Source organism: Populus alba, chromosome 18 (assembly GCF_005239225.2).
Source record: "Populus alba chromosome 18, ASM523922v2, whole genome shotgun sequence".
Taxonomy (NCBI): domain Eukaryota; kingdom Viridiplantae; phylum Streptophyta; class Magnoliopsida; order Malpighiales; family Salicaceae; genus Populus; species Populus alba.
The window spans coordinates 11,019,850-11,091,627 of NC_133301.1; the positions used below are offsets into that span (position 1 = coordinate 11,019,850).

The window sequence follows — 71,778 nt, forward strand, 5'->3', positions numbered from 1 at the left end:
AGTACTCATTTTTTTGATTGCTATATATATATATATATATATATATATATATATTTTTTTTTCTTGTTTTGTTCCTTTTTTTTTCAATTTTCTCTTATTTCATTATTTTTTTATGATCAAATTTAGTTCTCATTCTTTTAATTTTTTTATTTTTTTTTATCATTTTCATATTTTATGAGGTTATCTTGTATCAGGGGTTAGTCAAGTTGATCTAGGTTGTTTAAAAAAAAAATTCAAAGTTTTTTTTTTATTATTTCATCCTTACATTAGAGTATTTCAGTCTTGAGGTTTTTGATTTTTTATGTTTTTTCCTTTCTATGGGGATATATTAGGTTGCAGTTCAATCAAGTGAACCTGAGGCGACTTAGGTTTTTTTCCAATGTTATTTTATTTAACTTTGATTCTTTTTTCTAGGTCATTTTTTTAACAAATTAATTTTTTAATAACAATTTCATGTCATGGTTGGTAGTTATAGAATGAATCCGGGTTGACTTAAGTTTTTTTTAATTCGATATTTCTTTTTGAAAAGTTATTTTTTAAAAATTTTATCCTTTAAAATTAGGTTATTGGACCTTAAGTTTTATGGTTTTTTCTGTTTTTTTTATTTTACAGGGTATCCTATTCTCATATCTCATATGTTTAATCAAGTTAATCTGGTTTGATTTATATTATCATTGCTTGAACATAATTTTTCATTAAAAAGATTTAACTCAACTTGTGATGTAGTGCAAAAAAAAAAAAAAAAATACTTTTACACTAAAGGAAATCTTTAAATCAACTTATATATCAATCAATATTATTCTTTTCTGTAAACAATCCTAAAAACATGCTTGATATCATTCTAGTACATTGAAAGATATTTAATATTATATTTTTAGATAAACAAGTGAATTATTAACGTGCAAAAATTGATAAAGAATATCTTTTTTACTCTACATTTTAAAAAAATAAAAACAAAACACTGCATTATTTTATTAAAGAATCCATGAAATATGCACGTGGTGACTCTTATTTTTTTTTTTTTTTTTTTTTTGAGTTCTTCGAACAAATAATCCCACCTTGCTTGCATTACCCACTCCCTGGGTTCAAAACGAGAGACTTTTTCATGCCATTAGCAGTAAATATTATACAATATTACAACAAACATTCATGCGACTAGCACGTGGTGATTCATATGAGCTCAGCGATCGAAGTTTCTGCGGTTCTAGCCTGCATATGAAAGCTGCTTGTAAATTTCCTGTCGAAGTTGCTTTGATGTTCAGTTTGATTTTGACAAAATGCTTTGAATCTAAAAGGCCAAGCAATAGCGTTACGGTGATTAAGTTCTATCCAGATGTTGGATGCCTATACGACACTCCCAGAGCTTATAACCAAATATTTGTTTATTCTATACAAGGAAGAATATCCCAATATTAATTTATATGGCCAAAGTATAATCTAGTTGTGAGATATAACTTAACTAGTTAAGTTTTGAATTTATTTTTTTAAAAATTATTAGTTTAAGTATTGAAAATTTTATTACCATTAAAAATTTACATAATTGTTATTTTCAGAGCTTATATAATTAATCGAAATACATACAAAGTTGACTCGAACACATCACGTTAATCTAAAAAAAACAACAAATTATATTTTCAAATCTCCATTCTCCTAGGACCCAAAGTAAGCCAATATTGACCGACAGGCAATATTATATTTCCAAATTTGACAGGGAAAATATATTTAGTAGTCTAAAAAAATAATCTGAGAAATATAGCTCAACTAATTAAGTTTTGAATTTATTTTTTAAATGTCATCAGTTTGAGTATTATAAATTTTATGGCCACTAAAAATTTATATAATTATTAATTTTAGGACTTTTAGAATTAATTAAGATACACACAAATTCACCCGAACACATCATGTTAATATAAAAAAAACAGGCAAATTATATTTTCAAATCTCCAATCTCCCAGGACCCAAAGGAAGCCAATATTGCCCGACAGGCATTTACAATCTTCAAGCCGTTTAGGCTGGTGATCATAACATTACAAACAAGGAAACTCCATCTTTTAATGAAGTAGTCGTCCCCGATAATCAAATTAATTATGCATCCTTCGAGTTATATATGAGCAACAATCAAATTATGCTGAACAACATAGTTTATTAATCATGCTAGTTTTTGTTTAACACAACTTGCACCTTGCACATATATCTTTATATATATTAATTTCATGTGCATGATATTGGGAATCGTCGACACAATATATATAGCCAGATGCTACCAATTCCAAGGCCCTAATTAAACGACTAATTATTACGATAATACAGAGGATCCATGGATTGTAAATGTTAAAATAAAAATAAAAAATTCAAGGCAACTCATTGCTTCCCATAATTTAAAAGGGTGATTATCGAAGAAGGTTAGATATTTTATCGAGAGGAGAAATGTGCTCTTGAAAATATCTTGCACAGAATTTGTCTCTCCCCCTCCCCCGATAGAACCGTTCAAGAGGCATACTCTCGGGAGAGACGAGGGAAACAATAGACGGTTGATGGGGCTCGGGATATTGTTTCGATAAGAGAGACCAAGTCATCGGAGGGCCAAGATTTATTCTTGTCTTGATTTATTTTATTTTGGAAGTCAACTGTGTGATGAATATAAAAGGTTTGATGGCCATTTAAGAAGTTCTGGCCATTTGGGAACTACTCCACGTAAAATTTTAAGACTATAATATGGAATAATGCAAATCAGTTTAATTAAATATAATTGTTTAGAGAAACATTTAAGGAAAAAACATATATAGCACCACAGCTAGCATGTGTTCTTTCGGCGTTTACGGCACGTTTTGTTTTTGTTAAAACCCCTGTCATAATTCATTTAAGTTGCTCGTCAATGGTGAGATTCCTTTATATATATATATATATATATATATATATATATATATATATATATATAGATAATGTTCATCCTTTTTCTCATTAAATGATTATATAATTAAGTCATAAATTAAGAACCGCTCCTCTCACTTAATCCTACTGTTTTAATTTATTTATTTTTTAATTCAGTCCTAAGAAATAGTTTTCAAAAACAAATTCAGAACTGGCTTGCTCTAAGAGTCAAAAGGAATCCAATTTTTAATCGTATTCAGTCAAAAAAATAGTAAAAAAAAAAAAAAAAACAAAGAGTGCAAAACCCAATCTGAGCACCTACGGGGGTGCTAACATGGTTTTTTTTTTTTTTTTAATCTTCATCAAGGTTGTTGGACTGCGTTATCCTCTCCTAGCTCAACGCATGAAGAGTCGGGGAGTAATTCTGTAAAAAAATAAATGTGTGTTTTTTAAAAAAGAAAAGGCCGAAGAGGCTCCACAAACAACATGTAAACATGTGACATTTATTAATTTTATTCTGCATCCCTACCTAAAGATTCACTTGGTCGATCGTGCACGATCCATAATTTCATTTACATGGCATGATTTGTCATGACAGTTTGGCATAAAACACCGTCGTTTACAAGTACAGGTTGCACCATGTGTTTTCCTCAATCATTTTGGGTCGATCTGCCTGCCCTGCAAGCACCAATATCCCTTCATGAATCCTCAGTTTATCTGTTTTTTTCCCCAGTTTTATATATCCAATGAAACAGGAGCTCAAACGAATCTGTTCATTATAAAAAGATGAAAAGATTTGACCAAATCAAGTGTTCAACTATTCTAGCTGAACCAAAGAACGTTCCATGCAATAACATGAACAAGGTCAGATGCCGAAGAGCAAACAAATCTTTGTAACATTAATGCGTCGTCGTTTCCCCAGTTATAATCACCCATAGGGTTCTACCTTTTTAGATCTTGGAAGCTCGAAGGGGAAGGCTTCTCTTGACGGTGCGCTGTCATGCTTTGTCCTTGAAGCTCCACTTGATAACCCCGTTCCCTTCCCGGCTCTCGCATGCACTCCCTTCAACCTCAACAAAGAATAAAATAAAAAATATGACCACAATGTTAGTAATATCCTGAGAAAATCCTTTTTCATTTTGATTGAAAATTATAAGATTGAAATTTTAGAGAAATAGATTTAAATTGTTTTTAAGCTCAATTAGGAATAAAATTCAAGAAAATCAAAGTTTTAAGTCAATTAAAGGTCAAATTGAATAAATTCAAGACCAAGTATCTTTTTGCAAAACTACATATGAATTCAAGGGATAAATTCACTTGAAAACAAGGGTAAAAATGACAGAAATTAGAAGTTTAAATATCAATTGAGAAAAAAATTAAAAATATCTATGATCAATGACTAGGATAAAAAATAATAATAATAAATAAAAGCATATTTTTCTTCAAGAATTTCATTTAATATTTGGCTACAGACTTATATTGTAAAATACAAATTAAAAAAACTTGTTTTTTCTCCAAAATTTCAAAAAGAATCTAAAACATTTCAAAAGAATTCCTCATTTCAAAAAACACAACAAATATTTTCTATAAAAAATTTCAAGAATTCCATTTTGTTTTCGTGCACATAACCACATTATAAAGGTTTTTCACACATATTTTCTATAAAAATTGCATTTTATCATGCAAAATGGATATCATAACCAGTTTATGATTATTCATTAAGATTTGGTCAAAATACCAAAAATCTCATAGCAATTAATTTATTTAATTAATATTTAGAGTGTTAGGATTTATATGTAGACTTTAATATTTGAGAGCATAAAATTACATTGTAAAGTATGTCCTCAAGTATTAAAGATACAAAAGTAAAAAATAAATGCATGACTAAAAATTAGATTTTAAAATTGTTAGAATTTAATCCGATAAAGTAGAAACTTACTCATGAAAAGATATTTGTTTTGAACCTTAGATGAGACCTATTAGAAAATAATATAAATCATATCCTTGAACCTCACCTAACAGCTAAAACCCAGGAACCATCTCAACCCAATAGCTTAAGCTGTTAGGTGAGGTTCCAGGATATGATTTATATTATTCTCTAATAAGACCAACAAATAGAAACATATTTTAGATTAATAAATCTCTAAACAATATAATTTACGATAAGTAAAGTATGTTGGATGTGATATGTCTTCTTATTGTATAACAAGTTTTCTTACCTAGATTCTTGTAAATCTTAGGTTTTCTAGTGACAACGCAATTTAATTATGACTAACTCAAATACGCTCTACATTTCAACCTTGGTACACGTCATAACACTCTTCATCATAGATTTCATGTGGTCTTAAGACAATTGATTGTATATTATTATACTTGCGTGTGTTCTAAGACATCAAAGACAATTTCGAATTTGCTTGGTTTGATCAGTAACTTGATCGCGTAAACTAAATGCTATCATACTTATTTAGCAAAATCAGATTGGAGATATGCGGACAGTCAAAAAGCAACACCCGTGGTAGGAACAACAACCGTGCATGATAATTATAATTATATTATATTATATAACTAGTAAAAGACATTGGTATTGTACTGTTTCTCCTCTGTTCAACACACTTGGCTGTATTGTGTATATTATTAATTGAGTCAGCCCCCCCGTTTTTTTTTATCCTTGCAAAATCATCTAGATACGAACTTTTTTTATTTCTTCAATTTTATCTCTTCATTTTATGTTAATACGGTTTTAAGCATCATAATTTGTTAAGTTTTATAGGTTATAGCGTGTTCATATGATGTCGAAAACTATCGCAAAACTAAATTGATTTAGGATAAAATTTGGTTTTATAAAGTAAAATATATATATATATATATATGTATATATATATATGTATATATATATATATATATATGTATGTATGTATGTATGTATATGGACCAAATTTAACACAAATACTACAAAATATTTACATTTTACATTTCAATCCTAAATTTTATTTATTTTATGTTGTAGTTTCTAAAATTAAGAGAAAAGATAGTCATTGAAAAAAGAAAAGGATAAGAGAAAGTAATTGGTTGATTATAGTTTAGTCACTAAAAAAACTAATCATTGTATAAATGGATTCATCTTTAAAAGAAAGGTTAAAAAAAAAAAGGATATTTCCCTATTCTTAAAAAGTAAATTAGAACCTGCAAAGGTTTTTTATTAAACTTAATTTTGATCTTTTTCGAGTGATAATATACTCTTTTTTTTTTTTGGAATGAATTTATTAAGGGTTTTATAATATTTTTTAGGTATTTTAAAGTAAAAACAAGTTAAAAAAATATGTTTGTGGGATCCAAGAAATTGAATCCTCATTTTCTAATTACTAGAGATTGTCAAAAGATTAATTAAAAATTGACTTAAGTATGAACAACTTGTGATTCAAAAGACAGGCTTACATTCACTTTTAAGCTTTTTTCTTGGGCTAAGCTTTCTTGATTTTTTTTAATATTTTTTTTATTTTTAATAAAAAAGTGTCTTTTAAAATCAATTTATTAAAAGAATATTTAAGCGATTTTTCAATTATAATTTTTAATAATTGGTTTGCCTAATATTTATATTTTTAAAAAGTAATTTATTCATTGGTATCGTCAATCATCAATGAAATTGATGTGATGGTAACTGAAATGACAAAGAAACTATCCCGTCTTGATGCTGATGAAAAATTGTTGAAGATCAAATTATTCAAGTCAACGATCGAGCTGCAAGGGCATGTAATTATTACAACTATGAAATAATGACCTGTGGGTCTCTAGCTTTGTAGGGTTTGACCTCGAAATCATCCTCACAGGCACTCCATGCGTCTTGCAAAATTAAAACTTGAAAATATAACAAAGAGGAGGGAGGCCTTGGTTCTGGTCTGGCAGTGTTATACTATTGTGCACTAAGCAAAGGAATTAATTTAAAACAAATAAAAAAATAAAAAGATTTTTAACTTTATTAAAAATACTTTTAAAACATAAATATAAACAGGTTATAATAGGAGTCGACCACCGATAGATCTGGTTGCATTCCTGTGGGAGTACTAGGCATTGAAGACAGCCATTTTTGTATGGCCAAATCGGTGAAGACAATTTTTATCTTTACGACCTTTTTTTATTTTTTTATTTTTAGAAACGATTATGGGCACTTATTCCTTTGTGGGTGTTTTTATATTGATGAAAAGTGAAGGAAGCCAATTATAAGAAATAAACTAAGAAATTTGTTTTCCCTTATTAGAAAAACTATTTCATAGTGTTTTGTTTCATTCCATGGTTTTCAGGAGAGCTGGGAGAGCGAATCGAAGCCATGAGAAGCCAGCCGAGAGCTCCAAACTCAAACCATACCAGAGACGAACAACCACGAAGTATGGATAGATAATTTATATAAAAGACATATCCAAAGTTATTGGAGATAAATCAGTAGAACCTTTAGTTATTTAATGGAAAAGTTCTTTAATCTTTCGTTTCGGTCGGTAATTAAATCCCTTGTCATAAATAACAATGTTTAAATCCATGTATTTCAAGTGATACGCAAGTTATTTTCTTTTTCAATGGGAGATTGCTTGTATTTTGTCAATTCAATATATATGAAGATGATAGGTCAGGGATGCTTGATGGTATGGTAGTTTTTGTTTTTCATGGTATTTTTTATTTGAAAATATATTAAAATAATATTTTTTTATTTTTAAATTTTATTTTTAACACTAGAATATCAAAACGAAATAAAAATACTAAAAATAAATTAAATTTTAACAAAAACAAAATAGGTTTACTTCATTGCCAAACATGCAAGTAAAGCATGAATGGATAATTTTCCAAAGTTTGGTGTGCATTGGTTCATTCAGATACAAGTACATACAAGATTAGGGCATGAAAGGCTTGGCAAATGGCCTCTCTCTTTTCCTCCTCCTTTTGGAACCCGCAACGTCACTACTAAAAAAAGGGACTATTAGCATCTGATTTTAGCAACGGATAATTCCGTTGCTAAATTCAGCAATGGATTTGCAACGGATTACATATTTATTATTTTTTTAATATTAGTAACAGATTTTAGCAACGGAAAATCCGTTGCTAAAGACAAGATAAAATTTGCAACGGACTATCCGTTGCTGATTGAAAAAATAAATATTTAAATTTTAATATAAAATTAAAATTACATGGACCGTTGATAAGGAATTTTACTTTTACAATCTCAACCGTTAATTAGTGATCCTAAACTTACATACTCTCTCCCCTTCAGAAACGTAAACAGAGCAATAAATAAAAAACCCAGAAAATGCTAATTAACTTGCAGTGAATTTCTTCATCCCCTTCGTCCCCTGATAGTAACATCCATAACAGTAGAAAAACAATTAACTTAGCACTCTCTCTTCCTCGATCTGATCTTCCTTTGTCCCTAACATTTCTCTTGGAAAAGAGGGCGGCCCGCCCTCACCTTAGGCAGGCATGGGAGACAGAAGGGGGAGGAGAAAGAAGCCACTCTCTCGACGATTAACGGCTTCCTCATCCCGGATCTCATCAAGCTATGCTTTCACCTTGTTCTTTCTCTTTTGGTGAGCCATCAATAGAAGGTGCGGCTAGCTTCACAGAAGAGTAATCCTGAATTGACAATTCTTCTTTCTTGGTTTCCGTTCCCCTGCCACCTTCAATCCGTCCTCTGGGAATGCTAAAGCAAAGGTAAGAAAGGCAATTGGATTGAATAGTGTCAGGTTATGAGCTCCTTCATGAGCAGTAAGAGGGCATTCTAACAAAGCAAAGAGAAGAGCCTAAAGTCAGTCAAGCAGTAACGGGGCGAATGGTTTACCGTAGATCGGCCTTTGCCTTTTTCGGGTATTCCATCTTTTTTTTAGACCTGAAGAGTTCTTATTCTTCAATAGCAGTCCCTTGCCCAGCTGGGTCGAGGTACCATGCCTTCTCCTTGCCAGATGGAGAGGTAATTAATTTTAGGAATTATTTGTTTCTCTGTTGCAATTAAACTTACAGTTAAATTTTAGCAAATGTTCTGTACTGTTGGATGTCCATTTGCCCCATTATTGTATGGACTCTGGTGAGATAAACCATATCATTGTGTTGACTTACCTCTGGTTTTCTTTTGTTTGGTTCAAGGTGGACTCCTCTGATGGTTGCTCGTTCATGGCACAGAAATGAACTTGGGGTGATTCTTACCACACAGCAAGAAAACCAGTCTCAAATATGTCCTTCTCCATATATATCCATTCCCTTTATGAGCATTGTCAAAATTGCCAGGTAAATACAGGTTTCATATTTTGTTGCAAAGTTTACAGGAATGCATTGACATATGGGCTTGTTCCTTTGAAACCATTTCTTATTGATCATATTTTCGTATTGATCATCACTTTGAAACCATTTCTAATAAACTGGCAGTTCCTGCTTACAGGCAGTATATATACAAAGAATTTTTGTTCCTGCTTATAGGCTTGTTCCTGCTTCCCTAATATAATCCTCCTATTGCCGGTCATGCATAGACAAACAGGTATAATGTTGATTCGCAAGACATGTTATCCGTTAGTCCATAGGGCAATATAGTGGTGGTGTTGAGTTATGTCATGATTTTTTCGATCTTAGCTTCTACTGATTTTTTGTCAAGGAAATGAATTCGAGCTGGGGATCATTGATTGAACGGCTCTGAGATATAGATAGAATGCACAGAGGAGGTGATCCCATGGTGTCTTCTTATCATGAGAAAAGGATATGTACTTAGTAATGCATTAAAGATACTCCAGCCTAAGGATGCTTAGCGTGATGCACAAGAATATAAGCATAGTAAGTGATCCAGTCTTATTAGAAGTAGCAGTAGCCAATGAACATTGGGTCAATGAAAGCAGAAAGCACCAAACAATGAGACCCTTGAAACTTCTGGAGAATGGTTCACCCAAGGAGTTACAAGGTGCCACCATCTTCTTATTTTTTCAATTCATTATAAATTATGGATTTTATTGTTATTTTTTTTAAAATTACTGAATAGATTTATTAAAATCAAAATTTGAATGACATAGCAAGAAATGCTAATTGAAACACTTTTATTAAATCAGAATTTAGAACCACTAATTAATTCATATTGTTTTTATTTTTATGCTTAGCTTCTATCCATGTATGTTTCTTCAATGATATATATGTACCTGTATGAAGAACAAAGGAAACAATTTTGCATTCCTTCTTTATCTTGTTGTTGATATTTCGGTACTCACTAATGCATTTCCAAGAAAGTGATTTTTTTACTTCAGCTTTGCTTAGTAAAAGTACAGAACAACAATGAGAAATAGGAAAAAAGTTCTAATCTATTAATAGTGTGATATTTTGTTGATCCTTGTAGAATTTTAACAATGAAACTGTCCTTGAATTCTATTGAGACAAAATGTAACTTCTGAGGTTCATGATGCTAACATCTCTATGTAGGACTGGATATGTTGAACAAACCTACTAAGAAGCTATTGACTTCTTGATTCCATAACATGTAACTTCTGACTCCTTGGTCTGTTTTAGGTGTTTTGAATAAACGGTTCTACTCTAAGAATTTGAAGGGATAAGTTTCTGCCATAACAGAATTACTGCTGTTATTTTCACTTCCATGTGCTTACTGGCTCTCTGTAATCAATGTTTTCCCACAAACATAGTTTAGTAGAAATCAGGGGACTAGGGTGGCAGGGGATTATACCTTGATGCCTTCAATTATTGTGCCTTTTACACTAAACATTTCTTTGGTATTTAGCAATTATTTTTATGAGATTTTGTGGTTTGTAAGAGTATATACTGTATATGGTGTCTAATTTTTCCCTCTCAATTGAAGGATTGTGCTACTTATACTGGGAGTTCCCGGAGTGATAGGTCTAGGGAGTCGTGGGAGTGAGAGAGATGACCGAGGTAGGGACAGAAAAGGCCATAAAGATGATGCTAGGGATGAAAGCAGGAGGGGGAGAGATGGGCACAGCAGTGATCGTGAAGAACGGTATCGTGGAACGGCAGATGGATTCTTTTTATTGTATCTTTTGTTGTTTCTTTTTATTGTATTTCAATTTATTTGTATTAATGCAAGTTTAACTAAATTTTTATAATATGAATATTATTTTTATTCCATTTTTTATTAGTGATACAATTATTTTAATATTAATTTATGTTGGTTATATTCTACAACTTTTAAACTATCCATAAATAATTAATTAAACAAATTAAAATTCATTTTAATAAATAAAAAAAATTAATTTAATAAAAATAATATAGTCAGCAACGGATTTTCCGTTGCTGATTGTAAATAATAATTCAATCAGCAACGGAAAATCCGTTGCTGATACAATATCAGCAACGGATTATCCGTTGCTGATTGTAAATAATTATTCAATCAGCAACGGAAAATCCGTTGCTGATTTTGTCAATCAGCAACGGATTATCCGTTGCTATGAAATCAGCAACGGATAAATCCGTTGCTAAAAAATCAGCAACGACAAATCTGCATCCGATATTTGCCGTTGCTGATTCCGTTGCTAAATTATTTTAGCAACGGATTTTAGTTTTATTTGCAACGGAATGGTCCGTTGCTAATTACTATATTTTTTAGTAGTGCGTGATGGACCAGCATCTTTCAACTCATGACGATTTTATTTTTTAGGGAAAACTTTTCTATATATATATATAAATTAATATTCTCGCCAGAGCCCCATCCCATTTGTCCCACCTGATTGTTTTGGCACTAGCAAAGAAAGCTTCCTCTCCTAATATTAAATAGAAAAAGAAAAGAAAAGAGAGGAGGATATAAACAAAAATGACCATCAGAATAGACTAAAGAGAAAAGACTGCGAATTATTGCCACTAGAGAAACTAAGCATCTCCTTTGAGATTACAAGTGATTATACCCACCAATTTGTGTCCACCAGTGCTTTATTCTGGGTGGTGCAGTTTGTTTTTACTCCTTTCTCATCATACAGATTCTTGAAAATGAGCGTGGCTTGTTTCAAGGATGAAATGATACAGGTGCGAGAAAAAAAGCCATAGCTACACTTGTTCTTCAGCAATATCTATATGGCCTTTAGACTTTAATGCAGTGTAAAGGCTTTCTGGAGAAATGGTATTTGGTCGGATGCTTTGAATCAGCAGGCGCTGCAATGGCTTTAAATAATGGAGAATATGGAAAGTGCACAAGATCCACTAGCCAAGTGGTTTTATTACACGTTGCCTGTCTTTGTCATTGATCAAGTTTCTTCTGTTTTTCTCATTTGATGGCCATAATTTTGCAACCAGTCGATACCCATCTAGCTACCTGGTTGGTTATGGCTCCATGTCCACAGGATGTTTTCGCTTTTTGTTTGGTTATGGTCATATCCTATGAGTTATGTTTTCAATGAGGTTTTCTGCGTTGAGTTATGTTTTTTTTTTTAATTAATATGGATGTTTTGATAATTTATATATTTTTTTTTGAATAATCTTATGAATTTTAAAATTAATGATTATATAAGTTTTTTAGTGACATTGAGAATACTCAAACTTATAATAATTAAAAAACAAATTCAAAACCTGATTAATTGAGCTATCCATCAAGATTTTGCATTATGCGTGTTTGTTGGGAAAAGGATGTCTAAACATCCCCACGCATTAATTTGTAAGAAATTTCTTATAAATTATCCATCTTATAATATATTCATTTGAATTAATCTAGACAGAGCTTATTTGAATTATATCGAAAACGAATTTAATATAATGTATGAGAAAATGGCATTAAACAAGTCGATTAGCATGATAAAATAATAACAAGAAAAGATAGAAGGTGTTAGAGCAAGGCATCAAAATGAGCACGCTTTTGATGTCAGATGTCCACTCCTTTGGGACACACTCCCTGTTTTATCTTTAACAATAAATGAAAAGGGAAGCCTCATGCATTTAAAACACCTAGTCTTGGACCAGTTACATGTTGCTATCTTGCTGCTCCTAACAAAATTGCTTGCATGATCCTCTACCAAAAAAAAAAAAAACGGGGGAGGGGGAATCAAAAAGCATGATATATACCTCCATTTTTGGGAAGGGACAAAAGTATAAAAGGATTAAAAAATTGATGTAATTAAGTGACTACATGTGCACTAAAAAGGCCACTCAAAAAGCATGATACATCCATTGTAGGAAGGGACAAAGGTTAGAAAACAATGATGTAATTAAGTAACTACATTAAAAGAAAGTAAAAGGGGCAGTTGTTTTATTATATTCATTCTTTTATACATCATTGTAGATTAAAATAATAATTTTTTAAAATTTTTAATTTGATCCTCAATCTTTTATTTTATACAATTGAACTCTTTTAGACCTAAATTAATAGCAAGCTATTTTTTTTTAAAAGAGGGTGAAATTAAAAAACAAAGGATCAAAGTGAAAAATACAGGCAAAATAGGTGGCAAATTCTAATTTCATCCATAAATTTTAGTTTGGTCCCCTATTTTTTTTTTAACTTAATAGGTGATCAATCCCTTAAGTTTTTAAAAATTCAATTTTAATGTCAAACTTTATTTTCATCATTTTCAGTAAAGAGAGCTCCCTGAATTCTAGCATAGAAAGAAAAGGTTTGTCATTGACACCTATTTCGATCACAAAAATGATTAACATTGGTGTCAATAGGTTCCATCAGGTAAATGGAGTCTTTTGATAGTTATTGTAAGCCTAAAAAACCAAATCTAGGTCTAGGATGAGATATTTTATTCAATTTGATTTTGTAGTTTGGACTGTTTATGTTGGTTTCTTGATATTTTAAGAGTATTTATAAAGAGTTTTTGGGTTGAAATGAGTTTTTTGAGTAAAAAAAATCATAGCCTTGATTTTCTAATAAGAGTCTGAGTTGGTATATAACATGTCGTCTGTCATTTGTTTCAAAAAACATTAGGGCGGGTGATAGGTCGTTTACTTATTTAAATAAAAAAAATAACAACTTTGTACACGAGCTTAGGCATAAAGGCCCACACATTTATGATTTTCCTTTCAAAGGCCTAGGGTGCACTACTGGGCTTCTTTTCAACCCTTTTTTTTTAATATGTTTAAGTTATATATGAATTTTAAAAAAAAAATATTGAACCCAATTAATTATATAACCTAAATCACAACTTCAATGAATTAAGCCACATTACTTTAGCTATTTTATGCATTTTTTTTTCTTAATTAAAAAAAAAAACATAATTTCACTCGTTGTTAACAATGATTTGTCTTTACTATCTTATATAGACTTACATGTCTTTCATGGTTTTTTTTTTTTTAAAAAAAATTGTGTATGAAAAATAATCTACGGGATAAAAAAATTATTGAATTTGATGGTATGCATGACTTACATCATAAGTTTGGTTGGTTTATCAAAATTCACATGATGTTTTTTTAATTAAGAGTTGTTTTTTACTATTTGTGTCCTTTAACATTAAGTTAGAAATTTAGGTTTTTTTAGCTAATCCAACTGTTGGCGAATTGAAGCATCTATAAGTTTTGATCTCGAAGGAAGAGGGGCTAACAAGGACAGAGGCCCTGCAAGGAAAGAAATCTTTTCGGGCCACCTCCTTTAATAAATTAGATTTTTCTTTTTAAGAATGAAAAAAAAATTGACCGCTTCTATGATTTTTTTCTTTCTCTAATTTGACTCCAATAAACTAAAATTCTTTGCTCTGTCCCTGCCGGAAACAAAATAAAGGTAAAATTTAGATCAAGAAGTGAAAAACCCATGATTCAAAATCTCTTCTTTTATTTGAAATTGAAAGACTTGCTGCTTGTTTTGCGGCTTTGCAACTTGTGGTTCGATTTGAGGTTTTGGTGCTTGAGGTTCTTGTTCTTCTTGTTGCGAAAGAGAGGACTTGGGATCTTGGAGGGAATGATGGAATGGGATTTGGTTCTAAAATGGAATTCACAATTTGAATAGAGAATCGGAGCACCATTGTTTTTTATGATGTGCGTAGCTCTCGGTGTTTGAAATTTTAGATGAAAATATTCTTTATTATTTTATTTTATTTGTGAATCTTAGGTTTTATTTTTTATTTTCTCTTTTTATTTCTCTTTTTTTTTTAAATAAACCCAATAAATAACTTACAGAATTTCTCACTCGACATCACCATCCACATCATAAAGTTATCTAGTGCTTTAATAAATCAGGTGGTTGCCGGAGTAACACTGCTGGTGAGTCTAAAGAGGTACAAAATAACAGTCATTGGTTTCAAATCATGGATCATGCGCATTTGATTTACTATTATTTTGTCCAAAATTTGTGGATTTTCTTACCAAACCCCACTAAAGACAGTCTTTGGACTGCTCAAGATACCAAATGTGCTCTCGTTTAGAACGTTGCCCTAAAATCACTCCATGTATAGCCGCAAGAGTTTATCAGACAAAATCTTAAAATTATTCTCGGATTTCTTAGCTGCCCCCGATAACTGGAGGGGCTACTTTTATTTCTCTTATAAGACTTACTGCCTGTTTTTTGTTTTAGCTGCGGGGCCACATGTAAGAAAAAAATTAATTTTTTTCTTTGAATTATATATTTTTTTCAGTGTTTTATAATCTTTTTGATAATTTGATATGAGAATATATTTCGAAATTTTTTCTTTGAAAATTTGGCTCTGTGTCCACTGGGAAGGCCTTTTTTTTTTTTTTGTAAGGCCTATAGTTAAACTTCTATTACAAGAAGAACATGGACATGAAAACTGAAAGGTTCAAAAGCTTTAGCCCATATAGCACCAGACCTGGGCGTAGAGAGAAATATTGAGGCTCGAGAAAAGAAGTTGGGTTTTCGGAATAATTCACTACGCACCTCTCAATAAGCAGCCCTTTTAAGTCTTCAGAGGCTGTTTATTAAAGAGTTTACGTCTGTGTTTCAAGCAAAATTGCAAGCGCAATCTATTTGATAATCTCAAATATGGTTTATTGTGTTTAAAAGATCCACCTAGATTAAAAAAATACAGATTTATGAAAAGCAATTTTCATTTGTTTTCTGCAAACCTGCAAACATTTTCAGTAAACAAGATCAGATCAGTGAAGTGTGATTTTACTGTTGGCGTGAACAATGAACTCACTCTCCACTATTTCGGCCAAACTGGATCCGGTCCAAAACTAAATGCATTGAACCTCATTTAACTCAGTTAAAAAAAAATTATTTTTATTTTTATTTTTAATTGTGTTTTATTTGAAAAGTTAGAAGAAAATCGCTTGATGACGTATCATTTACAGAAACCATGGAAAATATAGTTTTTGTTGGACAGATTTTACACATGATAAAATTATATATAGTTTAATGGAATAATAAAAAATATTTTATATCAATATTATTTATTTTATAATATAATAACAGTGATTAAATTTATAATATTTAAATTAGGTTTTTTTAAAAACCAAGTTTAAACTATCACAGCTTTCAAACCTGATAACAAAAACCTTTCCATACAATCACAAAGCAAGCAAAAAGAAATGATAAGGAGATGAGAAAAGAGAGATACATAAATATTCAATATTGTTTCAACATTTTTATCCTACTTCACTTCTCCAGTTAAGGGTTTTTAGCTTCTATTATTATCATTCTATCGTCTTCTTCACGCTTAAGTCCTCACCTTTTACAAGACTAAATCTTTATCAAAGCCTAAATATTTAACTTTTCACTAATCAGATTCACTAAAAAATCTCTATGAAATCTCAAATGGTTTCAAGTATTATAATTTGTTTTTCGTTCTTGACCTTCATCAATCCTTTCCTTATTTATTTGATGATTTCTTGAATGTTTTAAACATGTCTCTATGTGTGTGGTGTGTGTGTGGAGGGAGGGTTGCAGTTACAATTATGTTACATGTAGTATATTAACATATTCTTAGTTTTATGGAATACATAATGAGTAATTAATATAATATACATATATAAAATCAATATTTTATTATCAATATTTATGTTATCATTAAAATATATAATTAAGGCCTCGTTTGTTTTCTTGGAAACTGATTTCCGGAAACTAGTTTCCAAACTTTCCTGTGTTTGTTTGTCATTAGAAAAGTTGGTCAACGAAAAATACTTTCCGGTCAACGGAAAATATTTTCTGGTAAACGGAGAACATTTTCCGGTCAACGGAAAATACTTTCCAGTCAATTTTAGTCAATGAAAAATTTGGTTTGGTTTTCATAAAAGTGTTTTCCCTTTAGCTGTGTTTATTTTCCGGAAAGTGGTTTCCGAGAAATCACTTTCCAAACTTTCTTATGTTTGTTTGCCATTAGAAAAGTTGGTCAATGGAAAACACTTTCCAGTAAAAGAAAAATTTGGCTTGGTTTTCAGGAAAGTGTTTTCCTAAAAAATTTGAGGGAAAACACTTTCCGGAAGTTGTGAAAAATTTAGAAATGTCATTATTTGCTGATTATATCAAATTTGATCCTCAAACTTTTGATCGCTATATATATTTTGTTTTTAATATTTATTTTCAATTTCATCTCTTAAAATTTTATTTTTATATTAATTTTGATCCTTATTTTTATAATTGTTATTTGCTTTTTTCTTATCATTTTTTTATTGAAAATTTTTATCTATCAGATTTGATCCTCATTCTTTTGATTGTTACTTATTTTATTTGAAATAATTTATGAAATGTTGATTATTATTATTTTAATTTCTTCATCTTTTATTTTTTTTAATTTTTTAGATTTGATCTCTATTATTTTGATTATTATTTATTTTATTTAAGATAATTTATATATAAAAAAAAAAAATTTCAATTTTATTCTCATTCAACTTTTTAATTTGTAAGATTTGTTTCTTATTATTTTAATAAACTTGAGAAAAATAAAACGTTAATAAGTTATTTTCCAGCTCATTTTCCATAACATAACTAAACACTGGAAAGTGTTTTCCAGCTTATTTTTCATTACACTACCAAACATCGAAAAATACTTTCTCGGAATTCACTTTCCAAAAGAAAACTACTTTCCAGCAAACAAACAGGTCTAAATCATTATTATAGCTATAAGGTTAATAATTATACATAAATTGCCTTACTTCGTGCAGGAATTGTAGGAGCTCACTGACATGAGCCACCATTAAATCACACTTTTTTATGAATTCCATTGTAAATACATATAGGAAATTCTTACCAAATTAACAAACAAAAAAATATTATCCATTGCTTTACAAGATTCAATAATAAAATTCACTTATCAAATGTGAACCAGTGGTTGATATTTTTTTTGTTGGTCATTTCAATAAGAATAACATTACTCCTAAAAGTAAAAATGTAAATTTATGAGATCCAAATTGGGTAAGTAAAAGCAAATTGCATAGCTGATATTTAGTGGGTAATTTACTATTTTTTTCAATTAAAAAACTCTCTCTCTCTCTCTCTCACTCACACACACATACACTATACAATCTAAGATAATTTGCTATGTGTTTCTAGCTTAATGAACTCATCGGATACCATTTCAAGCCCTTCTACGTTAAAAAAAGAAAGATTCAAAGATGTGAAAGCTGAAAAAAAGTAGTTTTGAGGTGATTCACTGTTTATCATATAAACACCGTGCTCTCAAAAATTTTTAAAATTTGTTTTTCACTTAAAATTAATATTTTTTTATCATTTTGATGCACTGATATCAAAAATAATTTTTAAAAAATAAAAAAAATATTATTTTAATTTATTTATGAATAAAAAACACTTTGAAAAACAATCGCAGTCACACTCTCAAACATATTTAACAAGATCATAACACGACACAAGACAAAGTGAATGTTTTTTTATAATAATAAAACTAAAAAAAATCAATCTCGAAATGATGCAACTCATAGTCAAGAACTGTAACAAAAGCACATCTTATATATTTAATGAACTCATCGGATACCATTTCAAGCCCTTCTACGTTAAGAGACCACACATAAATTTCAAATATTTATCAGTCCGGGGGGGGGGGGGGGATCCTGTACTTGACAACACAGCCAACTCTATAACTTACCGAAGGTTCATGCTCCAGATCTCAGAATTTCAGACAGCCGAAGTAGCTGCAGTAACAAAAAAACAAGTATTAAATGGCAAATGACAAGCACCAAGTAAAACTGTGTTGGTGAAACATGTATCTCTAGTCTACAAGTGGATTGAACCACCAAGTAAAACTGTGTTGGTGAAACATGCATCTCTAGTCTACAAGTGGATTGAACTATGCATCTTTTTGTGTAACCTCTATCCCTGTAAGTGCTTAGGGTGATTACAACAAATAAGAATGCAGTCGCATATAGCTAAATACAGCCAAAATATCCTATGATTGTGAGAAGAAAGGGGAGGTGCAATGCAAGAGGATTTAAAGAAAGCATTAGTAGGATTCAGGAGTCAGGATGACAAGTACCTTTAGCAGAAGGTTCATCCTGAGGCTTCATAGCAGGGAAGAGAAGTACCTCCTGCCCCCAAAAAGCAAGCAGAAATATGAGTGATAGATGAAAATTAAAACCCTGTGCTGAAATGGTAGCGAGTGTAGCAGCATTGGCAAGCAAACATGTGGACACGCAAATAAAATAAAATATGAAGAGCTGATTTGGCACAAACCTTTATATTCTGTGAATCAGTTAACAACATAGCTAACCGATCAATACCCAATCCCCATCCACCAGTAGGAGGCAATCCATATTCAAGAGCGGTACAAAACGTTTCATCCAAAGCCATTGCTTCATCATCACCTGATTGTCGATCCTGAAATTTGGAAACAATTTGTTTTCAGGTATAATTTCCAGTCATTAGACTGACATTGCAAACTGCAAAATGATGTGGGTTACCTTGAGTTGCGATTCAAATCGTTCACGTTGTACCACAGGGTCATTCAATTCAGTGTATGCATTGCAAAGCTGAGCAGTCACAGAGTATCAAACAATATAAGAGGCGCAAATCGAAGTATAAGTAGTAGATGAATTGAAGAGGAACGAAAAGTATGAATGATGCAATTGAGAAAAATACCTCATGCTTGTTGACAAACAATTCAAAGCGTTCAGTCAAGCCTGGTTTCGATCTATGCCACTTTGCCAAAGGACTCATAATCTCAGGATGGTTAATGATGAAGGCAGGGTTTACACAAGTCTCTTCCAGAAAATGTCCCACCAGCTGCAGACAGAAAAATTACAATAACATGAACCTTGAACAGTTGCTTGGTCCTTTTTTAATGCTTAAAACAACTCAGCTTTTGACCTAAAAATTAACTCAAAATCAGTACAGCACACTCCATTATCTCAAAATCAGTACAGCACGCTCCATTATCAGTAATTACTTCATCTCTATATGTAAAAAGTATGCATCGAAGTGTAATTTTGTTTCAAACAATGAATTATGTGTAAATGGGTATCAAAGGCTTCTGTTAGATTTTGGTGTTCAAAACCCCAAACCATAGAAATTCCCACCATTAATTCCCAACAAATGCAGAACACATGAAAAAAAAATGAGAAAACAAATTGAATGAAATACTTTCTAATTTTTCCTTTCATGATTAAAGATTTTCTCAGCGGACCATAGACCTTGTTTCATGCACAAGGCTGACTCATCTACTTGATAGTGAAAGGGTCTCTCTATGGTACACACACAAGGATACAAGGAGAGATCCTTTTTCTCATTCAACGCCATACAATTTTACAACAGTCGACTAAACAAAGAGATGGGGAAGAAGAATTACTTTATCCAGCAAACGAGTTGTCGTTTGAGGAGGGGGGCACTTGACCTCAAACCTCTCACATGCAGCTACAAGATATTTGGTAGCTTCATCACTTGAAAGGTCCTTTGGTATACTGAGGTTGGCCATCTTCTCCAACTCCTCAATCATGTCAATTCGTCTGCAACAGTTAAAAAACTGTGAATTCAATCATCCACGAATAAAGTCAAAAGTTAAAACTATCCTATAGAAGAAAATCAACAATATCTGACAGACCTAAAAGGAGGTGTAAAGTCAATCTCAATTGGATCCTTGTCAAGCCCATTGGCATGGTATTTAATTTTGTAGCCACCTGTAAGTTCCTTGACCATGCCTATTTTAAAAATACAAGTATTTCAGTAAAATTTAAAAAATAAAAACAATGTAAAAACAAATTTTGCAGCTCCCAAATATTCACTCTTACCGCTCAACATTTTCTCAGTGAGTTCCATCAGGTCATTGTAATCAGCATAAGCCATATAGAACTCACAAGTTGTGAACTCTGGATTATGTGTCAAATCAATACCCTCATTCCTAAATTGTTTTCCTATTTCATAAACACGGTCGAGTCCACCAACAACTAACTCTTTAAGAAAGAGTTCGGGTGCAATGCGCATGTACAGTTTCATGTTCAGGTCATTATGATGGGTTACAAATGGACGGGCAGCAGCGCCACCAGCAATCATATTCATCATTGGTGTTTCAACCTGAGCACAAAAGTTGAAAAAATCAGCAAGAAATAAATAGTTACATATGAGGAAAGCATTACAGGTAGAGGCTTGCAGAACAGCAAAATAGATGACTGACCTCCAAGAAATCAAGATTGTCAAGAAAGCTCTTTACATATTTAATGATTTTAGATCTGGTCTTGAATATTTGTCGAACCTCCAAATTCAACATTAGATCTAGATATCGTTGGCGATAACGTGTTTCCTATAACAAAACAATAAAACACATAAATGACTGCTCCAAAGGGACAATGGAAATTGTCAGAGACCCATCATGGAGGCTATTCTTGTGCTAGAAAGAATGGAAAGCATGATCTTATCAGTTTCCCCAAGTATCATTCTAAGTCAACAGAGAATAGAATCAAGACACAAAATTTACAAGTTCAACAGTCACGCAGCTCAAAGATAATATAATGGTTTTATTGCATTATTCACAAAAGAAAACACTATCATAGTTTCAATTGCATGACTATTTTGAGTTGGTATTCCGCTGTTCAAGCATTACAAGACAGCAAGTCATGCAACTTAGCTAACATCATTACTAGTAAGGCTAATTCAACTATATCTAGCTAAAAATCTTAGCCAGAAGGTCAGCTTCATCCATTATCCTTTCTAGGCAAATTCATCCACTCTGACAGTAACACAGACAACAAAACTAATTCAACCACTCAAATAGTAAATGTAATTGACAAGCACAGCAAACTGGTCTTGTTTAGAAAGTCGTCCATCCAAAAAAAGAGTTAACAAAGAATTGAGAAGAAAAGAGACCTGATCTTTCAAACAGACTTGATTTCTTTTGGCTAAATACCTGATCTTTTAAAATATATGCCTCAGGGTTCCTGACCGTTCCCGGGGCCCAAACCTCAGATTTCTGTAGAACAAGGACACAATTCCATCATAATATAATTTCAGCCTGAAGCAACAGAGTAACAATAAAAGTTTCTAACCTTCACACAAGCATCCGAGCCAGGGCCAGCTTTCTGCCTTGGCATCATGTGCAGACAATGAGATAAAACCGTAAAAGATGTTGGAAAGATGCTCAACTCTCCCCTTTTGGTTTTTCCTGAATTAGAAAAAAGAAATAGGTAACAAATAAAAAAAGGAAAAACTAACATAATTGAAAGGATGAATTCCTAGCATAATCTATATTTAAGATTGAGAAAAAAAATGACAAGATTACAGTATAGCATAGCATCCATAGCAAGATGCCTCCAGTAAAAATTACTCGTTCAATCTGACTTTGAATAAAACAGAAGGGAGCAATATTTTTGCAAATGCCTCAACATAATAATCAAAATAGTCCAAACAGGAAAAAATAAAAAAGATGCTTCCTCTCAAGTCTTGTTTGGTTGGATCATGTCTTTAATTATTCTGCTGACACATTGATAGAAAAATACAAATGAATGCCCATGTGCAAGCATGCAGACAACAAGGGTATACTTGCCACATACAGAGAGAACTTTTTATTACACTTCTATAAAACGGAGATATTGATCAGTTCAATTGTTATAAAATTCACCTAGAATTCTTTAACATCAATATCTCAAATGTTTCAAAAATATGTCCTGGAGAATATAAGTGTAGCTCTCCATTCTCACTTCACTATACACAAGTTGCACTTTTTAGCCAGCACAGAATATAGAGATATGCTTCAAACAGCAGTCCAGTCTTGTGAGCATGGCCATCATGGAAGTTGACAAGTAATTTCTCCAAACTGGGTCTTACATACTTTTCTCAACTAATTCTATGCTTTCTACAAGTATGCATATTCATGGATACATGAGCACATGCACGCATGCACATGCACACACAGAATTGGAGGGAGAGGGCTTAAACATTATGTACAACAAATGAGGTCCAGTTCAACACAAGTTGAACTCATGATTACTCAATCTCAGAGAAAATCAATCACCCCAAGTTTTCAATACAATATTTGTTGCTACGGAGATTTGCATCTCCTATGAACACCTCGATACAAAGTTCAATAGTTATTGGTGGCCTTCAGTTGCAATTAGGTCAGGGCAAAGAAAAGAATTGGGAATGAAATATTTTGTTTGATAGTACAAATATTGAAGGTGAGCTAAGACTCTTGTTTAGTTATTTCTTTGTAGAACATATTATTAGTTAAAAATATAAGATAAATTCAAAAGTTAAGCTTATTAACCAACACTTGTACCACACCAAACCTGGAAATCCGGTGACACCAACAATATCACCACGCTTCACACTTGAGTGGAGCTTAGAAAACTCCCCTTCATCAAGGCCTGACTTGCTGAAATTACAGAAATGAAAAATTATCCATTTGAATGATAAAAGAAGCAAGGAAAGGAGTAGAAAGGAAGAATGGGGTTGGGAGACACAATAGCATGCAACAAATCAATCCAATATATCTGGAAGGAGAAGGGGAGAAATTAGATAATTTAATCAATCAATCAATTGATATGAGCATGCATATAAACTACTGGAATATAAATATAATTATAAAGCATAAGGAAGATCACAATGATCCATCTAAGTAAACGAAATCATATTGTTAACTTCTAACTTAGCACTATCCACATAAAGCAGCTAAAATTAACATAGAGAATGTGAGTTTCAAAAGGTGAAGGTGCTCTTAAAGATGAAAATAGTCGCTGTTACATAATAAGTTGTTGGATTGAACAACAAAAAATGGAATATGTTTTATCGCTTTCAACAAAGGAATCCAAAATGAAGGATTTGTTGCCCATGACCAGGATGAAATGCAACAAACTGAGCATAAACAAGTTTGAAGTGATGAACATATGGACAACATCTAATATACCTTGCATCAGCCATCACCTGGACCTTAGTACCAAGACCATGCAGATCATAAAAGAACAGCTTTGAAGAGGAAGATCGTTTGCTCATTATTCGACCTGGTAGAAAAAAAAACTAAAGTTCAACAAAATGGAACATGAAAACATCCAATTACATAAAACAATAGAATAAAGGTTCCTTACCAGCCAAAGACACAGAAACATCCTCAAGATGCTCTCCATTGCTTAACCCCCCATACTGGTCAATATATTCAGGGATGGTCAGCGTAACTAAAAACTTGTGAGGGTACATATTTTTCCCTTCTGCCTTCTGAGCATCGAGATATTTCAACCTATTCTCATAGTATTGCTGTTAACATAAATCAAAACAAAAAAGCAAACCTTAACAAAACTTCTGTTTTTTGTACTCATCAAGTGCAGACAAGATAAAACAAGAATAAAAAAGTTATACCGTGGGGTCCATATCTTCATCATCAGCTGCCGCTGCAGATTTCTGAACCTGGTTGCTGGCCTTGGCAGCAGCCTTCAAAATGGAGTAACATTATTAAAAGACACAATAAACAGAAATGCACTTAACATAAATAATCATAAATGTTCAAATTAAAACAAAAGGGAAGATAACTTTTTTGTTTTATATGATTGTAAAGGAAAATTCCTTAGGCAATAAGAGGAGCATATTAGATGAAGAACAGCTGTGAAGGCTGAAGAGAACAAAATTTCTGATCAGTGTGCGGGAACCCAAGAGAGAGAGAAAAAACAAAGAAAGCTCAAGAATAGAGTAGAAAATCTCAGAGAAAGAAAAGGGGTGCTTTGGGATAAAAGTTTATGAGGTTCAATTATCAAGCAAATCGCACCCCTTTGGATGTGATTTGCGACGGCATGGAAAACATGAGAATAACACACACAATCCACAATCAATTGGTCTACAATTGTTCTCTTGCCATTCATTTACTATTCCTAGTAAATATAGCAAGCCAATTTCATCTAGATATGAGCAGGCAATAATAAAAAGATTTGGTGAATAAAAATATAGGTCATCTCCATTGACAAACACACACGCACACAAAAACCCGCATGCATTGAAAGCAAAACTTTTTCATCAAGATTTTTTCACTGTTACAAGTCTACTCTGAAGCATCTTAGAAGGAAAGAAATCTTGAAGACTGCAAAATGCCACCTTTCCCTTATAACTAGTCGAGAATTCATCCCTTGTCATTGATGGTTTCCAAACATGAGAATTGAGTAAGTAACTTAGAATTGAAATCAACGCTCCACAATTCCATAGTTTCCAAACAGGCTGTGATTTAGTCATAATTTAAAACCTAAAAAGAAAAGGAATAAAGATAGCATTAAAAGGAAATGAAAAGAAAAGGAAGGAGACCTGTCTAGCTTTATCTTCCTCTTTAAGGCGTCTCTCTTCCTCTTTCTTCTTATTCTTCAATTCCTTCTTCAGCGCACTACAACAATGTTGACATACACAAACCACAATCAAATCCACGTAACAAATTAATTTTAAGCAATAACAAATTAATGAGACACATAGCGAGAGACTTACTTCTTGCTTGTGGTTTTCTCAGCGGGAGCAGAAGCGTCGGTCTCCTCCATTGTTGAATCAGTAACACACGCAGTTCAGGTGTTTGAGAGAGGGAGAGGGAAATGCAGGGGAGGTGTTTGGAAGGCGACTACTGACTGTTGCTGGTGCGTAATTGTTATTATGGTAGTAAAAATAACGCTAGCTAGGGCTTTTATAAAAGGCCTTGAAGGGGGTTTCAGCAGAATAAGCACAACGCGAGACAAGACAAGGACTTTTTTAAAACACTGTTTTAAAATTTTTAATTTTATATATATATTTTAAATTAATTTTTTTATGATTTTAAATAATTTTAATATACTAATATCAAAAATAATTTTTTTAACAAAATATTATTTTAATATATTTTTAAATAAAAATTATTTAAAAAAACAATCATACCTATTCCCAAACAAAAGCTTTTCTCTTAAGGCCCATTTAATGTTAATTTGAAGAAGTTTCATTACAATTATTTTTTAAAATATTTTATATTCAAAATATATTAAAATAATATTTTTTATTTTTAAAAAAATATTTTTAATATTAATATATTAAAATGATTTAAAAATATATATTAATTGGAAGTAAGAAAAAAATAAAAAATAATAATTTTTAAAAAAATATATTTTAAAAATATAAAAATAAACAGACTAATAAAAAAATTTTATTCTTCAAAAGGAGAAAGAAAATGTGCCGAAAACATGCTTACTTGCCCATCACACAAATGCAACCATGACAAGGGTTAAATGTATAAAAAAATTAAAAAATATAGTTAAAATTTGAGAAACCTAAATTATCTCCATGAAAAGAACCAAAATGATTGGCCCGGGAAAAGTCAGTTCTCGCGTATCATATTCCCACGTCCCTCCTTTTCTTGGCCCCCAAGCACCTTACGGATTTTGTCAGCTTTGATGGCTGGCAGTCGTGCATTTTAGTATTTCTTTAACAAGTGTAGGTGACTAAATTCTACCCATTTTACTATTATTATTATTATTATTATTATTATAAATGTATTTCTTGACTGTGCTTGCTTGCTGCCAAAATAATATTAAATTTTGATCTTTGATGTTTGATTTTGAAGAGGTGTTATGATCCTAATCTTTCCACTTTTCTTTTTTTTATTAAAATAAGTGTTCGGGTCAGTTTATATATACTTTGACTAGTTATACGGGCCCTATTTACATATATTTTAACTAATTATACAGGTCTTGAAATTAACAACCATGGTAAATTTTCAGTAGTTTTAAAAAAACTCAAACTCATAATTATTAAAAAAAAAAATTCAAAACCTGATAAATTAAGTTACTGGTGGTATTAATCTTTCACTTTTCTAGCCCTCTGTCTCGAAGACCTCTAGTGTGGGTAATAAAATAATAATAATCAACTCCCATCTTGTTGAATTCCTCTTCAGTTTCCTTTCTCAGACTTTTAAGAGTTTCCAGTATTATTTTATTCACAGTAAATTCAGGTTTTATTACACACATTCAATATGTGATAATAGAAAAATTAAATCATATTATTAAATTGATAATTTTTTGTACGGGTCCGACAATATATGTGTAAAGCCCGGTCCAGAAAATCAGTAAAACGGTGTTGCAAGGGTAATCCTCAATTAAAAGATGGTAAATCAAAACTAACTATAATTGTCGTTATAGACCACATATACAATCGCGCAACTTTTAATTAAAAAAATGAAAGTTTTCAATAAATTTTTTTGAAAATCTTAACGATTCAAGTAAATAAACGATATGAAAAATAATATAATTCAAGAAATGTTGAATAAGCAAATTCAGACATAAATGTAAAATTATTCAATTTTACACTATCAAGCATAACTTTTAATTTAATCATTGGATAAGGCTGGAATTTCTCAAAAAAAATCACCTAACATATTGTTCTATTTTAAGTTAGAATCTCACATCATTCAGTGTTTAGGAAGTCCATATAAATTTACCGAGAAAATACCATAAAATAACACATCGATCATTAGTACGTAATGGTAAAATTGTAAATAAGATAAAAAATTCTTTTTCCCCCCTTCATAAACTTACGGGCAGTTGGAATTAAAGGGGGAGAGACCTTACCTTATTTCTTTTTCTCCTTGTTCTTAGTTTTTCTTTGGGAAATTGGCCAGTGAGATGGAAAATGAGAGGACATTAAGAAAGAAACTACCTTGGAGGCCGCAAATTTGATTGGGAAGAGACGAGAGAGATGTAGTTTCGGCTATAGAGAAAAAGAAACAAATGAATTGAAGAAGAAAGGAGTTGGAAGCTAAAGCTTGCAAGGAAGTTGTTTTGACACCAAAATTGATTATTAATGTATACTTTACTATGAGTTTTATTATTGATTAAGATTTTAAGCAATTTTAAATGAAATTCCCATATCTTTCAAGTTAGGGTTCTTAGTCAAAAATTAAGAAAATTTGCAAAATTGGTTTTAAATGAGTTACTTGGTGTAAAATGAGCTGTGATAAATGTGAAATTATAGAGAGATGAAAAGAGAAAAACTTGGTGTCATGGGGAGTTAAGGGCCAGCCAAATTAAAAAGAAAAGGGAGATTGGTTTAATTGATCTGAATGTTTATAAATTGTATGTGATTAATGTGTATTGTTATGACTTATGAGAATGATAATTTGAGATGAATTTTGTTATTGTATTTAATTATATTTGAATTTGTAGTGCACATTGATTTAGGATTTTTGAAATTTAATTTGAGAAAATGCCTGATTATGGTGTTTTTAGTTAATGAATATGTAATGATTGGTTGTGGTAAAAATTGAGATAGATTAGGGGAAGAAAAAGATCTTGGGGCTGACCATGAATGAGTCCTAAGAAATCTAAATAAATTATTAATATTTTTTTATGAATTGTGATTTATTTGTATGTATTACTGAATTAATAATGTTTGAGAGAGTAATGGTTACTATTATTTATGAAATTGGTTTTCTTAGTGTATTTTCAAGCAAGGTTGTAAATAGAAAAACTAGAAATAATGGAGAAGTAATGATGGATGATTTAAATTGATATAAACTTGATGCAATAAAAGTAAAAAGGTCGGAAAAGAATAAAATTGATTTGAGGAATGTAAATTGTTGTAGAGTAGTGGATTTTATACATGATTTACATATTGCAAATGTGTTTGGGAAAAGGTTGTAAATGTGAAATTTTATGGGATTGTTTGATTTTTAATGTTTATGGGTTGGAGTATTTGATAGTGTGGCAGTGATTGCTTTTCAAAGTATTTTTTGTTGGGAAATGCATCAAAATAATTTTTTTATTTTATTTTTAAAAAATTATTTTTTACATCAACGCATCAAAATGATAAGAAAACATAAAATTATGAATGATTATAACAGCGAAACTAGTAGTAGAAAATTATGTTCAACCGCAATGACGGTAACCTGAATTTAATCGTCATCGGCTGGAACAACAAAACTTGTAAATAACTGTGATCAACCACAATGGCAATGACCAACATGTAATGTGAACGATCATAATGACAATAATCAACATATAAATTATAATCGACCACAACAGTGGAACCTGAAAATAATAAAAGTAGATAAATCAACGACACCAATGGACTATTGTATAGATTGTTCAATGTGTTTGGAAAGAGGAATGATATCAAATGAATTATGCCTTCAAGGCGGGAAATGATGCCTTTAGAGAGGGAAAATGATATTAAATGAAATATGTCTATAGGGAGGGGAATGGTATCAAATGAATTATACCTTTATGGCGGGAAAACAATATCAAATGAATCATGCTTTAAGGGCGAGTAATGATATCATATAAAATATGCATTTGAGGTGAAAAAAATGCTATAATAAAAAAAAATACATTTATGGCAATAACTTTTAATTTAAACTTGTATTGCTCAAGATGGAAAGGGCTAAAAATATTCAAAGGCACAAGTTACAAGTAATGAGAAGAATTGGTGAATGTGGATGATGTAAAACATAAACAAAAATTATCACATAAAATTGATGAGTACATTGTTCATGTACAATACCCAGCATATGTAATGTATAAATCTTAAATATTGAAATGGGTTATTGAATATATTCGATGTAAATCCCAAATTATGATTATTGAAATAGATTTATGAATGTATAATGACATAAGACATGAAATGATAACTATTAAAATGAATAAACAATCGTAGTTGATGAAAACTCCAAGCTAAAATTATAGAAATGAATCAATGAAGTTATAGTTGATGTAAAACATAAATTATGATATTGAAATAAATTGGTGAATACAATAGATATTGGTATGAATTTTGAGTACCAAAATCACTCGGGGGATCTAGGTAATATATGTAAAATAATGAGTTGTGATGATGAATATTGAATCGAGTGAAATGAATATGATTTTTGAGTAAAGTAAAAAGCAATGATTATGGAATTGAGATAATAAATCCTATTATTAAGATAAGGTCGATCGAAAGGTATTGGATTGGGTAAATATGTGTGGTTATTCTAAGGCATAAGCTATGAATAGGGAAATGAAATGGATTAATAAATCCTTTAAAAGTACACGACAATTGAAGTAAAAGTTTGTGTTGTTACAGTACATGTGAATCAATGAATATGATTTCTTTTTTTTCTTCTTCTTTACAAGGGTCTCATGTGATGTATCCGCGAGTTAAAGAAAAAAAAAAAATTGTTTTCTTAATGTTGAATAAAATTTTTTGTTACAATACCCTTTAATGCGCATAAAAACAAATCTGTTACAATACCTCTAAATTTTTTTATTTTTATTTTAAATTCATTATATAAATACTAGAAAAATATTTTATTTTTTTTAATGTAAGAGTTGAAACCCTTTAATATATGTACTCTATATTCACAAGAAAAAAATAATATTTTTTTAATATGACATAAAAAAAAATTTTGTTTAAATACTTCAACTTAAAAGAATAACATAATATCTTTTCAATGTAGGATAAAAAAAAAATTAAATATTCTTTTAAACTTCATTATTTATAACATATATATTCTTATATTCACATGAATTGTTTCTTAATTTTTTTATATGAAATATTAAAACTTTAAATATTTTTTAAAAAATTTTCTAAATTGACCCAAGAAATCCGGGACCCGATCTTTTGACCGAAACAACTTTCAGATTGAATTTGATAACTATGTCCAAAACCTAGTTTCTAAGCCTTATCAATCTCGAGTCGGGATTCATAACTATAACTTGTAAAAATAATTATTGAAAACTTTTGTTGTAATTTTTTTCTGACAAAAAAAAATCACACAAAAATCATACATCATGAAAAATAAAATAAAATAAAATAAATAAAAAGATACATGACAATACAAAAAAACAAACACGACCGCAAGCTAAAAAGGAAAACAACATGGAGTGGAGAGAGACGTGGACTGCAGGAGCTGGTGGCTGGCGAAAGACAATTTTATGAGTGGCTGGCGGGGGTGATTGCTGGTGAAGGGCGGCTATGAGTGGGGAAGAAAATGATAAAGCTAGGGTTTTAATTTATCTCTTTTTTTTTTTTCCAGGTCACTTGGACCTTCTTCTTTTTTTTATCTGATTCTCTGCTCTCTCTCTCTCTCGTGAATTTTCTCTTCCTTTTTTTAAAAAAATTTTCTCTATCTAACTTCTCTCCCTCCCTATTTTGGACTATATGTAGTGTTTATTTTTAGATTTTTAAATTCTGTTTGTCTTTTTTTCCTTCAAATTTTTAATTTTTAAATTATTATGATTTTTTTTATTACTCCTCATCCTTCTCAACTTTATTTTGGGGTCTCCTTTTTTTCTTTTTTTTCCTTTTCATTCCACTCACTAATCCTCCCCATTTTATTTTATTTTGAAATATGCTTGGAAAAAAAAAAGAGTCAAAATCAAGTCATAACAACAAGAGTTCAATTTAACAATAAATAGGGTTTAGAAACATGGTAAGAAGCTTGTCAACTTGTAAGCACTTTGGTATAGTTCAAATACTTTGCATCTTGTTTGTTTGTTGAAAAGTGTTTTTTTTAAAAGCACTTTTCTTAATTTCTTATTTTTAGTTGAAGAAAAACATAAACTTTAGATGGAAAAAGAGTGTTTTAAAATAGCAAAAAAATACTTTACACGATGGATTAAAAAACTAAAGTGGCACAACATTTCAATAACATGTTAATAAATACTTTAAAATATAATATTTTTTTTAAAAAAAATTACTAATATATTTGGATATGTTAATATGCAATATAAATGGATATTAATTCGATATATTTGTGCATATAATACTTTAAATTCGATAATATTGCTAAAAAAAATATACTAGAATACAAAATAAGTTATATTATACAATAATCATACATTTTAAATCATATAAATTGTGTTATAAAAATAGAATATCATAAAAAAGAAATTTATTTTCAGCCAATATTCTCCCAGCACCAAAAAAAATATTTGATAAAAATAAATAAATAAAATTACTATTTTAAAATTTTTACTATTTCAATCAGTATTTTTCAAACACAAAAAATAATAATAATAATTCACTTTTCAAAGGAGGCCTAGATCTCCTCTCTGATCGCGAACGAAATAGCACATTTGCAGGATAATGGAAGACATAGATATCTAGAAACACGTTGGACTCTTTGAATTCGGGATGGTAGAGGCCATTTAAACATCTCATAACTATTTATTCCATGGAGTCCTCGCTCCAAATCAAGTGAGAGCCAAAGCACAACTCAAGATCGATTGTAACTAAATTGAAGATCTTACGTTATTACGTGATCAAGAATGCAACAGCATGCTGCTATCATTGCATGATACCATTCCTGCACCGATTTTCTAACCACGTTAAACTTCCATTTCACAATTTATCAGAAGAATCCAGGCCGTGCAATACCTTGCAGAATCTTCAAGTTTCGTTCGGACAGAGCATAATTGTCAAGAATTTATGGATCCACTTTCTAGAGTGCTCGGTAATAATCATCTTACAAGCGGGATGAGCAAGTATTCGGCATAAAACAGCTGCAAGAGGAACACTTCGTGTTAGAATGAGACACCAATTTATTGAGTTCGGAGAAACAGATTAATCACTGTGTAAAGATGTAAAGCTTGTGTAGTCTGCCAATTCACTCTTGATATAAATAGAATGATCCATCAGCACCCAGGCATGTTCTATCTCTAATTTGGACCAGCCTAAACAAGCTCTGTGTAGACTAGACTAGCCAACATTATGATTAATTATTTGTGATATTTCTCCAAGTTTATACTACAATCCTATCCAAAAGATGGGGGGGGGGAAAGTAATGGGAAAGAGATAATAGCAACCAAGATCAAATGCTGATTTCCAGATTTTTATGCAGACTCAATCAGATCAGATAGCAATGAAGGAGCATGTTTGTTAGATTTTGAATTCAAACTTGCTGGCCAATGATGAATAAGAATAAAAAGTTGGACAACTTTTCTTAGTACAGAAAGATTGAACTCTTTACAAAAAACGAACGTAAGATTGTTTGGAATCTTTGGAATTGAATTCAATTCTAAGGCTTAAATCAATTCTTGTGTTTGGAACCCTTTTGATGTATAGATTTGAATTCCAAATGAAATTCAAATCATAAAAAATAGACAAAAGTAAATCAGAGGGGAGACCCTCTAATTTGTAAATCAATTCCTCTTAAAATTAACATTGAAAATACTATTCCAAAATTACCCTCTTTTTATTTTTTTCAACAAAAACTTCTTTTTACTTTAAATTGAACATCTATGTTACCTTCTCCTACCTAATAATATGATTTTCCAGACACCTATTTACAGTGTATTTAATAGGTAACTACTCTTGTATTTGATGAAAGCAATTTTTCTCTATGGGGAAATGGAGAATGGTGGATGCTTCTTGTTGCTCAGAGCATAACAGTTGGCATGATCATAGTTCAATGGGTTTCAAAGTACTGCTCTCTACTTTGTTTGACAATTAACATGGATAATTGCAAGTTAAGTCCTTTTCTTTTATTTTTTTTTCTATATTGTACATGTTTATTCTATGGCATCTCTTTTTCTCCGCTAAAGGAAGAAAATTTCATTGAGGGAGAGGGTGGGATAGTAGACAACTAAACATGTCCTTTACAATACAAAATATAAACAATTAACCTTCTAGTTCTATTGAATATAAGTTAAGGGCATAGCTTGGAAAAAGCTCCATGCTGAATGCTAGCATGAGGGAGCTCAATGTGATATTTTTTTTATAAACAAATTATTCACTGAGAAGATATACCATGCAATTTTGAATTAAAGGCAGAATAGTCAAGATTGCTAATTCAATTTAATTCCACTAGTATTCCAAATAGTATAATTAAATTCAATTATGTGATTCAGTATTTTATTCCAAACATAAGAATTGTAATAAGTTATCAATTGAATTCAGATCACATGTGGAATTGAATTCAATTTCACATTGGTTCCAAACAAGTTGTTACATGATTGATGCAAATATAACTACCTAGCTGAAGTTTGAGATGATAAGAAAAAAATATATAACAGAAATCATGCAATTGAGAAGCATTACACGCTAAATAAACATGTTATCTATTCATTGATTTATTTGGAGGGACATTGAACAGTTTTATAGGGTAGTCTGTTTTTACACATTCTTCCTGCAATGTTGAATTCATAATCTAAAGTAGATGGTTACCTTCCAAATAAACATGTAGCAGGAAGTTATTGAAGCTTTGCTCTTCAGATCAACAGATTTGGCACGGTTCCACAATATTGAAGCCAGGATGCCATGACCCAATATCTAGCCAAATGTAATGCGAGTATAAAGCAAAGCATGAGTAACAGTGGAAGTAAGAAAAAAATTTCATCATTCTTTTTATGAAACTATAAATAATACATGCATCCAGCCAACATCCCGATTGAAGATCTCAGACCACTCAGTATATGAAATCCCCCCTCACCCCTCATTCCCATTCAAGTTTATGACAAGATGTAAATTAGATCTCCTTGTTAATCAACAGTTTTTATTATCTTAGAGTCAGTACTAATCCATGTTGGACTAAGTGTTTCTAAATGCTTCAGATTTTTCCATTTTGTAAAGGAAGCCATCGTTACAGGAATTTAAAAAATGCAGGGTCTCGGAACTCACATGGAAGGCCAGTTATAACTTAGATTTATACTTAACAATAAAGATTTATGTAATCATTTCAGCTGACATGTGTTCCAACACTTTAGTCATTTTTTTACACTTAATTTTCCACTTCAAAAACAAAATAAGGAAGAAAGTATATCACTGAATGTACTCTAAAAGAAAGAAAATCTGTACATGCTCACAAATGTCAGCTTTATAAATAAAGAAGCAAGAGCACTACCGTGATATATTTGCTCCAAGTATAGGAAGATGCTGCTCCAACCAAAATGGCAACAGCATAAGCAATTTCAAGTAATGAAATGCAGGTCCAAAATACCTGAGCAAGGGAAAACAAGTACAGCTAAGAAGCATTAGTAAAAACAAAGTTTACTAGGAGTTTTACATTTCAAAAATGTATAAGATGTTCTAAACTGACCCGGTTTTGTCCCAAACGCACTGTAAAAGACCGAATGCCAAAAATCTTATCTCCTTCAATATCAGGTATGTCCTGCCCATACAAGGTGAAAATAGATCTCTTTAATTTACAGGAACATGTTTATTGACAAACAGCTAACTTCAAAATTGTCTGCCTCTACTCCTCCATTATTACTGAAATTAGAAATAAATAATAAATCCCATTTACCTTGAATAGTGCTATAACAACTGAGAAGAAGCTCATAAATGCAGTTGCAAAAATTAGAGGTCTTGAAAAGACAGGTGGTCTTCCATACACATGGGTCTGGAAATTGTCAGCACAGTAATAATTAGGCTCTTAACATGTTAGTGGCTGTGTATCAAGACTCCAAAGTTAAAAGCTTCCACACTCATATATGTCAGAAAATTGCTTAATACAACAACGATGATCATTTTCATTACATTCCAGTCAGAACAGTCTAAAGCACCAACACAACAAAAAGTGCCACATAGTGTTCTGCAGGGAAGAGCCCAGTAATGGTGTTTTGGAGGCCCTTAATTTTATGTACTCAATATCTTTCTAGTTACTATTCATATGCTTAGGAAAGAAGTACCTGCATATGCAGATAAAAGGCAAGTTGAACAATCACTGCCCTAACAGCTAGGATGCACACTGCTGCAACGAACGCAAACCTTTTCCATCTCAACAGTGGCAGCTGAAATAACACAAAGATACAATGACCATTCAATTAGAAACCAACCATGCAACACGTCATCATTTAAACCAAGACTGAATCTTCCAAAATTGTGACCAGAAACTGATGTAATAAAAGATCCAGTAAGCACCATCAGAAAACATAATCTGCAAAGCCATTAAGTTCCAAAATATGAATGCTAATTGAACTTAACCCGGAGCGAAACCTTATTTCTTGAAATGAAAGTGATATACAGACAAAAGTGACATCTGATGCCATCAGCTAGCTCAATTACATCACTAAAATGACATGATGCCTCCATGCACAGTTCACCAATGCAAAACTGCAAAATTTTTATATAGTAAGCAAGAAACAAGTGCTGCAGAATGCATGATACACAAAAGACAGCTATTTAATGTTTGACCCCTTAATTCCAATAAAAGAAATAATAGCAGAAAAGAATATACAAGCATGCATGAAATTAAAGGTGTGCTTGCATATGTGCACAAGCATTTGTAGTGGTAGTTCGATCAACTCACATTGATTGAATATGCTGTTCCAAGAACAAAACTGATGAAAAGAGCCCAAAATAACGGCCACGAACCTACAACCCATCCAAGCCAAAAACTCTGGAAAAAGGAGTAATTAACGTTTTTTCATTGGAATCCACAATCCAAATAAAGTCAATGAGTATTCTAAATGTGGAAAGAGAAACTCCACCTGCTATAATGGATGATTTACAAATACACAGTATTTTACTACAAATCATGGACCATCTAATAACATTCCCCAAGTTTCATTTACTATTCATACTAGATCCATCGACAAGAAAGAAGAAACAAAAATACAAATAAATTATGATATTTCAAAAGAAACCACTACAATTTTGAAAAACTGGTTTGCAGATGAAGGCATATAATCACCACCACCCTGTTCTGCAACTGCGAATAATATTGCAATCAATTCTCAAACAGCATATTGAGGCAATGGTTGAGTTGGCACAGCCTTGTAGTGCATGTTATGGGTCTCTCCGCTTGCTAGCTTGAGATTTTCTAACCACGATTACAGGAGCTAGTCACTAATTTCTTAGGGTAATTTTGAGCAGACAGATACAGAGAAGACAATGCTATATTACATTTTTATGCAATCATAAGAATTTAAGAATTATCCACAACTATAAGCATGTAACAATCAACCAATAAGAATATTCTTGAATATATATACCATGATAGAGAAAGTTGTAACAATCATCACACCAGTACTTATGGAATACTCCCCCGACGCCAATGGAAGATATGGCTTGTTAACCTGCAATGAAACATACAGTACACATATAGCAATGGAAATCCAAATAAACCTATCTACTTATCTATTTTCGTAAAGTTATTCAAGCTACCTAGACATAAAGTTGAGCAAATTCAATAATGACAGTTCAACATAATTTAGCCAGACAGGGTCAATCAAATTGCCGGAAGCAAACTTTGCAGGCATTTCTACTGCTGAACTAATATTTAAAGACCACTAAACTATCTGATCACTTCTCAAAAAGGAAAGGAAAAAAAAGAGACTATTTGATAAATTTGGTAGAAAGTCAAGAGAAGATCTTTGAAGTCAACAAATAACTGATCCTTGCAGCCCACTGAGTCTTCAGTTATTAGTTGGAAAATTCCCATTCCTTTTGTTTTTAATTTATTACAATGATTTACTAAGAAAAGCTACCTTGTCTATTTCGATGTCAGTCAACTGATTTAAACCCACAATATAAATATTCATCATGAGAGCAGCAGCCACAGCCTGAAATACCAAAATAATTATTAAATAAATGATGGTGATATTAATTATTTCAGCCAATTAATGAACTCTTTAAATTAACTTGAAATCTTTGGGCATTACCTCCAACACCCCTGTGAAAAACAGTGGAGAAATATCCGAGAGATTCTCAATTGCAAGGAGAGAAACTGATAAGATGCTCAAAGCCTGTTGACAGAGAAGTAAAGGTGAACAATTCTTTTTCTTTTGACTGGAAAATGCGAGAGAAAAAATCAGATTCATAAACATCAATTACATGGTGATCTTTACAAAAACTTTAGAAGTTGGAAATGGCATACAATGATCATTAAACTTTTGTTGAATTTATATGACAAACTTTGACTTAACTGTGCCTATAACAGTGTGAGGCCGTGAAAATCTGTAGAAAGCATCTAATGCATTTTTGACAGATTTTGAAGTACTCTCAGGATTATAAGCTCCAGACTCAGATTCAAAAGGTTGTCCAGAGGCAGCATGCACTAAGAACTTAGCATTATTTTCCTGGTAAATTGTAGATTTTTTCACAGTACATCCCCTATGATGCCGCTGAAACCTAACAACACACTGTCTTTCTAGGATCTTCCTTGCTCTGCACCTGTGAACTTGAACTTCTCCTATAGAACCAGTTATACCGACAATCAGAACAATTGGGAATTGTGGTTATATAGAAGCAAAGTGAGTATGTAATTAGATGTAAAATTGTTGAAATCAGAGAGCTGGAAACAATCAACATGAACTAAAAGAACAATCCATTTTTGAAACACAAATGCAGAACCATAATCCCACCCTGGAACTAAATTTTATGAGCAAAGGAATATCTAATTATCAAAATAAGCTATTCTACGAGAATTCATGAACTTTGTCATATTTATAAAAACAATCACACTAAAAGTTGAATAATTCAAGAGGTGGCATGTTGCATATGATAATTAATAAACTATGGATCCCTTGCTCAACGATTTGTAACTAAGATAAAATGACCCCATTTTCACAACAAAGGCACCGCATAAAAATGTTATAGTAATTAATAAGCTTGCACTGAAGGACAAGAAACTTAAACAATCACCGTTTGTTTTACCATTTTTAGTAGTTTTTATTCAAACGGATCAGCAAATTATGGGTTTTCAAGTATTGTCAGTTCAATTGTTTTTTACCCCAAATTGAATTAAACTCTGATCCAAAACCAGCACAAGCAGTTATAAATCAGCAGAGGTCAGAGCAGAATAAAAAAGAAAAGGAAAACAACCAGATTTTGCAGAGAGAAGCCATACCATTACCAACAATATTAAGAGCAAAAACAAAAATAGGAAGTAGGCAAAAACATACTTGGAGAATGACCCACTTTGAATTTGGTCTCGCCCAAGTAATTCCCACCTATCAATCAATTAATAATTGCATGCAATATCAGATATAAATAAATAAATAAATAAAAGAGGGAAAAATAAATGAGCCCAAATAAAACAAAGCAGAAAAATGAAGAAAAAAAAAGCGACCTGGATATATTAAAGTACTGAACAGAGATGTTAATCAAACGAGAAAAAAGAAACAAATACCAGAAGTAAGTGAAGAGGAAAGCTGAGGAAAGGACCCAGGAAGCAAAGACTCCATTTTTTTAACAATTCCTTAGTCAATCAAGAAGTGGACTCTCAGTTGTTTTTCTTTTGGCTCCGAAAGATACTGCTTGGAAGGCAGACAGACGTAGTAATCAATCAAAATTAAAAGTATTTTTTATTTAAAAATATATTAAAATAATATTTTTTTAATTTTAAAAAATTATTTTTAATATTAATATATTATAATGATATAAAAGTATAAAAAAATATATTAATTTAAAATAAATAAAAACATAAAAAAATTTAAATGTTTTTCAAATTCAAAAACAAACCGTCCTTTAATATTCTTTTAGCAACGAACGACTGAAGCACGACTACGCTCGTTCGCACGCAGCTGGGGAAATGAAAATATCTGTCCCGCACTCCAGCTGAACCGCGAGTGGGTCAGTTTCGAAAGTACTTGTTGCCGGTATTAATTAAACAAAAACTATTACCCATCGGGGTTTGTTTTACGTGGCTTGTCTGGATTTGCACATTGTTTTACCTTTTTGTTTTTTTCACAACGGTCATTTGTTTATTTATTCTCCTTTCTCCACTAAAAACACCGGTGCTCTATTTAACAAAAAAGAATTTGAGTTTATTGTATATAAAATATTAAAAATAAAAAAACTAAAATTAAAACAAATAAATAATAACAAGCCTTTTGTTTTTGAGAAAAATATAATATTAATTTTGATTCTTTTTTATCTTTGATCCTCAACCTTTTCTTTTATTTTTAACTTGATCCTTCTATGTTTGTGTTGATTGAAATTTAAAATTAATAAATTGATACTTGTTTTCATAAAAAAAATAATCCAATTTTATTGTTTAAGAGAAATTAAAGACAAGAAGATCAAAATTGAAATAACATAAATTAGGAGGTTTTTTAAAAAAAATTGTGATGGCACCTTTTGCCTTTGGGATCTTATCAAATTTCTTTTTCGGTCCCTTTAGTTTGTAAATTATATAGCTTGGTATAAGATTTTATTTTACTCACATTTTATTTTGCAAGTTTGAAAAAGGATATAGAGTTGTCAAATTACAATGAAAAAGGAGAAAATTGACAAATAATTACTTTTCAATGACAAAACTTGTTGTTTTTTATATTAATGAGTTTTATTCAACAAGAAGAGTTCTATTTAAGTTTTTCTTTCTTTTATTTTGCATAAAAAAGTAGATATGATCTCAAAAACCTTTTTGGATCTGAGTTAGTTTTTTGTTTTTAATTGATTAAATTTTGATTTAATACCATAAATGGACTTTTATGGCCCATTTGGTGTTTCTTTGGTGTTTTAAATTGAAAAGGAATTTTTTACCCCTTGAAGTTGATTGTCCAACCACCTCTTATTGCTAGAATCTTATATAGCATGTGATACATTGTTTGCTGTTTTTTATTTTAAAAAAGAGACGAATGACTTGTTGTTTAAAAAAAAATTACATAAGTCCCAGATATACATGTTTGGACATTTTTTAAAATGCTTAAGCCCTCGCGCATGATCTTTTTCCTTTGATTATTTTTGTTAATTTCAACCTTTAAAGTTGTTTTTTTTTTAATTTTATCCTTTAATATTTTGTTGATTTTGAATTGACTTCATAATTTATTTTTTTAGAGATTTATCATAGTCTCAAACAAACTTCATAGCATTTAGTTGATGTTAATTTTACAAGCATTAATTTTATTTTATTTTTTGTAAAATAATAAGATAAAGTGTAGTTTTTTTAAAAAAAAAAGTTGTTAAAAGTAAAGGAGTCCACAACCCAAATTGTGACTTTGATGGGTTAACTTGGGGTAGTTGAAAATTGAGTTTCTTAATTTGTTTTTATTTATTTTTTATGAGGTTATTATGGTGTTAAACAAACATCTTATTCAGACTAGTGCTCAATTTTGCAAGTATGTATTATATAATTAAATAGAAAATAGTTTTTAAAAAATATAATTAAACTCAGTCGAGTCCATGAACTGTGTCATGGATTTAGGGGGTTGGCTTAGGTTACTTGAAAATTGGTTTCATAATTTATTTTAGTTAAGATTGACGATCTTAACTAAACTTTTGCTAGTGATTTTTTCTCATATAATTAAATAAAAAAAATAATTTAAAACTTGTTTTAACTTGATAGAGTCCATAACTCAAATCACAAATCTGGCAAGATAGGTCGTGAAACTCAAGTCAATCCAATATATTGCTATCTTAATATATTTTTTTAAAGAATAATAATATATTGAAATTTAGTAAATGTCATGCCATGTTTTTTTTTTTATGATAGTTCAAATTATTTTTGAAATTACTAGGTTGATTGTATCATGTTGGGACAGTTCCCACATGATCTTAATGTGAAACTCTAGTTAAGTAAGGAATTTGATCAAAATACTTATAGGTTAACTCATTGGCTACCAAAAAATTCCCACAACCTAAATATTTATTTTTTATGTTAATATATTTTTTTGTACAACATGTAGCATAACATGAATCACTTATCTAATTTAGGTGTCTTTTCAAAGACAACTATGTATAGGGATTTCTCACATGATTTTAATGTGAAACTCTAGTTAAGTAAGGAATTAGATCAAAATACTTATAGGTTAACCCATTGGTTACCAAAAAAATTCCATAACCTAAATATTTATTTTTTATGTTAAGATGTTTTTTGTGCGACATGCGGCATAACATGAATCACTTATCTAGTTTAGGTGTCTTTTCAAAGACAACTATATACTAGTGATTTTCCACATGATTTTAATGTGAAACTCTAGTTAAGTAAGAAATTGGATCGAAATACTTATAGGTTAACCCATTGGCTACCAAAAAAATGCCCGCAATCAAAATATTTATTTTTTATGTTAAGATATTTTTTGTGCAACATGTGGCATAACATGAATCATTTATCTAGTTTATGTGTCTTTTCAAAGACAACTATGTACTAGTGATTTTATTTTATTGGGTCCTTAATTTTTAACATAAATATAACTTAGTCATTTATATTTTAAGAACCTACAACATAGCTCCTTTAGTATAAGTAAGTAAAATCAAATAAAATAGCATGCAACGTTGAGAATTACGCTAACCAATTAAGCAGTGGCTGGATGGAAAACCGTAAAAGCAACTCATAAAGGCATTGTTGGGGTACCTTCAAACAAGAAAATCTCGGTACACAAATCAAAATAAAAGAAAAAAAATTTAATTAGAATAAAATAAAATAAAACAATGCATTATCTATTTATTTATCAATCATGTAATTATCGATTAACATAGAAACAAAGGAGGATGCTAACCGAGGGATATAAACATTTGAGTGGCAACAAATCAATGATAATGATTTTTGAATAGCCAAGCAATCGATAAGATTTTTTTGGATGCGTGTATATATATATAAACTAGATTTTAAGACCCAAAATAAAGGATTTCACACAAAAGTTAAAATTATCATAAAATTAATCACACTCAATACAAAAAAATATAATTAGTCTGGTATGAAAACTAAAGTCATCATGGAAATTTTTTTTTTTAGTGTGATTGTAATTGTTTTTTTAAAATACTTTTCATTCAAAAAAGTATTAAATGATAATGTTTTTTTTTTAAAAAAAAAATTATTTTTAATATTAACGCATCAAAATGATTTGAAAATACAAAAAAAAAATTAATTTGAAGCAAACCAAAAAAATTAAAAAAATTTAAAATTTTTCCAAAAAAACTTTTAAAATACAAAAACAAACAGGGCTATTAGAAGAAAAAAATAAACAAAAAATCATGATTACATTATTGGCATAAAAGAGCACAAGATTTAAATAAACATAAAAAACAATAGGAATAAAACGTGCACACAACTTTGATTCAATTAGCTTGAGGTCAAAATATAAACTTAACTCAGATTTAATATGAAAAATAAATTATATACGAAACAATGATAATTAAATATAACAACATGCTGGAAATTTTAAAACCAATTTTCAAAGCTAAAAAACACAATATTTCTATAAACATAACAAAAAAACATTATAATTAAAGTGCATACAATTTCATATATTTAAAATTATGAGAATAATATAAATTATATTTTTGAAAACTTACTTAACAATTTAAGCTATTGGGTTGAGATAATTTTCTGATACGGTATCAGAACTTTGATAACTAAACAGTGACGAGTTCAAATCTTATCATTGCTATTTATTTGATATAAATCAAATACAAGATAATGTAAACATGTGCAAGTGTCAAGCCCAAATTTTATTTACTTAAGATGATGTATTAGAGAATAATATAAATTATATCTTAAAATCTTACCTAACAATTTAAATATTTAGATTAAATAATTTTTAACTTTTAATAACTAAACACTTATGATAATTAATTACAACAACATGCTTGGAATTTTAAAATTAAATTTCAAAACTAAAAAAACATGATTTTTTTTCATGCTACACGACAAAAAAAAACATTATAATTAATTAAAGTGCATACAATTTCATATTTAACATGAAAATTCAAACACGATCCGTATTCAAAGAGTGTGTTTGGCAGTGTGGTAGCGGTTGCTTTTCAAATAGCTTTTCGTGCCGAAATACATGCCAATAATTTTTTTTTATTTTTTAAAAATCATTTTTAATATCAGCACATCAAAACGATCTAAAAGGTACAAACCGAACTCAATTTTAGCAAAAAAAAAAAATCAAAATTTCAGCAAACAGAGATTCAAACTCACTACCAAATGGTCTCACCTAAACAATAACAAAACACAAAAACAACACGCAAACAAATCAAAATTTCACATCACATCATGCCCAAACTGTTATTATGTCTTGGATAATGTAAAAATCAATGCATCCCATCCTCCCAATCTCATCACGAGCGTTGAGCACAAAATTATCACTCATCAAATTCCCATGACAATCTTTGATCCCTGGGGCATTATGAATCGTCAACGACAAATATATCCCAACATTACAAATACGCTTAAATTAAGAAATGTAGCAAATATTAGTAATATAAAATAAAATCAGGGGATGGAAGCACCTTGCCGGTCACTGGAACTCAGTTGAAATAGTGATCTATAGGCTTACATGTCATTACTAATTTCGTTGTGTGGGTCCATGAGTTTTGTTACTGCTTAGCTCATTGAAGGACGTGTATCATTTTGGTTGGTTTGATTTTTATATAAAAAATTAATTAAATTAAAATTATTATTTTTAAAATTTAAAACTGAAATCAAACCCAAACCAGTTTAAATATTCATAGGATTGTTTGGCCCATAGCCTATTAAAACTCTTAAGAGTCCATGAATCCAATATCCCAGCAAAACCTTTAAAACTCTCACCGTTACCTTTTTTATATGGTTATGTTACTTTGTATAAATAATCAAATAAGTTAAGAATGTACTTAATTTGTTAAACAACATTTTCCCTCTTCAGCAGCTTGAAATTCAGGTGAAATTATGGTTCCTTGAAAAGAGTAGCAAAATTAATGCTATAAATGATTCAAAAATGGAAGGACCATATAGAACCGTGTTCATAAGAATTAGACTGTCATGGCAGCAAGCGAGCTACAAGCCGATACTAAATTTTTATATGGAGGCGTTTAAGAAATGCGCTTCAACCTGTCTTTTTAAAAAATATATTTTTTTATTTTAAAATTATTTATATATATATATATGGATTGTTTTAATTTGCTGATCTTAAAAATAATTTTTTTAAAAAATAAAAACACATAATTTTGATGTATTTCTAAAGCGAAAAACACTTTGAAAAGCAACTGCAACTACATTTTCAAACACGCTAATAGAACTTCAAAGCAGTATCTTTTACACTGAAACAAATAAGTATTAATTCATTAATATTATGAAAAAAAAAAAAACAGCCTTTTAAACAAGCAATTTATGAAGTATATTTCACACAACATGTTTAAATATGACATGTATATCCATGTTTATGATTTAAAATTAAGAGTTTCTATTATTCAGGAACTTGTTACAGTTTACATGATCAAGAAATGATTAAATTTTATTTTAAATACAAGCAAAATTAGAGTTGCAAAATACAATATAATAAAAAAAGCAAAAGCAATACCCCACAAAATATCAAGAAAAATAAAATCTGGAGATTAATTAAGATCGGAAGAAAAACAAATTTGCCCCGTTTTGCACTTCTATCAAATGTTTATGCTGGCCATAGTCATTTTGAAGAAGTAATTAAGCGAAGGCTCTTTTTGAAAGGGAAGAAGATGGACAAAGAGCCCCTTTGACGCTGCGGCTACGGCTGCGTTTTATTTAAAACGCAGTACGCAGCCGTTTGGTTAAGGAAAAATTCATTTACTGTTCACTGGGCCCCACTTAATTTCTGCGTTAAAAACGCAGGAAAAGAGAAGCAACCATTTCATGCTTTTTTTCACTGTTCATGTTAATTGCACTGTTCATTGAACAGTGCAATTAACATGAACAGTGTATTTGCGTACACCGTTCATGTGAACAGTGCAAGAAATTGCACTGTTCACTTAAAAATAGTGAACAGTGCAATTCTCTTGCACTGTTCACTTGCCTACGGGACTTCTTCTTTTTTTTAATTTTTTTTATTTTTTATTTAGTGTGTTATTGTTTTAGTGTGTTATTTTTTTTAAAAAAAAAAAACTAGTTTTGAGTGAATTTTATACATGTAATATTTTTATAATTTTTTTTATCTTTTCGTAATGATTATAAAATGATTAAATATGATTTATCGGTAAAATCATAGTAATTATTTTATAACCTTAATTTTAAAAGCACTCTTCAAACACATTCTACTACTTCAATTTCAACCACAGTTTTAACCAAACACCTATTTTTTCAAACCAACCTCAAGTATTACCGCAATACCAAACACACTCAAAAATTATGTAGTTTGATTGAAGTAGCTATTTTTTGTTAGATTATTTATTTTTTTTTTTTTTTTTAATTAGTTAATTTAATTTTTTTTTTTTTATCAATTTAGTTTTTTCGATATATTTAGTTTTTTCAAATTTTTTCTCACTCCCCACCATGTCAATGACAACTCTCTTTTTAGTTTTTCCATTACATCAGCGGGGCGCTCCACCTCTTTTAATAGAGGGAGATCAAGGCGAAGGGGGCTTTGTTTTTGTTTTTCTTTCATTTTGTCTACATGGTTGTTTCTTTTTCTAGTGTTATCTACTAGTTGTGAATTATGCTATTGTTGTTGATGGTGATGATCAGGAAATGAATAATGGTGATATTTGAGATCATGGATGTTGGCGAGAAAGGTGTGGCCAAGTTTGGTTTGAGTGGTTGTTCTGAATGGTGAATGGTTCTAATATCAACTGTGGTGAAGGCTGGAATGATGTTGTTTGGTGGTTATGGCGGCGTGGCTGAGTTATTATGGATATGCATGGTGATACAAGTTTGGAAGGTGAGTTGGTTTGGCTGTAGTGGTGATTATGGATGGTGGCTCTGTGTGTTTAGTTGGGCTTGCATGGCGGTGCTAAAGTGCTTTTTAAAAGTGATTTCCGTTTTCAAATCATTTTGAAGTACTGAATATTATTAACATACTTTTCTGAATGAACTTTGGAGAAAGGAGAGGGGTTGATCTTTGTTTTCCAGCAAGAACAAAAGAAGAAGAAAAAGAGAGAGAGAGAAGGGCCGTGGCTTGCCAAATTATGACAGAGAAATGAGTAAAGGCTAAACATATTGGAAGAAAGAGTTTTTTCTTTTTTATTTTACAGAGAAATGAGTAAAGGCTAAACATTATATTTTTTTATATCAAATTGTTGCCCCTAATAAAAAGAGAAAGTAATATATTTGTAGATTAATTTTTAGGGCAACCTTTTTCTGGATATGCTTGGTTTGAAATTAAAAAGCTCTAATGTAAGATTAGGATATGAAAAATAAGATAAAGATATTCTATCTCTCATATTTTATTTACTTTCAATTAAGAAATGATAACTCTAATTAAAGTAAATCTAAAAATAAATTTTATAATTAAAAAATTTAATATAAAAAAAACATAATGAAATAGCCTGGGTCTATCTTAGTTAACTTATAAAACCTTTGATTCAAGTTCTAAGATTAAAATAATTTTATTAAAAATAAATCAAAACAAAAAAACAAAGCTTAATTTATAAGCAATTAAATATTGAAGATGTTGAATGATAAAATAAAATTAATTAAAAAAATAAATAAAAAAACTCAAGTCAACTTAATTAACTTGTTAAAATTGTAACATGAATAATGAGATTGAGATAACCATAAAAATATTATAATAAATTATAAAGTGTAATATATAATAAAACAATAAAAGGATAAAATGAGAGAAAAAACATAATTTTTATTGAAACAAAAAATATAAAAAAAAACCCTATACATTTAATTGAAACAGTATGACAGGAATGGAACCAAAACTTCCAATCAAAATTTAAGCAGAATTTCCATAATTGGCCAAGATTGAAATCTATTCTAATTTTGTTTTATTTTTTTTAATCAGAATAAAATATACTGGTCATTTATGAACCAAATTTATTTTTATATTTTAAAAAAAAATTAATTTTTTATTTACTTCAAATTAATTTTTTTAGTGTTTTATTATTTTGATGTACTAATATCAAAAATAATTTTTAAAAATAAAAATATTATTTTAAATAAAAAATACTTTTAAAAAACAATCATAATAATTATTAATTGATATCCTTTGGTGTACTTAAATACAGTGTCTCCGCAAAAGTAGAAAAATAAAGCTGGGATTTGTATTGTACAGTATGGGTGTACCTGTGAGTTTGTGCTGTGAGGTTTTTTTTTAATACAAAAGAAAAAGAAAGAGAGGTATTTTTAATTTGAAATTACTTTAGTAAATTAAAATGGTTTTTTTCTAATCTATTTTTGTTTATTTTTTATGATTTGAATTTTATTTAAAATTCAAATTAATACTCTAAGAGATCCTAACCATAAAACTTTTAAATCTAAATTCGATTTCAGCTTACAAAGAACATTTTAAAGTGCTCAATTAATTTTGTTTTTCAAACTCATGAGCTCACAGTTTTTGGTTTTATAATATTAAGACAACTTTTTTTTTAATATGATAAAAAAACAGCCCAAAACGACACCAAAAGCTTCGCGTAGTGGGCAAGCGGTTAAGCCCCCAGATTTTTTTCCAGTCGGAGACGCACTTGTCATGTCAAAAACAACCCACACGCACGCACCACTCACACATTCGAGATCAACAAACGAAAAAAGAAAAACAAAACGAAAAAAGAAAAAAGAAAAAAACAAAACGAAAACAAAGTGTTTATTTATTTTGGTGTGATAGCTAAATTTCTGAAACACTAGCCACCACTCATTGTCTCCCCATCTCCTTATTTCATTTCACCTCACAACACCATACCCCAACTCTTCGATTCTAAACGTTGCAAACATTTGATTTGGGTGTTTCATTTTTTATTGTTGTGGTTTTTTATTTCATGGGGGTTTGGAGGAATTTTATTATAATTGAATAAATTGGGATAAAGAAAAGAAATGGAGTGGGATAGCGATTCGGATCTGAGCGGGGAGGAAGACGAGGAGGGATTCATGTTAAACGACGGAGGAGGAGGTCCTTTGCCTTTTCCTGTCGAGAATTTGCTGCAAACTGCTCCTTGTGGATTTGTTGTCACTGATGCTCTTGAACCTGACCATCCTCTTATTTATGTCAACACTGTTTTCGAGATGGTTACTGGCTATCGAGCTGAGGAAGTTCTTGGCCGTAATTGGTATGTTCTCTCTTTTTTCAGTGTTAGGGTTTTCTATACCTTTTTATTAATTTTATTTTACAATAGGTTTAATTGACTTAGATCATCTTGTTTAAGGAAGCTGGCAATTGTTTGAGCGTAGGGTTTTGATGTTTAGGGTAAGAAATAGGATTTTTTTCTTACTTTTTTTTTTTTTTTTTTTGTCACTTGATGTGCTTAAGCTTAGACTTTGGTGACATGGGGCAAATAATAGTTAGCGAGTTCGTATGTTTTATGCTTTGTTGGTTATTGAGAAGCCTTTCTGTTTTTGAAGCTCTTAAAATCTTTTGAGAAATGGGAGGAAACAGCTTGAAAATGTCCAAGGAAGCTGGTGATAATGAGGCATTTTACCTTTTTTTTTTTTTTCATGAAGTGATTAAATCTTAAGTATCTTCCAGGTTAGACACTTAATTGCTGGCTAACTGCATCAACCTAAACGTGTATGAAAACCAATTTGTCTTCTCAGAAGGGCTGAATTTTGACATAGGAGAGAGATTTTTGAGAAATCGACCTGCTGATGCTTTATTTTGAAGATTAGTATTTGGAGAACATGGTAGTTACAGTCTAAATATTACGAGGATAGGATAGGATAGGTGAGGATCTGGTGGTGGAAAATTTGATGCTTAATACAAATTATTTGGAGGAATCTTGGGGAGCGCATCCGAGTTAAGACACTAAAGCATATTTGCTGTGTTGTTTTCCTATTCAACTAGGAAAATAATTAATCGAAATAGAAAAAATGCCCAAGGGAAGTGCAGTGCAAGTAGTAGGGAAAAGAGCAGACACAATGTATCCAATCAAGCATGAAAGATCCAAGTTCTAGATGTTTTTGCTATTAGTAACCTGGTGTAGTGTTTGGTGCTGTTATGGGGAATTTTAATTCATACCTTTCTTCCATGTTGGTGGGGCTTGACTTTTGAGAAGAGTTTTAATAAACTAATAAAATTTGTAAACCAGGGCTGCACTGCGTTAATTTTGTTTACTCATAACAGAACAAGGATTATAAGAGTGGCTCAAGAATGAAGGAATGTAGAATAAAAAATGTTGGGAATGAAAGAAATCTAGGCATTCATTCATTAACAAAAATAATGCTTGAAATTCTCTTTAGTCTACACAGAATGAAACATGACAAATATAAATTGCTTACCTTTCCCTATCCTTTAGGTGCACAAATACCATTAGGAAGCAGGTAATTAGGACTTTGATAGTGGATTGAGGCTACCAAGAATGGCTTGTAACTTTTATAGTTTCAAAGTTAGAGTCAGTGGACTTTAGCTGTAGGCAAATCCAGTAAAATCAGGAATGAAAACATAGTCATAATATAATAAAAATAGGCCATGAATATATTAGTTCCTTTCAGAGCTACCTTGTTTCCAAAATGGCGTTTATTTATTGTCCCAGGGCACCTTCATTTTAGGCTTCTGAAGGGATTTTCTATGGAAGCTGTAAAAGGAATTTATGATAGAGCAGGTGGTTCTATAATGAATTTTAGAATTTCAAAATTCATAACTTGCTGTAGGCAGTATAGGTGTAAAGGAGTATAATGAACACTTCCCCCCCTCTGACCTGTCTCTTTAATTGGATAGCAGTTATTATTTTCTTTCATGCTGTCCATTATTAGTAAGGTAACTCCTCAAATTTATGCAATACATGGTCAATTTGATGAATGATGATGGTTGATGTGAAGTTATGAACAATTTCCTATTGAATCAAAATACCAATGCACCAAAGTAGTAATCTCCCTGATAGGAGTAAAATTGGAGGATTCATTTTATTTTTATTTCATTCGAACGTTATTTGGAACTTTGTGGAATTTATGCTTTATGCCTGCGTTTGTTTTGGGAGTAAAATGGGAGGTTCATTTTATTTTTATTTCATTCGAACATTTTTTGGAACTTCGTGGAGTTTATGCTTAATTCCTGCATTTGTTTTGTGGTGAGACACGGATGTGTGGACTCTAATCTCTTTACATTTTGTTGTCATTGTCTTAAGTGTCAAAGGCATGGGTTACAGGGAAGATGTATAGATCCCAATTTCTGTGATGCTTTATGAAATGGTTTATGTCAAACAAATGGTTGATACTGTACTCAAATGTTTGTATTTCATTTGCCAATTAAATTTTTTTAAAGTAAACATTCCATGTCTTGACAGCTTGAGGCTTTACTGGAGATCTGATGGTTTATTATTTGATTAGCTCTTTGTCCTCAATTTCAAGGATGCCCATATGTGCTCTGTAGTTTTGGATTTGGTAAGAGTGAAAATTGGTCTAGTGAATGGAAAAAAACTGGACAAGAGGGGAATAAAAAAAGCAACACTGCAATTTTTGTTTTTGTTGGTGTTTATCATTTTAGAGTTGAATGTTGTACAAGGGCTTTACTTCTTTATTTTCTCATATTTTCTTTTTTTCATTCATAGGGTATTGGTTTGGTAGAATACAGTCATGCACATGCCCATGTGTTTATTTGGTTGTTATGATGTTGATATTTTATGGTTGTCATTGATTATTGGCTATTATTTCATTATTCTAAAACTATGCTTGTTGTTACAGCCGTTTCTTGCAATGCAGAGGACCATTTGCCAAACGAAGGCATCCATTGGTTGACTCCACAGTGGTTTCGGAAATAAGAAGATGCCTCGAAGAGGGCATTGAATTCCAAGGTGAGTTGTTAAACTTCAGAAAAGATGGATCTCCACTGATGAACAGGCTGCGGCTTACTCCTATATATGGGGAGGATGACACAATTACTCATGTTATTGGAATCCAGTTCTTCACCGAAGCTAATATTGATCTAGGTCCCGTGCCTGGTTATTCAGTAAAGGAGTCTTCAAAATTGGCTGATAAGTTTCGTTCTGGTTTTTCCACCTATCGTCCAATCCCAGTAGGTGATCGTAATGTTAGCCGTGGCATCTGTGGGATACTGCAATTGAGTGATGAGGTACTGTCTCTTAAGATACTTTCACGTTTGACTCCAAGGGATATTGCTTCAATTGGTTCTGTCTGCAGACAACTCTATGAGCTGACAAAGAATGAGGATCTCTGGAGAATGGTCTGTCAGAATGCTTGGGGTAGTGAAACAACTCGAGTTCTAGAGACTGTGCCTGGTGCAAAGAGACTTGGCTGGGGTCGGCTTGCTAGGGAATTGACAACTCTTGAAGCAGCAACATGGAGAAAGCTAACCGTTGGAGGTTCTGTTGAACCCTCAAGGTGCAATTTCAGTGCTTGTGCAGTTGGTAATCGAGTTGTACTTTTTGGTGGGGAGGGTGTTAACATGCAGCCAATGAATGATACCTTTGTCCTGGATCTGAACTCCAGTAACCCAGAGTGGCAACATGTCCATGTGAGCTCCCCTCCTCCTGGTCGGTGGGGACATACACTTTCTTGTGTTAATGGGTCTCATTTGGTGGTCTTTGGGGGTTGTGGAAGGCAAGGTCTATTGAATGATGTCTTTATTTTGGATTTGGATGCCAAGCCTCCGACTTGGCGTGAGATTTCTGGATTGGCCCCTCCACTTCCACGATCATGGCACAGTTCCTGCACCCTTGATGGCACTAAGTTGATTGTCTCTGGTGGGTGTGCAGATTCTGGAGTACTTCTCAGTGACACATTTCTGCTTGATTTGTCAATGGAGAAGCCTATCTGGAGGGAGATACCGGTTTCATGGACCCCACCATCTCGGCTAGGTCACACTCTCTCAGTTTATGGAGGAAGAAAAATATTGATGTTCGGGGGTTTGGCTAAGAGCGGTCCCCTTCGGTTCCGCTCCAGTGACGTGTTTACTATGGATCTAAGTGAGGAGGAACCTTGCTGGAGATGTGTAACAGGGAGTGGTATGCCTGGTGCTGGAAACCCTAGTGGCATAGCTCCTCCACCTAGACTTGATCATGTAGCTGTGAGCCTTCCTGGTGGTAGAATCCTGATCTTTGGTGGCTCTGTTGCAGGTCTTCACTCTGCCTCGCAGCTTTATCTCCTTGATCCTACTGACGAGAAACCTACATGGAGGATTCTAAATGTACCTGGGCGACCTCCAAGATTTGCTTGGGGGCACAGTACCTGTGTTGTTGGAGGGACAAGGGCTATAGTCCTTGGTGGTCAAACTGGGGAGGAGTGGATGCTGAGTGAGCTCCATGAACTGTCTTTGGCAAGTTCAGCCACCTAATTTTCACAAGGTATGTACAATGGGAAGCTGTGGCAAAGGAATCATTATACGCCCTCAACCCCGAAAACAGAGATCATTTGTCGGAAACTCAGTTGAGATTGTTGTTTCGGTCACTAATAACAGTTGACGAATGTTGCTCCAGTCTGGACTTCTGTACCAAGTGGTGTCCATTAATGCATTTGCTTGTACCCAGTAGTTCTGACCCGGCAAGAACTTACATAAGGTGACAGCAACTGGTTTTTTTTTTTTTTTTTTTCCTTTTGGGTAAGGTTCATATGTAATGTACCGTTCAAAATGCACAATGGAGATTCTTCCTCGATAGGTTAGTGGCTCTCGATAGACTGGTTGGTATTATTAATATTTGTAGGCTTAATGCAGCTCTGTAATCTTAAACAAACAGAAGTTCAAAACAAGAAAAAAAGGTGGTGCATGTTTATAATATTAGTAGCGTGCTGCTTGGTTTGTAATCATGTTGATTTTGTGATTTTGTGTCTTAAAAGTGTTTTTTTAAAAAAAAATTAAAATTATTATTTTTAAATAAATTAATATTTTTTTGGTATTTTTAGATTATTTTGATGTATTGATATTAAAAATAATTTTTAAAAAATTAAAAAATATTATATTAATATATTTCTAAATAAAAAATATTTTAAAAAATAATTTTATAATTATATTTTGTTAATAACCTCCAAGAGTTTGAGATTTGCTTTCCTTCGTTTTACTGGGAAAGTTGTTTTTTAAATGTGTTTTATTTTATTTAGAATTATATTAAAATAATTTTTTATATTAATATATTAAAATTAATAAAAAACATTAAAAAATAATAATTAGATAATTTTTAAAGTAAATGTATTTTTGAAACATACAGAATGAAACGAACACCCCAACAGGTACTTAAGGTTGGTTTTGAAAATGTTTTAGCTGTGCCAGCACTAACCTGCTCAGTGATAACCTTCGCCCTTATTATTTTCAATATTGTCTTTGATTTTAATTAGATGAGTGGTTTGTGCTATCCTATGGTTAGGGTAAATTGTTTTCTAACATAAAAAATAATTTTTAGATGATGATAATTTGAGTTATCTGAAAAAAATTACAAAATTCAAGTTTAATAATTTAATATTAAATAATAAAATTTTTAAAAAATAATTTTTAAAAAAAAAACATCAAAGAAAAAAACTCGTGTCAACATAAGTTAACTTAACTAATCTATCATGTGCATTATGAGATTGAGATAAAAAAAAATTAAATAAAAAAAGACAAAAAAAAAAACTAGATTCAACACGGGTTAACTTGACTAACTCGCATCCATGATAACCCCACATAAAAAAAAAAGCAAAAAAATCACAATGTTCAAGGAATAATAATTTAATGCCAAATGAAAAAAGTAAAAAAAAAAAAAATCAATTTCATAAAAAAATATTAAGAAAAAAAACTTATAGTCAACACTGGTTAACTCAACTAATCCGGTACCCAGTATATGAAACTGGAATAACTTCAAAAAAAAAAAAAAACAAATTGCAAAGCTCAAGGACAATAACTCAATGTTGAATTATAAAATTGAAAACAAATCAATTTATAAACAAGGATATAAAAAAGATTAAACTTAAATCGAGCTAATATTCAAAACCAATTATCTGGATAATAAGACTAAGATTACTTACTTAATAAAAGGCAAACATAAAACAAAAATGAAGCAAATTTCCCAATCATAAAAAAAATTAAAAAATAAATAATTAGCAATCAAAATAATGATGAACAAATCTAATATAAAAACTAAATGAAATAAAATAATTAGGGACTAAATAAAAAACAATTAATAAAAGGATAAAAAAATATCAATTAAAATAACAAGGATCATAATTGGATGCAAAATAAAATAAAATAAAATATTGAGGGAAAATTAAAAAAACATGGAGAAAAGAATGAAAAACATTAATAAAAAAAAGGATTAAATTGAATATAAAAAATAGATGAAATAAAATGCTTAAGAAAAAAAATCATAAAAAATAAACTTTTAAAAACATTAAAATCAACACAAATAGCGATCAAATTATTAAGTGATAAAATTAAAATAAAAACAAACTAAAGGACATAATTGAATTTTAAAAGGGTAACACGAATCCTAAGATTAAGAGAGAGAAAAAAAAAAGAAAAGAAAAGTTCATCACCTTCTGACATGTTTTCTAATACACAAGTTGCCCCCATCAACCTTATTGTCATTAAACGTGTTGGGCGACATGATGATTGTATATATTTTTTCAAGTTGCATGCACCGTCCAATGGACACGGGTGACGTCCAAACATCAACCAATTTTTTTTTTTTTTTAATAATATTGTTGTTTTTAAAGTTACCAAATTGCCACTACTTGAACATAACAACAAAGAAAAAATCATAATAAAAAGATCAAATTTCCCTAGAGACAACAACCTTAGTTTTTTAATTTGAAGGATAAATCCATGATTTTACTATTCAAAAAAATAAAAAGATAACAAATCCCCTCCATAAAAGCTTAGCAATTTTTTTTACTTTTAAGGTAATTAAGTCATTACATTGTTTTGAAAAAAAAAATTAAAAGACCAAAAAGCCATCTTATGCTAGCCTAATTCTTTTTTTTTTTTTTTCAAGGGTAATTAAGTCTTTTTTATTATTTTAAAAAGGAAAAAAAAAACTACTTTACCCCAGTTAATTTGGTAATGCCAATTGAACCATGTGAAATGACCAACTTGCTTCTCAATTTGCACTTCTTTGGCTATCATTCTGGAGGACAAAAATATTGTTACACTGTAGCACTCCATAGTGTAATGTGTCTTGCTCCACGATGAAAAATGGATATCTAATATAACTTTTTTTCTTTAGAAAACATATTAATGAATATTCAAACATGTTTTATTTCTTATTTTTTTGTATGCTCAAGGTTTTGGTTTTTTTTTAAAATTATATAATCATGATACCAAATATTTTTATAATAAAGAGGTTTTTTTTTTTAAAAAAAAATTATATGATTTGAATTATAATTTAATCATTGTTTAAATAAAAAATAATACAAAGTCAAATTCATCCCAATAAAAAATAGTGAAATTATAGAGTGAGAATAACACTAAATTATATAATTTATAATATTATATTTTTCTTCCCAAATTTCTTAAGTAAATAATAATTTATAGGATCGCACTTCGTTGTGGCTCGAATTAAAAAAATATTAAATGTGAAAAAAATATTCAAGCCATAAAGAATTATTTGATATTGTTATCAAATCCAACCCAACATGTCAACTTTGACAATTCTCAACTTGATTCCTTGTTTAATTTGAATTTAAAATTAAACAATTTAAAAAGTTATTTTAATATAATTTAATTGACTTGGTAGATCCGTAAATAAGACGGATAACCAGTAAAAAACAAGTTTGGCTTAAAAAAATAATTCAAGATGAATTTATTTAAAAGAACATTGAGATATCAACATATTTAATCAACTTAAGTTTTTATGGTTTAATTTATTAAATTCATGATTCTGAATGATGGAATCGTTTAAAAATTTTATTTTTTATTTTTAACTAATTTTTCTTATTCATGCAATATCCTTTTCACCTAAAGCTACCATTGCCTACCCACTGCATATTGGTGCGGTATTTCTTTGTTTTTTTTATACCTCTTACTATGCAAATTTAGATTTTATCATGTCGAAGCTAACAAGAAAGCCTCGCAGCGACGCGTGGACAATCCACCAAATTCTATTATTAAAATGACAAAAGGGTGCAGTGAGGAATCGTACTATTTACTCCCTATTTTCCACAATAATTTCACATAGAAACTAATTTGTACATAGATAAGTAATTAACCTAAAAAAAGAAGAAGAGAGTAGCAGTATATAAAAAGAAGAAAAGATTTCTAGAAAAAAATAAAAATAGAATACTTACTGTACTAACCTCGAAAGACAAAGATCTTAACCACCTAGGTTGTCCGCACAGCTTCTCAGTTACATATGCTCTCACTTTACATTGCAAGCCCACTTCCCTAGAATCTTGCGCACTTTCCGACTTTCACTTTTCTCACTCTTTCTTTACTCTTCTTCTTCTTCTTCTTCTTCAAAAAGCAAACCCCGTTCCTATCTTCCCTTGCTTTCCTTCAATTTCCCTTCTCCTTCAGTTTCAGAAACAAGAAAATGCCAATCAATAAAGGACCTTCAACACCACCTCCCATGATCGGCAAAATTGGGCCCTACACTGTGTTCATGACCCCACCTTCCACTCCTAGTCCTAAGCCTCCTCCTCCTACTACTTCTAACGAATCCACATTACCTGTCTTTGATTCACCTAAGAAGGTTGTTTCACCTCCTCCTCAACAAATTGACAAGTCTGTTTATTCTCAACAAGTCTCGGATGGGTCTGTTCTTGGTTTCTTCAAAAATGCTGTCAACAAAGTTCAAAATGGTTTGTTCCGTTTTCTTTGCTTTGCATTTGGTTTTCTGTTGCTTTTGGAAAAGCTGGGACTTTCTGTTGTTCTAAATTGTTACTCTTAGCATTCACTTAATCTTACTCTAAGATTAAAGGGTTTGCTTTCTTCTGCAGCACATTCAAGCCTCGATGACCATTTGGCAAGGTGGCTTGGGTTAAATCAATCAAAGTATCAGTGGGCTTTGGATGATTACTATGAAACCAAGGGCTTGGTAAGCTTGAGATTTCTTGTATGGTGCTTCTGTTGTTCATTAATTATATGTTATGTTAATTTACAGCCTTATGATATGCAACATCATGATCATCATATGTTTATTATTGTTTAATAATGTGGTTCACAATTAGTTTTAACTACATAATTGATTGTTCTTACTAGGTTTGGTGGGGATTTAATATTGTTGAAGCTAAAATGATAAGTAGCTTATAAGCAATTGCTTTCTTTGTTTTCTTTTGTTTTACAATAAGTAGTTTGTTTTTGTTTTAACCTTTTAAACAAAGTGGATTGATTGTGAAGGGTTATCTTGTGAAGATTGCTACACACTAATTCACTCACTAGCATATCAATTCAAGGAGGTGGTTGCACTGAATAGGTTAGATATGTTATTCTCTCCATTAGGATTTGTTATTGCAGAAGCAGGAGCACCTGCAAAATGCCTTGCTTATTTCAAAAAGAACCTCTTGGGAAGCTTTTTTGGCGTAGGAAAAGAATCCAGGGAGCTAATTTTTGCACCTTTGCACTCATGTCAGGAGCTAGTTTTGTTACCTTGATTACCAAAATGCTTAATTATCAGCAGCAGCCTCTTCAAATGATGTTGTCTGCTTACTCAACAGCTTAGAGACATTCTTTGAGGACATCTCCTCAAAGCACCTCCTAGCTTGCTTCGTATACATGCAATAAACTCTTAGAAGTGATGTAATTTTGACAGACTTTTCAGCCTATATGGCTTTGTACGGTGGTCCTGCATCCAATCTCAAGTGGGACTTATGAGATCTGAGTTCCTTAGAGCTCTAATATCTTGGGACTTGCCCCAACTTCCCTTAATGCAAAGCCTACTCTCAATTCATCATAACTGGCTGAAAGATTGTTTATTTTTTGTGCTTTAACTTGTTGTCCTGAATAAGAAGATCTATGAATGTTGAAAGAGATAGAGAAATGAACCACTGGTTGGATAAGAATAGATATGAGCTGCACTTTTTGTGCCAACTGATAGGAAAGTAAAGTGTAAGAATTGATGAACTGGGTTTAATTCAATATATTTCATTTTCCATACATTCGCCTGTCTTTACCCTTAGGGAAAAAAAAGGAAGAAGAAAAATGAACTTTGATACCATCTAGTTAAACACCAAGCAACTTCTTTGGGTAAATTCCATTATTTTGTAGCCAGAAATTACTTGATAACGAGATCACTTTGACATTGGGTCATAGAATTTTACCAGACCTGTTTTCTCGTACTAAGCCGTGAAGGAATCAGATCTCTTTCTCCAGGTATGACTTTGCTTTATATCCATTTGGCAAAAATCATGGACGTGGCAATTGTTTGTTCCGGTGTGGAAACTGTTGTGAATGTCTCATTTGCTAACTAGATTTTGTTTTGGTTATTTTCATATGATGCTTACGTTGCTCTTACTTTGTTGGCTTTGGACTTGGACATATTAATGATTGTGCATGAGTATCTTATGAGGTTTAATTTCCTCGATGGCAGAAAAAGGAAGGTGCAAAAGCCGAAGAAATATCTAGCAAAATACAGAGAGTGTAGCATGGCTTGTCTGGTAATAAGGGTTTCAAATATATTTCTATTTTACCAGATACATGTTACCTGACTTTTGTGAGCTGAAAGATTGTTGAAATGCAGATTTTACATTAAAGACCCGCGAAGAATCTCCAGCATATCTGTATAGAAGGTAATGGGATAGCAGAAATGCATCTGGATGCTTGAAGGGACCCTTGTGCAAGTTTTTGGGATATGCTCTTTTGAATTCTCTACTTGCTGCAGCAGCTTACCGGGAATTGTTTGTGCACTAGGCTGTGAAATATGTAATCTCACAAAATTTTCACGCCCCAATATTTGTCATGTACTCTGTTGATCTGCAATCTAATAACAGTTCTATCAAGTTGCAAGGATATACTGTGATGTCTTTGCGCCTTTAATTTAACCAAGTATTATTTGCAATGAGAATATATATTGTATCAAGAATTCGAGTGTGCAACTACGATGCACGAGGACGAGGACGCCACGATGAAGAGCAGGCCTGGGATTGGTCTGAATCATCTGATTGCTGCTGCTGGTCACTTAGAGATTCATCACAGCTCCCTGTCTCTCCCGCAGTTTATGTTTTTGTAGCTGGAAGTTGATGTGCAACACAGAACGGATGCTATAGATTAAAGAAAGGGCTAATTTTTGGACCCCAAATTTTATTTCCGGATAGTTAATTAAAGTAACAAGTTTCTTTGAAGGTCATCCAGAAATCATGAATCCCAAGTCAAACAATAAGATGATAGCTCATTGCGAAGGTGTCCGCTAGTTGAGAAGTAAAACTTTGAGAGCAGCAAGCTGTGATGCCAGGCCAGAGAGCTCATAACCAACCAAAAAACTTGGTTAGATTTGTTTTTCAACACTATTAAAACTACGTTTTTGTTTGCCACTCTTATCAATCACTGCTGCGACGTAATTTCTCAGAGACAGGAAGTCACCCTCCCTCCATAATTGTTTTAGTAAGATTAAATTTCATACACCGTTTCCTCGTTTCTTCCCTACAGATTGGTATTTGATCAACTAAAGAATTAGCGTGCAATCATAAGCTTAATTAAAAGAAACTTGAAGTTTGAAGGTTTATCCAAAAAGAACCCTAGCAAAAGAAGCATGTACGAGGGCTTAAGGAAGGGCAGCATGGAGAAAGCACACAGACATTTGTTGACGAAACCAAACCTGTCCCCAAATGGTCAAATACAAGGAATGGAAGAGAAGGCGTGGCAAAATACAATAATGCATATTAGTCTTGTTGGGCAAACGTGTAGATTTATATTGTTGACGAAACCAAACCTGTCCCCAAATGGTCAAATACAAGGAATGGAAGAGAAGGCCACGTGTAGTCTTGTTGGGCAAACGTGTAGATTTATTTGAAAATATAGTTGTAGTTGTTTTTTAAAATAATTTTTATAAAAATATTAAAATAATTTTTTTTTATTTTTTAAAAATTATTTTTAATATTAACACATAAAAAATAATATGAAAACACTAAAAATTATTAATTTAAAATAAAAAAAATATTTTTTTAATTTTTAAAATACAAATAAGAAACATCACTTTCTCAAACAAAAAAGCTATAAGAGCAGCACTTGAGGTCTTGGCCCAGCGGTTGAAGGGATTTGTTCCTTTCGTCTGCATCCTGGGTTCAAACCTCATCGTGCACGCTTGTCACCCCCGCGGTGCCTTACATGCTCACTGGGTTTGTAGGATGTTCAGTGAACTGTAGGATTAGTCGTGGTGCGCGCAAGCTGGCCCGGACACCCACGTAAATAATAACAAAAAAAAAAGGGCTATAGGAGCAATAAAAAGAAAGTCAAAGTCCATTCTGTTTGCGCGCTAAAAAATCCAAAGAATTTTGTCTGGAAAGAACTTTTACGAAGGTTCAACACGCCTAATTTAAGAAAATGAAACCTTACATGTTTTCCAATTCAATACACATTCTAATATTTGCTGGCTAACTCAATCTCTAAAGTTCCAGGCAAGTTATGTTTACAATGGGATTGCTGGGAAGCGCTTGTCCTTGATACAGATGTGCTCATGTCTCCACAGCTGCTTCCGGTATCCAGAGCGTAAATCGGTCGAGTTGACTCAAGATACTCAAATGGATTTCCAGGCTGCGTCATTATTTCCATGTTTCCTTCCAACATTTTCACCACATCGCTCATTTGAGGTCTAGCATCTGGTGAATACTGAATGCACAACAGAGCCACAGTAGACATTCTCACTGCCTTTTCCTTGTCCTTCTCTTCAATCCCACAGAGTGACAGCATGATAGGCAGCTCACGATTCCTGTACATGTCCCATACCCATCTTGGGAGCCACTGGAAAGACTCGCGAAGACTTTCATCAAAATGTCGTCTTCTTGCAATGATCTCGAAAAGAAGGATTCCAAAACTGTAAACATCGCATTTGTGAGATATCGGATGAGTTCGACGCCATACCTCTGGAGCAGAATATCCCAGCGTCCCTCTACCACCACTCAGTGTTACTTCGCTCCTTTCTCTGTTACACAGCTTTGCTAGTCCGAAATCTGCGACCTTGGGATTCAGGTTCTCATCAAGAAGTATGTTTTCGGGTTTTATATCATAGTGAATTATCCTTTGTTGACACTCCTCGTGTAAATATGCTAAACCTTTTGCAGTTCCTATTGCAATCTCTTGCAGTTTCTCCCATTCTATCTCCCGGGTTTCGTTGAAGAGAATGCTGTTGAGAGATCCGTTCTCCATGTACTCGTAAACTAGAGCCATCATAGAGGGGTCAAAGCAGAAGCCATAGAGTCTAACCAGGTTGACATGGTAAGTTCTTCCCATGGTGCCCACTTCTGCCATGAACTGCTCTTCAAGTTTCTTATTTGAATGATTAGAGAGAGCTTTAACGGCTACTGGGATTCCATTTGGGAAGTTTCCTTTAAAAACCACTCCAAAGGCACCGGAACCCAATATTGTGCTGCAACCATTAGTAAATTCATGTATCTGCTGAGGTGAAAACCTGATGGGTTTCTCCCTTGCCATGTTACTAAGGAATCTCTCCATGGTTGCAAATTCAACCTGTGAGTCTCGAATCAATGGGAATTCTGGTTCCACAGCTATTTCCACATGCTGATCAGACGAAGGATTTGGGCCTTCTGATTTTGTAGATTTACCAACAATCTCATTGGTTGCAATCCGGGCATAAGCTGGAATTGCACTTCCTGTTTTCTTCAAGCAGTCGATGATGGCATATATAATAGCTACAAGTGCCACCGTTGACACCAATCCTAAAACTGAAAAATTATGGAGGATATCATCATCAAGACTATAGCTCCTACACCTAGCTTTTCAAAATAAGAAAACATGAAACTTATGCAACAGTTAGCAAGTTGCTTACCAATTGAGGATGCTATTGCCCATCTCATTGAGGAATTAAACGTGTCCACTTCATTTGATACGTCTTTCGGGAATTGATCGAAATCATTTGGGTATGACGACGACGACGAATAAGTAGTACGACTCATTTCTATTAGAGAGTTTGGGAAAAATTGAAGGATGATAGAAGTTAATTATGAAGATTAATGTAAATGAACATGTTTTATAGTTGTTACTTGTTAGGAACTGATCCTGTTTCAAAGTAAAGACAGTGACTTTTCAAACTTTGTCTGATTTCATAACGCGTTTTCTCGTTGCTGTCTTTTCATGAAAATTTCCGAGCAAAACTAAGCAATTCACATATAGTTATTTGTCCATGACCACATATCTTTGTAGACTTGTTATCTTTCTGCATGGCCGGTGGATACCAGCACTAGGAAATGGGCATGAAGTTTCACAACTAGTTTTTGTAAAGATTGACAAATAAAAGCGACAATTATATAAGTGATTAGTGCCCTCTTACTGTTTATCTACACAGATTATTATGGATTATAATAGTATAATAACATAGTTACTTTTGCTACCAAAACTTATTAAGCATGCAATGAGGGGTGGAGTTGTTTTTTTCACGAGATATATTTTATATTGAAAGAATGATTGAGGATAAAATTATCAATTCAGATTTTAATAGGATTAATATTAAAATATGATTATTTTTATTATAATTAATATTATTAATATAATAATTAATAAATTTTTTTAAAAATATTATTAATACTGAAAAACAACCATAGATTTGATTTGAAGAGTGAAATTCAAAATTATTATTATTATTATTATTATTATTATTAATAATAATAAATTTAAAATAAAATATTATTACTATTGAAGAAAAATCATAAATTTGATTTGAAGGGATTTAAAATTATAAGAACTTAGATCAGACAAAGTTTAATAATTATTATCAATATTAAAAATATTATTATTTGTATTTTAATTAATTTTTAAATATTACTCTTGGGTCTGACGTTACAACCAAACCCAAGGCTTTTGGTCCTAAGAGCCTTGGGTCTGGCTGTAATGCTAGATCCAAGGTTCTTGAGTCTTCTTTTGCAGACAGACTCAACGCTTTTAGGTCTTAGGTTTTGTTGATATTTTTTATGAGAAATATGTAAAATGAGAAATAAAGCGCACAAGAATTACTATTAAACATCCCAACCTTCATCCTTCAATTTCAAAGTTAAGCACTGAATTGGCGCTTAGCATTATGGCACGAAAATTATGCATTTTTTAAAGTCAAATTATACAGCTGCTCCACATTCCCTCACCTTAAAACTAATTTTTAATCATGTCTTCACACTTGATCATATATGATTATTCTCTCTATAATTGTCATCTTTATGTTGTTTATGTTTTTGCTAGGTCATAAGAGGATCCATACCATATATAATTGTAAATATTAACTGGTTTGGTCAAAGCATATGCTAGGTTTTTCTTATAGTAAATTTTTTTTAAAATCCACACTTTCATCTTCCACCACTTATTGAAAAAAATGATAATAAACATCTCTGTGTTTTGTTCTTGAAAAAACATTAGATTGCAATATGCAAGACACTTTACCCATTACAATACAAGAGAATTTTCTTTTATTTGTTTTTGAGCTCCTTCATGAGTCTTCTTATCTATATTACTTTTTTTTCATGCTTGTATATATACCATGTACTCAATTTATGTTATGGATAAAGCAATACTAATTTAAAGTTTAAAGACTTAACTCATAGCTCCTTTTGTAATTATGAATACATAGCTAGCTTATAATAGGTTTTCTTTTCTCATGTCATTTGCAAAATCTAAATCAATAAAATCCCTGATAGTAAATTTGAATCCTCTATAACATAATTCAACATCTAAGGTACCCTTGATATATCTCAAGATTCTCTTAATAATATTTCAATGCTCTCTACTAGTATTTATCACGTGTCGATTAACCGCTCTCACTACTTTTATAATGTTTGGTCTTGTACATGCTATGAAAAACATTAAACTTTACATTGTTGATGCATGCGACACTTGAAACATCTCCACCCTTTTTATTTCATTTCTAAGAGACATACTTGATGATAATTTAAAGTTAATAGAAATTGAGATATAAATTAGCTTGCAATTTTGCATGCTAAAGCATTGTAAGATTTTCTTCAAATATTTCTTTTAAGAAAGCCATATCTTCATATTACCATTATATCAGTGAATTTGCACTCTTAGAATCTTGTTTGTTAGTTTCAAGTCCTTCATTTCAAACTCCCTAACTAATAATGCCTTCAATTCCTATACTCAATATTTTTTTGGGTCTACTATCAACATGTCATCTACATATAAAAATAAATAATAAAATCATCATTCTTTTTTGTAATATGTATAATAGTATGAACTAAGCCTGTTGATCCAAGGTTAATTATGAAGGAATCAAATCTCTTGTACCAATACCAAGGGGACTATTCAAGACCAAAGATATTTTTTCAACTTAAAAATCATATTCTTATTGTTGATTTCAACGAAGTCTTCTAGTTAGAGCTCATAAATTTCTTCTTCAAGTTCACTATGAAGCAATGTAGTTTTTACATTCAAGTGCTCTAAATAAAGATCAAATATAACATACATCACTAATAATACTCTGATTGTTGTAAGTCATACCATCAAGGAAAATATTAATTGAAGTCTATTTTATATTTTTTTAGCATATGGATACATTTGTCCTTTACCATCAATCCTATATGATAACACTCTATTTGATCATTTTCATAATGCTTTATCTTGTAAACATATTTGTTGATGATGACCTTCATTCCTTGTGGAAAGATTCAAAGTTTTATTCTTATGTAGAGATTCAATCTTTTATTATTTTATTACCATCTATATGGATAAATTTATGCTTTTCATTGCCTCAAGGAAAATTTATGGCTCTTAATCCTCTATTAAAAGACAATATGGTATTTTATCCTTAGAAATATATTCTCAGTGCCAAGCTAATGGTCTTCTCTCCAAGAATGGACATCAAACTTCAATAGTTTTATATTCAATTTGTTTTGTTCTTTGCAATCTAGTACAACTTTAAAAGAGTTGAATCATTATGATTTTGAATATTTTCTACTTGAATTATTTCCTTTTTTAAGGTGCTATAATTTTCATTTATTTGCATTTTATCTTTTGAAAATATGATATATAGGCTGATGATTACCTTATGGGTAGTAGGATCCTATAAATGATACCCTTTCACTCCCTTAATATCTCCCAATAATATATATTTTCTTGATTTTGAATCTAATTTATTAACTTCTCGAGTATTGTACATCACATACACAAGACTTTTAAATATATGAAAGTGAGAATAATTAGTTGTCTTTCCAGACTACATCTTCATTTGTGACTTTAGACAATCACAGTTGATGAAGACTGATTAAGTAGTTTTGATTGCATTCGCCCAAAATAGCTGTTTTAGGCTTACATCCTTTAACATTTTGGTGACTTCAAACAATAATAGTTGATGAAGATTGATTAATCACATAATGAGTAGTTTTGATTGCTTCTATCTAAAATGTTTTTTCTAGGCTTGCAGCCTTTAACATTGGTATTTTTCTTTTTAACAAAGTCTTATTCATATACTTTGCCACTATTTTTTTGGAGAGTGTATGTCGTTATGAAATGTCAATTGTTACCTTCTTGTTGATAAAAGTTATCAAATTCATCATTGGTATATTCTCCTTTATTATTTATCCTTCAATACGTGATCCTTTTTTTTTTTTTTTTTTCTAATTCAAGTTATACCTACACTTTGATGGTTTTTAAAATTGTGAGCACATCTACCTTTATTTTGATCAAATACACCCAACATCTCCTAAAGAAATCATAAATGAATAATACAAAGTATCTTGCTCCCAAATTTGGCTTGCAATTCCTAGAAGTCTTATTGATGCTATTGTAAATGGGCTAAAAATCCTTCTCTTTCTTTCTCCACCATGATCAAAGTTTTCTCCTTATTGGCTAAATTAGATTCTAGTTTTCTTATTTTTGCTAAAGTTCCTAGATTAAGTTTTTATTATAGAACTTATGTTGGGCCCTAACCTTTTCTTGCAAATCTTCTGATTAGTACTTAAAAGTGCATATTTATCAAGGTTTTATATCATCATTTTGCACTTAAAGTATCAATGACTCTTTAACTAAAGCATGTTTTATAATAAAAAGTCTAATACTATAAAATACCCTAATATATGGTAAATGTTCATCTTAAATGCAGGCCTATCACATAAATCAAAGGATTGATTGATGAATTCAACTACTGAAATTTATGAAGATAAAGAGAGGGTGAAACTTAGAAAATAGATGTTGGTGCAGTCCAAACTGGAACACTGTTTGGTGTTTGGGTCATATCTCGAGTTCTAGATGTCCAAATGACCTCAAATTTTTACACAAACTTGGTGAGACATAGGCCTACAACTTTCATGTGAACATAAAAATCTAACAAGGCCGTTTTTAAGTCCAAATCATAGCAACAATAGAGACTACAAATCTATCCTACAGCCCGAACACTGTTCAGTGTTTGGCCCATATCTGGAGTTCTAGAAGTCCAGATCACCTTCATTTTTTTTCCTAGAAAGCTGAGTCAATTGCCTACAACTTTCATGTTTACTAGAGGACCCAGTTCGGATGGTAGCATTTTTGTTTTATTCAGACAAGAAGATAAAGATTTTCACCAAGTCAAAAGTTGGCCACCCACTCAACAATTAGTCATCAAATCAATAATTCTGAATTTTGGCCTATAAAAGGAGGCATTTGCCATGCATTTGGTTGGCTTGGTTGTTTAGATCAAGCTCATGCTCTTTATTTCTCTCTTTATATTTTTTTGTAATTTTTAAGTTTTGCTTTCATTAATATCTTGTTTATGCTTTTCATTTCCTTTCATTTACTTAGTTAACTTGTATTTTCTTTATGTTCTTGTTTTGTTTATTTATGTTTCTCTTCTTCATTATGTTTAGCTAAGTTTATTATGTCAAGGTGAAAAGGTTACACTAATGGTGTAAGAACAAGTATGGTGTAAACTCAATATGGATCTTAATGTTTAATATTAACATGTCTTATCTTTTTATCTTACTAATTTTTAATACCTTGCTTGTTAAATGGTTAATCTAGATTTGTGTTGTATAATATTTGGTACATCAAATGCTTGACACTCTCATAGCCCAACAGTATGGTATTACCTACACTTGGGCTATGAAAATAACTTGATTTGTTGTTAACATCAGTTAATATCATGAATTCCTGACAATATTTAAAAGTTTGGTGTTATGTAATTAAGATAATTAATATGATCATGTTAATAATTTATAATGAGCTATTAATGAGAAATCATTTGATTGGAACCTCCTTTGTGTGTGGTTTCCAGTTGAATAATAAGAGTTTATACTATACTTGTTTGAAATACCATTGGTGGATCCTCTAACCTTGACATTTGTTTTTATCATTGTTTAATCCTTACATTAATCTTCCATCTCAAAGTTCTCATTAATTTCTTCTTCCTCTTATTATTATTATTATTATTATTATTATTATTATTATTATTATTATTATTATTTACATTCTGTTTATATTATATAATTTATCTTTTTGATCTTTTCATAAACTCAGTATATAGGCTGGAAACCTGTGACCTGATCTTTTAGATCATTCTCAGGTATAACAACGCCACGTACTGGGTATTATTATTATTATTATTACTACTACTATTAATACTATTATTACTACTATTATTATTATTGTTGTTGTTGTTGTTGTTGTTGTTGTTGTCTTATTATTTATAATTTATACAATTAACCTCTCTCTGGTTCGACCCCAGTCTTGCCGGGTTATTTATTACTTCGACACTCCTGCACTTGGGAGAAGACATCAATCTTTTGGTCATGTCATCTTCCATGGTCTAGACAATTGGCTTTTGAGGACCTTGAGATGGTGGGACTAGTTATCTCTCTCCTCTTATTTTTTGCTATATTGAATACCTTGGTATTATTTTTTCATCCACTCTCCTAGGAATTATGACCATATCGGGATATGTTAAGGCTTGTTTAACTAACACCATTAACTTTTTCAAATCTTAAAGTCTTTATATAATCCATTCAAGCTAGTGGTTTGTGGTATTAATTGCTCAAACCCAATTGTTGCAAGATCAAATTGAGGCAATAATTTATGAAACATCAAGGCCCTATCAATGAAACCCAAGCATAATCTCTATAAAATGCAAGGTAATATAGGAAGTAGGCATATCATGTTCTCCAATGAAATGAAGATTTGCCCAAGCTTAAAAACATTGTTTTCCCATGTATTATTTCCTAACTCTCTTAGTGGGTGTTTTAAAAATTTCTCCAACTTCGAATAAAAGTTCAAGGTGTAAACCTTTGGGTAGACAATTGGAAATTAAACTCAATGACTAAATTGGTTAATTAAAATTTTAAAATGGTAGAAAAATCAATAGTTGGAATTTTTTTTTTCAATTCAAGAACTTTTAGGTGAAATATTTTGAAATGGGATGAGTAGGGATTTTGGTTAAATAAAAAAAATACTTGAACAAGACATAAAGGCAGTGTAGTCATTGACTAATAAAAAAAATATAAATAGCTTCTTTAAGAAGCCTTATGGTTGATGGCTTTGTTAGAAAAAGAAAAGAGAGAATTTTGATTTTTTCCTCACAAAACTCCTTAAGAGAAAACAAGAAAACAAAAGTTAGGTCAGAGTGAATTAAAAGAGTTTGAGGGGATTAAAAGAAGAAATTTTATGATATAAGTGTTTTCCAAGTTTGTATTTAGGGTTTTGGAAGTTAAGAGAAAAAAATGGAGGGGCGAGAAAAGTCAAGTTTCCTTTTAATTTCTGTTTGATTTGTTGTCTTTGAAAGGTAAGAAACATTGTTTAATAATTAATTAAGTTTTTATTATGTTTGGCTTGATAAGTTGTGATTGGATTATGGAATGTTGAGTGAAGGATGATGGGTTGTTTATATTGGTTGTTTTATGTTGAAATATATTTATGTGAATGAAAAGGATTGGGTAAAGTGTTTAATTGGATAAAATTGAAAAGAAAAATAAACATCACCATGAACTAAGGGTGAACAAAAAAACCAAAAAAACTGATTAAATCGAGATAACCAGAAAAAAATAATTGAAAAAACCCGATTAAACCGATTAGAATTTAAAAAAACCGATAGGTTCAGTTTTGGTTTTATAAACCTGAAACCGAAAAAACCGAGCCAACTCAGAAAAAACCAAGCCAAACCAGTTTGAACCGGTTTTTTCTAAAATAACCAAACCGAACTGATCCAAAACCAGTCAGTTTGAACCGGTTCCGGTTTCGTTTTGTTTTTTTAGAGAAAAAACCGGTTTGATTATTTTTTTGATAAAAACCAAACCGAACTGAAAATGATCACTTTTATCATGAACAAGGGTTGACCCAAAAACATGTGTGGAGGGTTTGAGCTTATTTGATTAAATTGACATGAAATTCAATTGGTATGGTGTTTTTTAATGCAAAATAAGTAGCTAAAGTGTCATTTACGACAAATTAAGAAAAAAAAAATTAGGTGTGAGGGGTGATGCCAACCATTTTTATAAGAAATGAGGAATGATGGAACATGATATATGCTTGTGTAATTGTGTTTAATATGTATTGATGTATTAATGATTAATTGAAAATGATTTAAATAAATTTACCTAGTTTTAGTGAATGTTTAGTGTACTTTTAAGTTATTACATATTACATATATGAAGTGTTTGTTTATTTTATTTTATTGTTGTTGTTATGAGCTTTTATATATATACCTAGCTTTTATATATATATATATATATATATATATATATATATATATATAAATTAGTTATTTTTTGGTGTCATAATTTGAACGATTAAGTATGTATTTGAGAGTATGATAATTTTTTATATGAAATCCACATAAAAAAACAAGTAAAAACATGTAAAATTACTTTTGATGGTGACATTTTGTGTATTACATGGATTGTATATATAAAAAAGTTACCACACCACACTAAAAAAAAAAGAGAAAAAAATGGAAGCCTTGTTTATAAATTTATAAGGTAATTTTGAATAGTAAGTTTATAATACATGTTATGTTTAGTTAAAATGTATATCTAGGTATTGTGATGATTGTTTTAAATTAAGTTCTTGTTTGTTTGAAAATGATGGTATTTTATTTAGTTGTGCATGATTATTGAATTAATGTTAAATTTTTATTTACATTATTCATTAATTAATTAACTATATCGCTAATTAATTAATTGGTTGTATGTGATTAATTTTTAAAGATAGGATTTATGTTCATTTTAAGTTTGTTATTTTGTATAATTTATTGGTTTTATTTGAAGTTAATTATTTTCTCAATATTAAAAATTATTTGCAACCAAATTGTGTAAAAAAGCAAACAAGCAGAATTTTTTTTAAAAAAATCAACCGAAACCGGTTTGAACTAACCGGTTTCAGTTTGTTTTTTTTTAGAAAAAAAAAGATTCAAACCGGTTTGGCTCGGTTTTCGCTTGGTTTGACTCGGTTTTTTCCGGTTTGGGTTGAGTTCAGTTTTTTCGATTTCAGGCTTATAAAACCGAAACGGAACCGAACTGGTCGTTTTTTTTTAAATTCTAATCGGTTTTTTTAAATTCAGTTTTTTCGGTTATTTTTTTTTCTGGTTTTTTAATTTTTTTACTCGCCCCTAATAATTGATAATATTAGCAACTGTGTGGCCGTTATTGCTAATTATCTGCAACAACAATTATAATTGATAAAAATTGGCAACAAAAAGCGAAACTTGTTGAAAAAAAAAAACCCTTATCTACCAACAAGCTTCGTTTGTGCAACTTCAAAATAAGTAAAATCATATTTTAAATTAAATAAATTATATTTTTGGTAAAAAACGAGAAAATGGAAGAAAAGAGAAATATACTAGTATTAAACTCAAAAGAGATGGAAAGGCATGAAAACCTAAAATTTTCTATCTTTATTTTTCTTTTTGACCACCCCCTTCTCCACCAGGTTAACATTTAACTCCTCTATATTTCC

At 31.1% G+C, this 71,778-nt stretch overlaps 5 protein-coding genes and 1 long non-coding RNA gene across 10 annotated transcripts; 3 read left to right on the forward strand and 3 right to left on the reverse strand.

Annotated features, from left to right (window-relative positions):
* The first annotated feature begins 8,097 nt into the window (after window positions 1-8,097).
* On the forward strand, window positions 8,098-10,983 carry LOC118051586 (uncharacterized). The gene is made up of 5 exons (XR_004688061.2): window positions 8,098-8,821; window positions 8,995-9,135; window positions 9,287-9,382; window positions 9,497-9,796; window positions 10,697-10,983. It is a non-coding gene; the product is annotated as an uncharacterized lncRNA (long non-coding RNA).
* Window positions 10,984-12,665: 1,682 nt separating this feature from the next.
* LOC118051584 (lysine--tRNA ligase, cytoplasmic) lies at window positions 12,666-25,789 on the reverse strand. Of its 3 annotated transcripts, none has more exons than XM_073406061.1 (17): window positions 25,619-25,789; window positions 25,445-25,520; window positions 24,515-24,586; window positions 24,247-24,412; window positions 24,069-24,162; window positions 23,452-23,537; window positions 22,213-22,328; window positions 22,074-22,136; window positions 21,345-21,470; window positions 20,962-21,244; window positions 20,775-20,871; window positions 20,523-20,679; window positions 19,817-19,960; window positions 19,639-19,707; window positions 19,412-19,555; window positions 19,215-19,266; window positions 12,666-12,850 (listed from the first exon to the last, which is right to left on the reverse strand). In XM_073406061.1, the coding sequence occupies exons 1-17, from the start codon at window positions 25,666-25,668 to the stop codon at window positions 12,681-12,683; spliced, it is 1,965 nt and encodes a 654-aa protein (XP_073262162.1). In that variant the 5' UTR covers window positions 25,669-25,789; the 3' UTR covers window positions 12,666-12,680. The 3 variants fall into 3 exon arrangements, with proteins under 3 accessions (XP_073262162.1, XP_034918145.1, XP_034918144.1); XM_035062254.2 differs by lacking the exon at window positions 12,666-12,850 and adding an exon at window positions 18,594-18,873 and having other exon boundaries at window positions 25,619-25,788; XM_035062253.2 differs by lacking the exon at window positions 12,666-12,850 and having other exon boundaries at window positions 18,881-19,266; window positions 25,619-25,788.
* A 6,484-nt stretch (window positions 25,790-32,273) lies between these two features.
* Window positions 32,274-39,358, reverse strand: LOC118051583 (homogentisate phytyltransferase 1, chloroplastic). 2 transcript variants are annotated; one of them, XR_004688059.2, is made up of 14 exons: window positions 39,198-39,358; window positions 38,971-39,018; window positions 37,993-38,258; window positions 37,729-37,812; window positions 37,555-37,629; window positions 37,060-37,143; window positions 36,375-36,464; window positions 35,755-35,856; window positions 35,370-35,465; window positions 35,163-35,234; window positions 34,968-35,063; window positions 34,292-34,396; window positions 32,504-32,628; window positions 32,274-32,432 (listed from the first exon to the last, which is right to left on the reverse strand). XR_004688059.2 is itself a non-coding variant. In XM_035062251.2 (13 exons), exons 1-13 carry the CDS (start codon window positions 39,250-39,252, stop codon window positions 32,587-32,589), a joined length of 1,215 nt encoding a protein of 404 aa, XP_034918142.1. In that variant the 5' UTR covers window positions 39,253-39,358; the 3' UTR covers window positions 32,274-32,586. The 2 variants fall into 2 exon arrangements, 1 of the variants encoding a protein (XP_034918142.1); XM_035062251.2 differs by having other exon boundaries at window positions 32,274-32,628.
* A 9,036-nt stretch (window positions 39,359-48,394) lies between these two features.
* Window positions 48,395-53,597, forward strand: LOC118051582 (adagio protein 1). The gene is made up of 2 exons (XM_035062250.2): window positions 48,395-48,952; window positions 51,519-53,597. Exons 1-2 carry the CDS (start codon window positions 48,720-48,722, stop codon window positions 53,125-53,127), a joined length of 1,842 nt encoding a protein of 613 aa, XP_034918141.1. The 5' UTR covers window positions 48,395-48,719; the 3' UTR covers window positions 53,128-53,597.
* A 3,500-nt stretch (window positions 53,598-57,097) lies between these two features.
* Window positions 57,098-59,705, forward strand: LOC118051581 (uncharacterized). Of its 2 annotated transcripts, XM_035062248.2 has the most exons (4): window positions 57,112-57,557; window positions 57,696-57,793; window positions 59,285-59,351; window positions 59,435-59,705. In XM_035062248.2, exons 1-3 carry the CDS (start codon window positions 57,290-57,292, stop codon window positions 59,336-59,338), a joined length of 420 nt encoding a protein of 139 aa, XP_034918139.1. In that variant the 5' UTR covers window positions 57,112-57,289; the 3' UTR covers window positions 59,339-59,351; window positions 59,435-59,705. The 2 variants fall into 2 exon arrangements, with proteins under 2 accessions (XP_073262240.1, XP_034918139.1); XM_073406139.1 differs by lacking the exons at window positions 59,285-59,351; window positions 59,435-59,705 and adding an exon at window positions 58,880-59,278 and having other exon boundaries at window positions 57,098-57,557.
* A 1,426-nt stretch (window positions 59,706-61,131) lies between these two features.
* Window positions 61,132-62,873, reverse strand: LOC118051579 (rust resistance kinase Lr10). Its single transcript, XM_035062247.2, has 2 exons — window positions 62,696-62,873; window positions 61,132-62,591 (listed from the first exon to the last, which is right to left on the reverse strand). The coding sequence occupies exons 1-2, from the start codon at window positions 62,820-62,822 to the stop codon at window positions 61,270-61,272; spliced, it is 1,449 nt and encodes a 482-aa protein (XP_034918138.1). The 5' UTR covers window positions 62,823-62,873; the 3' UTR covers window positions 61,132-61,269.
* Between the last annotated feature and the right edge of the window lie 8,905 nt (window positions 62,874-71,778).

Excerpts from the sequence above, each read along its gene's own strand:
- LOC118051583 (XM_035062251.2), bottom strand. The coding sequence starts at position 39,252 with ATGGAGTCTTTGCTTCCTGGGTCCTTTCCTCAGCTTTCCTCTTCACTT. Across the intron at positions 35,857-36,374 it reads GAACAGCATATTCAATCAAT|CTGCCACTGTTGAGATGGAA; the intron begins GTGAGTTGATCG and ends GTGTTATTTCAG. Across the intron at positions 32,629-34,291 it reads GCTACATGTTTATTTGGAAG|CTGTTTTATGCCGAATACTT; the intron begins GTAACCATCTAC and ends TTCCTCTTGCAG.
- LOC118051582 (XM_035062250.2), top strand. The coding sequence starts at position 48,720 with ATGGAGTGGGATAGCGATTCGGATCTGAGCGGGGAGGAAGACGAGGAG. Across the intron at positions 48,953-51,518 it reads GAAGTTCTTGGCCGTAATTG|CCGTTTCTTGCAATGCAGAG; the intron begins GTATGTTCTCTC and ends TTGTTGTTACAG.
- LOC118051579 (XM_035062247.2), bottom strand. The coding sequence starts at position 62,822 with ATGAGTCGTACTACTTATTCGTCGTCGTCGTCATACCCAAATGATTTC. Across the intron at positions 62,592-62,695 it reads GGCAATAGCATCCTCAATTG|TTTTAGGATTGGTGTCAACG; the intron begins GTAAGCAACTTG and ends ATAATTTTTCAG.
- LOC118051584 (XM_073406061.1), bottom strand. The coding sequence starts at position 25,668 with ATGGAGGAGACCGACGCTTCTGCTCCCGCTGAGAAAACCACAAGCAAG. Across the intron at positions 25,521-25,618 it reads GAGAAAACCACAAGCAAGAA|TGCGCTGAAGAAGGAATTGA; the intron begins GTAAGTCTCTCG and ends ACATTGTTGTAG. Across the intron at positions 24,587-25,444 it reads AGGAAGATAAAGCTAGACAG|GCTGCTGCCAAGGCCAGCAA; the intron begins GTCTCCTTCCTT and ends TCCATTTTGAAG.
- LOC118051581 (XM_035062248.2), top strand. The coding sequence starts at position 57,290 with ATGCCAATCAATAAAGGACCTTCAACACCACCTCCCATGATCGGCAAA. Across the intron at positions 57,558-57,695 it reads TGTCAACAAAGTTCAAAATG|CACATTCAAGCCTCGATGAC; the intron begins GTTTGTTCCGTT and ends TTTCTTCTGCAG. Across the intron at positions 57,794-59,284 it reads ACTATGAAACCAAGGGCTTG|AAAAAGGAAGGTGCAAAAGC; the intron begins GTAAGCTTGAGA and ends CCTCGATGGCAG.